This window comes from Sorex fumeus, unplaced genomic scaffold (assembly GCF_029834395.1).
Source record: "Sorex fumeus unplaced genomic scaffold, SorFum_2.1 ptg000050l, whole genome shotgun sequence".
Classification (NCBI taxonomy): domain Eukaryota; kingdom Metazoa; phylum Chordata; class Mammalia; order Eulipotyphla; family Soricidae; genus Sorex; species Sorex fumeus.
The window spans coordinates 17,848,314-17,920,402 of NW_026606107.1; the positions used below are offsets into that span (position 1 = coordinate 17,848,314).

Genomic DNA, 72,089 nt, shown 5'->3' on the forward strand with positions numbered 1-72,089 from the left:
TCTTTGTAATACTCCATTATGCTACAGCAGCTTTGTCTATTTATCTATCATTGTAAATTTGGGTTGTTTCATACCTTGGCTATTCTACTGCAACAAATGCAGGTGTGTCTTAACTACTACTGCAATGAATGTAAGCATGTCTTAACAAAAATATGCATAAAATATATACATTGAAGATACATTTTGGAATCTAGAAATAACTTAGGTAAAATGTGTTAGAAAATAAATTTTAAGAGTTTTTGAAACAAAAAAAATAAAAAAAATAAAAGTAAATCAAAGCAATAACAGTAAAAACTATCAACAACAACAAATATTTCTTGAAAACAAACATGAATGAACATACAATAAATTAGACTATAAGGACACTAAAAAGTAGGCAGTAAGAAGTTCATAGCAATATAATCTTACATCAGAAAACAAAATGAAGCCTTGAGTAAATAATAAACTCAAATTTTAAATAACTAGTAAAAAAATGAAAAATTTAACCCAACATAAGCATAAAGAAGGAAATAATAGATATTAAGGCAGTATTGAAACCAGGATCAAACAATACAAAATCAATGAAACAAAGGGTTAATTTTTTTAAAGACTACATAGTATTAAAACATTATCAAGTGTCAGAGGGGAAAATGGCGAAAAAGCAAATAACTGGATTAAAAACAAAAGAGAAGACTTTCCAACAAATAGAACAAAAATAAAATTCATCATTAGAGATTACTATTAAAAAATGTATGTCACCACTAGAAGTGTATGGTTTCTTTTTATAATCTCATTAGCTCTAACGACAGAATAAAGAGCAAATGGAAAGCCTGAACATACTAATTCTCAGTAAGATAATTAAAAAAGTAATCACAGTAATTAAAAGTCTCTCTAAAACCAAAAGCCTAAGTACAGATAGATTTTCTAGTAATTTTTGCCAAACTTTAGAAGATGATCTACTACCCATTTTTCTCAAGATCTTCTAGAAAATTGAAGAAACGAGAACTCTTCCAAATAGTTTCTACAAAGTCACCATATTTAATTTTATCTATTTTAGATGCCAGAATTGAACTTATTTATGTAAATAAGAGTAGGCATTATATTATACAGTACTAAATTATTTAATTCCTAAATTTGCATTGGTAAAAAACGTAAAACAACCAATCATCACGTTACATTTTATTGATTTATTTTCTGATAATTTTATTTCCTTTTAATAAATGTTTTGTTGCAGTAAGCAATATGAAGGAAATATGTTATGTGCCTGGTGTGTTGGAGGGAAACTGAGGACATCGGTATAGGGAAGGTCACACTGGTGGTGAGACTGGCATTGGAACATTGCATGCTGAAGCAATTGCATTATGAATAATTTTATAAATTAGTGTTTTAATAAAAATGAAGCTTTAAAAGAAATACATTTTTAAAAGATAAATGACTCTCAACCAAATTGAGATGGAAGAAATTTATCTCAAAATATCAAAGGCTATGTAGAACATGGGTCTCATTCTCCTAACCCTGAAAAAGCCTTGAATATGGCACTTTAAAAAAAAATCTCAGGGCTAGGACGAAGAAGACGTTACTGGCACCTGCTCGAGGCAATCGACGAACAACAGGGTGGTCGTGATCGTGATCGTGATGTAGAACATACCCATCACTAACATCTCACTCAATGGTAAAAAGTTTAATGCTTTTCTCAAGAAAAGAAAAAGGTTAAAGATGCCCATTATCACCACTATTCACCACAAATTAGAATTCCTAACTACAGTAATTAAACAAGAGAACTAAAAAGGATCCATATTGTAGAAAAGTAAAAGTATCACTACTCTTAGAAATTGATAATATTCATAGAAAACCCTAAAATTCTTTTAAACAAATATTTAAAAACAACAAACATACATCAAAATGTTATGCTTTAAAACCAATATATCAATATTATATTCACTTCCATGTAGAAAATGACTTATGGAGTCAAATAAAAATCAATCTCAGGACCAGATTATACAATAGGTAAGGTGCTTTCTTGTATTTGCTTGTACTTGCTTTGTACTTGGCTGACCCAGTTTCAATTCCCAGAACTATGTATGGTCCCCTGAAACCCACCAGAAAATATCCCTAAGGCCAGACCTAGTGGAAAATCATGTGCACCAATCGATGATCATGGGTGGGTATTACTCCAAAACAAAAATAGATAAAATCAATCTCATTTACAACCTATCAAAGAAAATAAAATATATAGGAATCTACTTAACAAATGAGGTAAAAACATGTTTTATTTGTTTTCAGAGGATCACACCTGATTGTTTTGGGTGCTACTCCCAGCTACGTGTTTAAAGTTATTCCTATAGGTGTGTGAGGTCTGTGTAGGATTAAGGATTGAACCATGGTTGCACCAAGCAAATCATATATCTCCCTGACACTAAGAGCTCATGTTACAAACTCTAAACCATGATGAAAAGAAATAGAAGACAGGAAAATAAAAAGATATTTCTTGCTGTTGGAATGGAAGAATACTCTTTCTGAAATTGCCGTATTAATCAAATCGTTATACAGATTCTGCGAAACCCTTGGTAAAACACCAAACCCATTCTTTTTTAAGAAAGTATAAAAATTTTATTAATATAGGAAAAGTTTTAAATGTTAAACTGTTCCTTCTTTCTTTTTAAAAATGAAACAACTATGAGAATACAAAGTTGTTCACAATTGGGTTTCAGTCATACCATTGTCCCTTCCAACACCAGTCCCTTCACCAGTGTGAATTTCCCACCACCAATGTCCCCTGTTTCCCTCCCTCCACCCCTACTTCTAGTCTGCCTCTATGGCCAGCAATTTTTTCTCTCTTTCTCTCTCTGTCCAATGCCATTCTTGAAGAATATAGAATAAATATTGCTGAGTCTTTTTTATTACACCTGCCCCTCCTGTAACATTTTTAACTAGGAAGTTTATTTTCTATTTTGCTTGTTCTGCTTCTAGGTTATATATTTTGAAATATCTATTGGTCTATTGATAGTACTCTTTCTGTGGTGCTTAGAAGTGTCTGGAACATAGTGTGGGAGTTATTTTGTTGAATAAGTAAATAAATAAATTCTGGTTCCCATTACCCAGAGACCTAAAAGTACCTTGAACTGGGGATAATCCTGAAGTTCTGTGACCCCAACTAAGGAGGTTTTTGCCTTGACACTGACCACTTCAATAAAGAAACTAAGCTGAGAAGCATACAACTTACCATGAGCTAGCATTGGAAGGATTGCAGACCCATAAAAACAATGTTTTATCTACAAATTTAGAAACAAAGCTAGATATTCATCTCATACAAGTCACCTAATCATAAAGACTAACCTAATTCGCTAATTTTAGGCCTCTCACTAGCTCTACTCCTCTATGTTTCTGTACCTAGTATTTTTTTGAACTTTGGATAGTGAAGTGTCTCGTTCCCAGACACTCAGAGAGGGGAAGAAACAAGGCAGTGTGATGTGGCTTCTTAAAAATTCTGAATACAAGGGAAATTTTTACCCTGTAGTCTGCTTTGGTTTCCTTGTTGAAATAAATTGCCTCATATTTTAATAGCTATTTCATCAAGTCTGCCAAGATCCAGAGATATTTAGGGGAAAGAAAATACTCCAGTGTGAAATGAGAACATAGGTTCACAATGACAACAGGCAGTTTTGTTTAAAAAGTAAAAGACTGCCCAGAGAAAGGTAGTTTGCTTTGGATCCAGTGTTGCTAAGAATAATGTCAAGCGAGTAAATTAAGAGAGATGGAGAACGTGTCATTATCATGTGACAAAGAAAATTTAGACTCAAATTAACAACTATCATTTATGATGACAGCCATCATTCCATATTCTAACCCTGCTTTAGTCATATGAATTAAGCAAAAAAATAAATATTTTTTCTTTTTTGTAGCCATATTTTCTTTCTAAGATGAAAGAATGGAAGGAAGATAAAAAGTGTTAGGTGGATATGAAAATTCAGTGGTTTAAAGGAGGATGTCTAGATCACCCTTGGCCTCCTAGTATAGGGAGAAGAGGGAAAGAAATAGACTGAATGGGAAGTAGAGACAAATAGATGAGAAGCGATGGGTACAAGGGTAAAAGGGACTTAGGTACATTGGTGATACTATGGAACGATAGAGCTAAATTCCCAAAAGACAAAGTCAACAATACTAAAACCACGAGACCCAAACTAAAATAACCAGATTTAAAAGGTTCCTATCAATATGGCAGGCCTGGGCTTGGGTGGTAGGAGTAGGAGAAGGAAGCTGGGAACACTGGTTTCCTAAAAGGAAGTTGATACTGATGTTTGTATCAGTGATGTAACATTCACACGATCACGATCATCCTGTTGTTCATCGATTTCCTTGAGCAGGCACCAGTAACGTCTCCTTCTTCCTAGCCCTGAGATTTTAAAAGAGCCATTTCAATGCTATTTCAGGATTAGGAGAATGAGACCCATCATTATTACTGGCATTTGGCATATTGAATACAACACGGCAAGTTTGCCAGACTCTGCCGTGCGGGCAGGATCCTTTTGGTAGCCTGCCAGGTTCTCCAAAGGAAAATAAGATAATAAGATGTCTCGCAGCCACAGATGTGGCCACGCTCTTCCAGGAGCTGGGTTTTATAGTCTCTGCATCCTGGACGTTGATGGGACCAACCTGGTGCTGGCGGCAGCTGGTGGGTGTGACACCTACCTACTGGAAGATGGAGGGTCTAGGTGGAGAAGGCCCAGTCCAAATCTGAGTAGGCTTGGAGACCTCAGCCCCAGGACCCGCATGCCTGGGTTCCTCTGCCAGTTCTTTCATGCATGAGGCCCGTCCAGACGTGTGGAGAGTGGTCCCAGCATGGCCGTGGCTGGTTCCGGAGGTCCTCAGCTGCTGGGGCTCTGCTCGGGGCGGACGGGGGGAGAGAAACTCAACCCGCCCCCCTCCAATGGGCCCCAGTAAGGACAGGCAAGCACAGGGGCAGGAGACTCTGCGCTATTCTCCAGGAGCTGGGTTTTATACTCTCTGCGTCTTGGCCGTTGATGGGACCAACCTGGCGCTGGCGGCAGGTAGCCAAGCCTCCTCGGATTGGGACTAGGCCTTCTCCACCTAGACCCTCCATCTTCCAGTAGGTAGGCATCACACCCACCAGCTGCCGCCAGTGCCAGGATGTAACATTGTATGTCAAAAACCCAATTATGAATAACTGCAATTCACAGTGCTTTAATAAAATAAAATTTTGGAAAAAATACAAAAAAAATCATACTTACATATGAAAATAGCAAACAAGATACAATTATAAACATTTAAATTAACTGCCTCCGAATTCATAGCTAAATTTATAAATGCAGAGTTGGCACAATATTATTATTGAAAACAGTGTTAGGTGGAGGAATAAATGAACACCATTGTATGAATCTGTTCCATGTTTCTTGAGAGAGGTTAATGTGTTGTGTTGTGGTTCACAAAGAAGCAATATTTCTGGAGGAAGTATTGAAAGATGTTTTAATGGATCACAAGAAAGGGAGGTAGAGAGCAGAGTCTGGGAAACTATAGGACACATAAGGTTCATGGGTGTGGGGGAAGAGATGGAGGTGAAAGACAGAGATGAGAAACAAATACCACCTGTTCCTTTTTTTTTAGGGTCTTCAATAGAGGGTCACTAATCAAAATGTTTCTATTATTTTAAATGTACCCTATGGCTGATAATGCCAGTAATATATGAATAGGCAAGTGTTTGTTATCATCTCACAGGGAATCTATACGCAATATGATAAATGAGGTACTTACTTTGCTTTCTCCAAGAGTTAGAAAGTATGGGAACAAACAAGAGTAATGTCCTTTACTGTAACCCCAGTATTATCATCAGTTCTAAGTTATTGTTCAGTCAGGAACTTAGTTCCAATCTCCTAGAAATATTTTCCATTAGTCTGTTTGCTTTAAATTTTCCAGCACCTCTTATTTGTCCTAGAGTATTTAATCAAATCTTAGAGATCAGATTTTAAATTGGCTAGAAATGCTAAATAAGCAGTAAAGTTGGAAAAAACAGACAAAAGAGGCAGTTAATCTTTCAATTTTTATCCCTAAAAATCATCCAGGGATTTTCCATTTGCAATTCTGTATTAGGTTTCAGACATCTATAAAGTGTTAAAATTATTTGCTACCAAATATAAGTTCAAAAAATTTGCTACCAAATATGAGATTAATAAATTCTCATCATACATGAAAACTCCTTTCTTAAACAATAAAGAGAAAATAAAAGAAGGATGCCGCTGAATGCTCACAAATAAAGATCAAGCTTGATAGCTGACCAAAATATAAATGCTAGGTAATTCAAATATATTTTATTACATTTAATAAACATTTAAAATTCAAATTGTAGTTACAACTGAATGATCGCCTTTACTTTAAAATACAAAATAAAAGTCAACTGTACATTTAGTTTTACATTACATTTTGTTTATTACATTTTTCATATGACAATTTTTTATTTTTGGCAAGTTATATTAGCTATGAAAATCAAAATTAGTAAAAAGAAGTTGAAATATGGACACATTAAACATAAATATGGAAATTACATAAAAACAAAATTATTTTCTATCGATTTGGTTAACATTACATTAAATGGCTTATTGTCAAAATCCCCAAATTTTATAATTTTAAGAGTGTTGGGCACAAATATCAGTTCACATAGAATTTACATTTACAATAAAAGGAATATCAAAAGAAACAAAACTGTTATTAATACTTTGCTAATTTTATCATAGCCTAACAACTGAACTTTAAGGTTACATCTAAATGAAACTAATGTTTTGTATATTCCATCTAAAATCTGCTTACATAAGACAATACAATTAATTTTAGGATTTTAGAGCATAAAAAGTAACACCATTATAAATAAACCATTTTATTATTATTCTTTTATTAATTTTTATTAGTTCCTAACAACATATTTAACACTTTTGAAAGTTATATTCATGGATCTTTAAAATATTAGTATTTTAACTCTAGATATCATCAGAAAGTAAAATAAGGTTAATGAAATATTTAAGAAATGTTTATTGCTTTCAAACTTTTGCATTCTTGTCATTGTTTCACAGTTTCATTTTTTAATAACTCCCTTGTACATGTTTGTAATTTACAAAATGCACTATTGGACCAGAGAGATAGTACAATGGTTAGGGAGATTGCTTTGCATGTGGCTGACCCCGGTCACATATCCAACACAACACATAGTACCCCAAACCCCACCAAGAGCAACCCCTAATCACAGAGCCAGGAGTAAGCCTTGAGCACCATCAAGGGTGGCCCCTCCCCAAAAATATTATTCTCCTTATTTAAATTACATTAAAATGTTTTCTTTTTTTACATTTTTATTTTTGGAGCCACACCCAGCAATGTTCTCAGGGATCACACCTGGTGGTCTTCAGGGGACATTATGTGGCTCTGGAGATCAAACCCAGGTCAGCAAGCACCTATCCCCTGTACTATATCCCTGGGTCATTTTATTTTAAATATTGATTTTAATTGTCTCTGAACTAGGGACCAGGTATTTATTTTTAAATTTTATTTTGCTTTGCTTGTGGGCCACACATGATGGTTCTCAGGGCTTACTCCTGGCTTTCTGCTTAGTGATCATTTCTAGCGGTACTTGGCAGACCATATGAGGTGACAGAGATATGACCAGGTTGCCAGGTGCAAATGTTTGCCTCCAGCACTGTCTCACTGTCCCCTAGGCACCAGTTTAGAGCTTCCTAGCTACACTTTGGTTCAAAACATCAAATATATATTCTTTTGTAAATTTTATAGGTACTGAAAATTTAAGTTCTAGATTTTAATGTGGTTGGGGTTTCAATTTTGTTTATTTTTTATTATTATTTTTTGCTTTGCAATGCCTATTTTGTTTTCCAGTTTGGTCCTGATCAGGGCACAGATTTAGCAGATTTCTAGCTATATTATATTCAACAATATCAAACAAATGACAATATTTTTACACTTAAAGATAAAAATAAAAATTTTTGTGTTAAGAGTTATACTTTAATTTTTATATGTTCTACTGTTATGTTGTTATGGTTAATTATATCAGTTTCGTTTGGTAGATCTACTTTTGTTTCAGTCTGTTCCTGATCTAGGCATAAATTAAACATCAATCTGGCTATAGTGCACTGAAAAATTTAGTATGAATGATAAGCCAGTAAAAAGTATACAACTTTACCCTCCAAAATTAATACAAATAATAGGAAAGTTTGGGGATGTTTTATTGATTTGAGGTTATCATTTTGTGATTAAGTTTTTTTCAAATTGCTCCCGATATACAAAGACAGCAGTTTGCTTACTGCATTGCTAATTAAAGTTTCATATATAAAATAGATGTTTCATAGAAAGCAATCTTTAAATTATAGTGGTAAGTCTAATAAAAAGAATGTTATTTATTTTATGAATACTTTACTGTTGGATTTGATTTTTCATTTTGCATATGACATGCACATATTTAGTAGTTTTCTGCCTTTGAGGTTCCATATAAAAATGTTAATGTAGTTGATAAAGGTGAAATTTCTTAAATCTCAAACTGCTGCTGACTTCAAATGTGTAAGTTCAGTTATTTTTTTAATTTTTTCTGATTCATATTCATCAAAACACAATTTTTCTGTTCCTGAAATATATGCAATGTTTTGCCAGCTATAAAATTTATTATTAATATTAGAAAATATATGTTGTTGTTCTAAAACAAATTCAATGACAATTCAAAAATGAAAATTAAAGACTAGCATATATCAGTAGTTACGCCAGTTTTTTAAACTAATCCCTGAAGTTTTTCTATATTTATAGACTAGGCCCAATAAACGAATATCATCAAAAAGTGAATACAATTTTTAAAGTTTTAAATAATCCCCATATCACTAAAGTCAATGCCACTGGACCGGTAACTCACATAATGTGATACAATGAAATTTCAACACAGCAGATTTGCCAATCCTTTTTGTTTTTTGTAATTGGACCTGACCTATAATTATTGGACAAAATAGCATATGCACAATTAATGTATCTTATTGCTTTCAATACATTAATTTGTCCTTAATATCACTAGCTTCAAACTTTATAGCACTGGGGAAAAAACATAGACAAATAGTATCCTAACCCAAAGACATATCTGTACCTAAAAAGTAGATTCTAGCATTAATTCGCCAACATTATGCATTGTTTGTTCACTAACTTCTTCTTGTATAGCTGGAAGGGAAGGTTTTGTGGTCAGAGGTGTCTCAATCTTAAACAGCGATTCCATCCTGATATGAGTATTGATGTAGAAGGACTTCTGAAAGGACTCAAGGGTGAAGTAGTAGATGAAAGGGTCGAAGCAGCAATTCAGAGTTGCAAGGCACAAGGTTATTGGGTACATAATTTTTGAAAATCTTTCCAACAAGCAATTAGTAATGGCTTGGGAACGCACCAGGGCATACAAGAAAAGGACAGAGTTATAGGGTACAAAACATACCACAAAGACTGCCATATGCACTGTGATCATCTTCAGTACTTTTTTCTTATTAGTCCCAATTTGTGACAGTGTAGCAGGCTTGCGAAGTGTTCTTAACACAACAGAAGAGCAAGAAATATTCAATATTAGAGGAATGATGAATCCAACAACTTCAATAAATATGGTGATCTTGGACAGATAAGTCTTCCAGACACGTTTAGAGAAACCCTCAAAACAGGTAGTGGTTGCATTGTTGACATTAGTGGTGGAGAACAAAGAGGCTGAAATACCTCCACTGAGGACCAAGATCCATACACCAGCGCACACAATAGCAGAGTTCCTTCTGGTCCTAATGGTACGAGATCGGAAGGGATACACAATTGCTAGGAAACGATCCACACTAATACAGGTGAGGAAGAGCATGCTCCCATAGATATTGGTGAGGAATGCAGTCCCAGAGATCTTGCAGAGAGTGTCACCAAAAGGCCAATGGCGGTTGAAATTGTAAAATATTTTGAAAGGTAGAGTACAGACAAAGAGCAAGTCGGAGAGGGCTAGATTGGTGATAAAAATAGCAGTCTCACTTCTCATTTTCATGCGGAAGCAGAAGACAAACAGAGAGGCACTGTTGGTTATCAGACCCAGGATGAATACAACACTGTAGACAGCACCATTCAGATTATACTTGAAGGAATCATCAACAATGCATGTATTATTGGCAGTAGCATTGCCCAATCTAGATCTGAAGCTTGAATTTAAATCTTGGAATTGAAAATCAATGAATCTTCTGTCACCCATGGATTTTTTTTTTCAGAAGACCTGCTTGCTGCAGGGTTCACCACTTTTTGACTAGGGAGTTGTAGGAAATGTTTTCCTCCTATGGAGACAAGATGGAATGAATTATCAAATCTGCCATCCATCTGTGAGTTCTGTAGTATAAAAGATATTCTGTTTACCCAGAATAGAAGACAACATGCACATTCAATTTGTTTTGACAAGTATTTTTTGAGTGCCTACCATATACAAAAGTGTACTATTAGAATATGCAGTAAGAGTGAGATCACGCTCAATACTGTAAGTACAATACTATAGCATTGCAGTGAACAGAAACAAGGTGTTTTTAATCAAAATACTTATGGTGGTGGTATCTCTGAGAGTTAAAACAATGCTAATACTTTGAAATTTATATGGTAATTTTCAAAAACTACATGGAAAAATCTTGAATTCATTATGTTAAAGGGAATAAATATAAAAGTGGAAGGTAATTATTAGATCTTTTAACTCATCCTTAGAATATGAATAACTTAAGCATACAAACTGAAAAAAAAACAAAATCCATAGATTTAAACTAAGGTTATTACCAGAATGAAAGGAATTGGGTCAGGAAGAAATTAAGGGATATTTTTGATGGTGGATTGAACTGGAACTTTGGTTGTGAGAGTGGTGACAATATATCAAGAAAGGGGTATAAAATAATGTCCAATTCCATATTATAAATCAATGATAAGTCAATTGAAAAATTAAAATTAAAAAATGTATTTTATATGTTTCTAACAAGAGCACTGTGCAAGAAAAAAACATTTAATATGATATACCAGAGTACGTATTTTAAAATTAGTGTCAGAGAGGAAGCAAATATAAATGTTGCAGTCAAAACCAGAATTCACGTTTTTATTTCCTAATCAAATGATAGGAAATAATAATAGGAATATTAGTTATTAATAATAATAGGAAATAATCTCTACACTGTATTGGATACCTTTATCTTAATTAAATTCATAATTTCAGTAGTTCTATTACATAAGAATACAGGTGAATATGGACTCCCCAGGATATGTTTCCTATAAATTATGACTAAAGTCGTTTTGGGGTGAGAACCATGTCCCATGGTTCTTAGGGTCTACTTTGAATGTGGTGCTAAGTATTGCTCCAAGTGGTGTCTAGGGGAAAATGTGATACCAAGGATTGAATCTGGGACTCTTGCATAGTATGCAAGCACACTGGTTGTTTGTAACATTTCCCTGGCCATTCATGAAGCAATATTTGGATCACTTTCTTTCTTCCAAAACACGAGTTCAGAGAGCAAGAGACCCTTCACTTAATTAAAATTTCTGGATAAAGGTTAAAGGATTTTGCATTGAATTACATTTTATTTCACAAGAGATAGGATTCAAATAACAATTTCAGCATTTCTCTCCTTTAGTAGTCCTCTTTCCAAGTTTTACCATATCTCATTTTCCCCCTTCTCCTTCTCCCACTACTGAATTCATCAACCACTTCAATGTTTCAGCTTCTAAAATGACCCTGGGTAACCAGGCCTTTACTATCTGAAATGAAATGAGAATGGTAGTTTTGACCAACATCATCCCCATACCACACTGTACAGCTGTGTTCTAGTCAGCTACATGTTTTCTGCCTACTACAGCTTGATCATGGAGCTATCATTGACTTAATCCTTGTTGGGTATATGAGCTGACAGTTTTCAAAGGTACACACAATAATCAGAGTACTCCTCTGTTAGGTCAATAACTGCCATTGGACAGGAAATGTATTTCAAATGTGTTCCGTAACACACTATAGACAAATAACTGCTTAATTATTTATATTCAGTGGGGAGGATATGGAATAAAAGTGATCTCTATTCCCTGACATATCCAGTAACAGGTTTTCAGAAAGTTATAGTTCAAAATGCAATAAAGCATTACTGTGAAGTAATTCCTTCTTACATCACTCCTTCCAAGCCACAGGCCAAAGCATCTCTGTAAGAACAGGGGTGAGAGTGGAAGGGAGAATGTACCAGAGATACAGAGGCCTGGAGTCAAGTCAGCCAGTGTTTAGTGTGAGGAGAGAAAAACTTGTTTGAGTAAAAAAGGCAAGCATTTTCTTACTGAGTACCTAGAAGTGATGAACTTAGAGAATACAGGGTTCAAAGAAAAAGTTATCATTTTAATAGCTAAAACTTTTTAAGTTAAAATTATAAACTGGCTGTTCCTGAATTTTCTTTCAGCAAATCTTTATAGAATGGCTCCTTGACCCTCATATATTTTACGAAAATCATACTCCTTATTGGTCATTTCATCTGATTAGAGAGCTCAACTTTTGCCAGGATAAACCTAGATTTACAAAAGTTGGAATCTTGACAAAGGAAGGAGCAATAAGTATAAAAGTCACTCTGAGGAAGAAAGAAGGATAGGTGTGGAGAACAGAAGAGAAAATAGGAAATTAGCATTAATTAAAAAACTGGATTGTTGAGGTTTGGAAAAGCACCTTGCAGAACAGAGGTCAATCATGTCATTTACTTCATATCCAAGTCTTGAGAGATAGTTTCATTTCATAATCCTAATCAAAACCTTTCTACCTTGTTTCATCTTATTCTTTGCATTTTTTTCTCAAAACAATACATATTGTTTGTGTTTATGGTTAGTGAAGCTGATAAGAAAAACAGAAATCTTCCTGTGAAATCTCTCTTAATGGAGCTCATATCTCATCTGAGGAGCTGTAGAACCAACTTTCTGTAGATTGTTTCACCAATTTGGTGAAGGAAAAATAAAGATAATGACAAATTTTTAAACTGTTTATACTAGTTAATATACTATTTTAACACCCCTATTCATGTTTTTCATTCTTAAAAGAAATCAAGCCAGACAGTTAAAGAGCATCTCTCTAACATATACAATATAAATATTATGGTTTACATACATAAAATCACTTACTTTTAAAAGGGAAAAGATGCTTTTTTTTTAAAAAAAAAAGGGTTTTGAGTGAAATGAGTCAGAAGGAGAGGGACAAATACAGAAGGATTGATTTTATTTGTGGTATATAAAAAATATATGTAGAACACTAATTCCGATGGCCAGGGAAAACTGGTTAGTAGGACTGGTCAATGGTTGGAACTAACCACAAGTGTGTTTGAGGGTGAGGTAAGTAAGACAGAAAAGAGACCAGTATGACAATAATAGCTGGGAACAGTCATGCTGGACAAGATCTGAGGGTTAAAAGTATGTAAGAGGATATTCTTGATAACCTTTCAGTATTAATATTGTAAACCACAAAGCCTAAAAGGAGAGAGAAAGAAGGAGAGAAGAGTCCAGGCTGGGGGGTGAGAGTGTGGGGGCGAGGGGTGATGGGAGGGAATCTGGGGAAATTGGTGCTGGGAAATGTACACTGGTGGAGGGATGGGTGTTAGACTTGTATGACTGAAATCCAATCATGAACCGCTTTGAAAAAATAAAAATTAAACAATAAATAAATTAAATTAAATTAAAGATTTTTTAAAGCTAAGTTTCATTCACCATTGTCTGCTAGCACCTGCCTTCTACAATAAATGCTGCCAAAAGAGTTTATTTTACTTGGAAAAACTTTTTCTTAATAAAAAGATTTCACTTCTGCCCAGAGTTCTTCCTGTCTGCCTGTTAGTGACCTATTTAAACAGCATTCATCTAGCTCACTGGTTATGCAGTCTTTTGCAATTTTCAAAATAGTGTTTTAAATAAGTAATCTTTATCTACTGAGTTTTCCATTCAGTTGCATGTCTCCCAGAAAATATACACTATACCAGGAACAGGCAGTTTGAAAATATCTGGCACTTCTGTTTTGCTTCTTTGAGTAGCCAAATCCTGTGGGAAAGAAAGGACCACAAACAAGAAAGCATTACAGTCTCAATCCTAAAGAGAGGGCACTGCCTCTATGGCCCTATTCATAGTGTTTCCTTGCTCAAGCACACAGCACCTTTGCTATTTAGTGATGAGGGTGTGGAACTGGGATTTAACAGGACATTGAAAGAAATTCTATTTCTGACTCAGACACTGGTTCATTCTGTAACTTAGCTATACTGTTTCTCTTCCCTGTATAAACATTACCTCTGAGTCTCACAGCAGAGGCTAGGAAGATTCAACAGGGCTTGTGAATAGCTTTCTGAGTGGACCAATATTTAGTCCTACCTAAGCTAAAGAGGCTTTTAATTTTTCTTCTTCTTTCTCACTACCCTAATGCAGCTAAACACCATGCCTCCATTTTTCTTGATACATTGAACTTCATATGAACAACACATCCTCCTAACACCAAGCATACCTTGATCATGGAGATTATCCTTTTGAGTTTCAGCCTTAACTACACAATTTTCTCATACCAAGATAATCCATGAGTATGCTTCCAAAGGAATATCCTCCACTGAGCTGGGTTTTTAAAAATCAGAGAGGAGCAGGAGAGATAGCACAGGGGTTATGGCACTGCTTTGCATGAAGATGAACCCAGTTAGTTCCCTGACAAGATAAATGGTTCTCAACACCCACGCACAGTTAGGAGTAGCCACTGAGCAAGACTAGGTGTGGCTCAAACTTCCCTCCCATAAATAAAATCATAGAGGTAGTGGCTCTTAAGCTGATTCTGAAGGAAAATCAATGATATTTAAGAAAATGGTGACTGACTTCCTTTCTTTTGAGTAAAACATCTATTTAACCACTAGATTTTCCTTAACAGCTAATACTGAATGGAGATATTTGGACTTCAGATAAAATAAAGAAGAAAAAAGGTAGTATAATACAATTATATTTTTCACAGTGGGGAGTTTTATACTATTGTCTTTTGAAGAACTTTGCAGTCAATTTTTCAAACAATTATCACCTAAAGCTGCATTTTAGAAATGGAGATCATATGACACCCTGTGGCCTCCCAAAATATTCCAAAGGAGTCTTAGATGAAAATCTATTAAACCCTGGGTTTGAGGATACACAGCGAGAAAATGGAGGTACAACTGGTAGGACAAGGGGGCCACAGAGAAGAAACAAGGTGGGGAAAAAGTCTGATAAACACTGACATATGGTATCAATTAAAATGCATTTTGTTGATAAATAGAAATCTGTTCGTCTGGAGGTTGACCAATGAGACATTGCTAGTTAACATATTTTTTACTCTAACCTATACCTAGGAAACCAATTTTAAAAGTTTATAGTAATGCTCAAATTTTTCCTTTTTACAAAACGAATGACAATGAAATATACAATGTTTGAGGTTTTAGGTCTCCTAGAGGAAGTGAAATTCCCATTTCGACCTTATAAGATTCAATACCTAAATTGCTTGGCTTAAGTGATAGACTTTTATATGACACATTGAAAACAAAGTTCTAATATCTGGCATATGCCAACTAGCCTAGAAAGACTGGTTTACTTTTGTTCAAGTTCTTGGGAACTGAAGGTTCTGAAAGCAACCTATAGTGAAATGTTCATGCTTTACTCCCTTTTAATGAGCTAGAATCAAATCAGAATGCTTCTGATCCCCAGAGGATTTCCTCTTTCAACTCTGGCCAAAGCTTAGGAACATTGACACAATAGTCTTCAGAGGAAGCCAACAGCTATTGTGTCCTGGCCTATAAATATCTAGTATTGAATCAAACTGAAAAAATACAAAATGTTATTAAAAGTACTGCTCAAATCTATTGAATAAAAGAGGATTTGTCCAAACTTTTGCTTCTTATATGAATAACTGCTAAAGCATGACTCCTTAAAGAAAATGTGTTGTCCAAGTCACAGGTACAGGTCACAATCATACTCATGATCCTATTACTTGGTTAGAAATTCATAATAGTTTTTAAAACACTACCTAGCCTTATAAATATTTTGTATTAAGGAAACATAAATGTTTCACTATGTAACTGGTAAATTGTTATAAGGTCTCATTGCAAGTAAAACTTGTTACATATCAAATATTTAGATTGATAGTGTTTTATGTTTGGTTCAAGAAATACACTCTAAAAATCATTCTTAGACTTTTCTGGGGCCAGGAGGAAAGTTGTTCGTCTTGTAGGTAGTGAGCTCAGGTTTGATCCCCAGCACCACATATGGTCCTGTGAGCATCACCAGGAGTGACATCCTGAACACAGCCAGGTATAGACCAAAAACTTTTTTTAAAATGAATTCTCCATATTTCTTAGGTTCACAATGAGACTATAATGACATTTCTAGCTCCCACAATTTTTGAGAACAGGAAATAATTGACTCAGTTCCTAATCTGAGATTATATCAACAGAGATTAACTTGATTTTTAACCCAAAAAAATCCAGTTTCACTTGATGATACTTTCAAATCTTTGGAAAATAATATGCTTTAGTGATTGACATACTGGATCTAATATTTAGCAGAGTATTAACTCTGCTAAAGAAGATTTTTTCCATGTGGTTAGATTATAACAACTACAGAAAAATTGTTCTATCTGGTGTTAATAAATCGTTTAGAGTCTTGAGACATATCTTGAGATAGTGAAAAAATGTATTCCCCAGCCTTTTGGGGAAAATTTTTGGGTGTTTCCAAAAGAGAACATTTCGAAATTTGGGGACACTCATGCATACCAATTCAAAATTTAGTTTTATTCTACATATTTGGACAGGCAGAACAGCTATCAATTTGAACGCCAATTTATCTGGTAAACTTAGACCTGTATCCCAATTATATGAATAAAAATGTCTTTTCTCAATTAAAAGGCTCTACAAAGATCTTAAACCAAAACCTTGGTGTTTAGCTACATTAAAATCAACCTTATTACAATAAACAAGGGGTAGAAAACTTATTTTCTGTCATGGGCCATTTGGATATTTATAACATCATTTAGAGATAATACCATTCAAGCAGAAGGCATGAATAGGCAAATTACAAGAAGCATTTTTAAGTTCTTCTCTTTCCTGTCACCCCAAACTTAGAATATATAATCTTACATCTACTCTGGGTATTTTATCTGATAAACTGTAATAAATTTGAGGTATTAATTATCATAAAGGTTTGAGATGAACATGAAGAAAGTTAAAGAAAACTATTACTATGAGAGTTCTGCATACATTACTTGAAAACAAATTTAGATGCCAGTTTTATCTAAGACAGGTAGTTATTGAGCTTTCTATAAGTACTGTTATTATTTACTCCATAAATGTTGTGAAGTGTAATTAATTTCACGTATGCCTTAAAGAGAACGTTTTAATAAAGTATATCTAAGATCTTAGGGTAAATACATTTATAATATGACATAAAGCAATGGAAAAGCGAACTAATATTTTAAATGGTATCTAAAATTATATAGATTCCATCATTTTTAACTAGAAATCATCATGCTAAGTGAAGTCAGGAGAGGGATTGATATAGATTGATCTTTCTCAGATGTGGAATATAAAGAAACACAGTAAGTAAGCAACAAATGAACAAGGGCAACAGAATTGGAGACTGATCCATAGAACTGAGCTTATCTGGAGGAGTTTGGAGGGGCCTTTGAGACATTGGTGGAGAAAAAAGTATTCTGGTGCTGGTTGTTGTTGAAACAATGTATGTATGGAAATATCTTGAACAGTATTATAATAGTATTATGTAATCACAATACTACCATAAATAGGGAGGGAATTATTGAAGAACTGAAGACAAACTTTACTTTCCAAAACTTTCTCTTCTGACATATTTTATTAGCTATATTGACAAGTGTAAGTTTTATGAATCCATGAATCTTATAGCCATTTATTTAAAGATCATTGGTGACTAAAGGCAGAAAAATATTTCAAAATTACAAAAAGTAATATGTTAAAAATAATTTAACAAAGAGAATTTATTTGGGGATCTGAAGCACTATAGATCCTTTTACAATGTTTTTCTTCTTTATCTCCCTCCAAATAACTTATACATTCATAAAGGTAGAGGAAGAAAGACTAGAATAATAGGTGGCTTTATCTTGGCCCTGTAGTTCCATTATACCCCAATTTCTTTTTCTCACAAATAATAGTTACATGAGCAAGACTTGAATTACTTTATACTAATACACTGATAATTTGTTATATCTATTAGGATGTCATAGGCATATCTAATATATCGAGTTTGAGACATCTTTTAAGCCCAATGCTACACTAAATACTTATATAGAAATAGAAATACTCTACATTGGAATTCTTACTAATAAGTATTTACATTTGAACCCTACTCAATCTACTGCCTGTAAAGCATAATCATCTGCACACATCAAACTTACATTTCTATCACATCTAACACTCATTTTAACAAAAGTAGCCTAAACAATATATAGTATTGTTTAATATATAGTATAATTTCAGTAGTATTAAAATCCAATTCTATAGTATTAAAATACAATTTCCTAACAAAAGTTTTCTGTAATCTAAGAGAATAAAATCTAATAATAAAATTATTAGAAAATATTTCAAATATATTTGAGATAGTATTAAGGAAAACTGTTTTTCACACTTTATCAGAGAACAGCATTCCCGGAATGAATTGTGCATTATTTCATTATTTTGTATTAATCATCCTATGAGCATTAAGAATTATTTCCTTTATAACTTTCACAATTGATACAGATTATTAAGAAAATTACTCTATATTTTGAATTTAGAAGAATTAAGAAATTCAAATATCCAGAAAAATTATTTTTAAACACCAGTATAGTCACATACAGTGTGATAACTACCTGTGTGAGGGAAGATCATAGTCCTTTTCTCAACCTCACTTTTAATTCTTCTATTTCCACCTTTGGCCTTGACTGACAACAGCCTTAAACTGGTACTATCCTAGTGGCCTCCTTGGTTGCTCCCTCTTGTCATTTGTTTCCCCTGTTTCCATTTGTCATCAAATAGAGAAGAAATTTAAGTCCATCAAAATCTGAGACTTATGAAATTCATGTTATTAGATTTAACAAAATTATTGTCATGCTTGTATTCTACCCAAAGTAAATATCATCTCATTCCAGTAGCTAAGAATCACAAATAAAGATGAAATTTATATCCTAAAGTCTTTCTAAAATCTTTCCATCGCCTGCCATTATGCTCACATCAGCAGGCATATAGCCTCTAATTTTATAGGTATCTGTGTTAGAACTTTTCTACCTGTTCCCCATTTACTTGTCTTCTAAAAAAATAAGGTTATCAAAATATTTCAGAGTATAACTTATTGAATCAGATTACTAAATCACCTAAGCATCAATTTTGATTCGATTTACTGGCCTATAAAATATAAAGATAGATTCCCAGTAGTGGGTGACTTCTTACTGAGCCCCCAAATTTTAGCACTATTATTAAAACTGTTTTGTAACCTTCTTAATAATATACAGAACAGCCTATGTATGCTAATCATATACACAGAATAAAGACAGGGAAACAATTAGGCCCTCACAGCACACCACAGCAAGGGAAAAATTCTCATTGCATTTTCTCTCAAAGACAATTGCATTGATGAAATTGTAACTATGCTTCCTTGGCCTGAATGTTGTGAGGCATACTCCCAAACCTCTCTATAATGTACATAGTACACATTCTGAAAGGCCGATATGAATGTTTCAACAAGATTTTCAATGCCATTTCTGATTGTCAGGAAATCCTTCAGAGAATAGACAATATCAAGTTTATTATCTGAACTAATCTTTCTTTAATAGGAGCACAGCTTTTCATTTGTGAAAAGCTAAATACCAAGTAAAGGGATTTTCTCTATAAGCTATACTATTTGGGGGGTCTGATCTGAAAGATCTATATATTTCAAAGCACTAGAAAATTTTGAGCTTAGTTTATTGTTTTTGCCTTCATGTCCGTCAAGAAAAAGGATATTTTGTTTAATTTGTAAGATAAGAAAGTGAATAATTCCACTAACCTCATAAGTGTTTCAACATTTGGAATTATCTGTTTTTTCCCACACTAAACTAATGATAAATTGCATATGTTCTCTAAAAGAGTAATTGGAAAAGAGGACTTATCAACTCACCAAGGTATTCTTACTAAAATATTTAATGTATCAAGAATAAATACACAAGATTTTAAAATATGTTGCATTTTGCATTTACATGAAAAACAGTGATTAATTTTACTTGTAAAAACAAGTTTCACATGCACCAGATTTCATTTTTAACTAAAATTTATTTCTTCCATTATAATCAATTTTATCACCATTCGATATAGCAAATCTCAGTCTCCATAAATCTATTAAGCATCAAAAGCATTTCTAATTTAGTTTTACTAGAAGAAAACTTAACATAATAAAAGCCACATTAGCTCACAACTGTAAACCAAAGATATATAAAGTTAGCCAAAAGTTTATAATAAATTGTTCCACTTTGATTTTGAAACAACTCTTTAGGAAAGCTGTGTTTACATGAAGAAAGGGCCTGAAAATCCCGTGTCTCTTCAGGGAAACTATATTATTGTGAAAACAAAGGAAATTCTTTTTGTTATTGTTGTTTTTCAGTCTGTTTCTGTTGTTTGTTTGTTTTTTTATTTTCTCTAGCCATTCAAGGACAATCTCTGTTCAGCCCTTCAGAGTTGAAAGTCTAATAATTTCTTTCTCAAGACATGCAGTTTCAGTGTTTCCACTGTTCCGTTCCGCCGCCCTGCCCCACCCCCAACGCCCAAATAAAATCATTCTCAAAGAGACTTACCACAAGAATGAGTGTGCTAGACTGCGAAAGTGTGCTCATGCCTGTAGACTATTAGTTAGCAAAACTTGTAAAAGGATAATTCGCACTTTTAATCCATTCTTCTTCTTTTTACGGGGAAAGGTTAGCTCAGCCCAAAGCAGCAGACTCTGGGCTGCTACGGTTTCTTACAGCAAACTGCTCATTCTGAAAATCTCAGCTTTTTCACATTTATCTCTTTCCCTTTGTTAAGTAATGGCCCTCTTGAAGGCTGTAGCCTGCATGCCTTTAACAAACAGGACACAAGAAAAGGCCCAAAGTCCGTTCTGCAGCCAGGACTGGGGGAACTCTTGGGGGTCTCAGTAGGAAATGTTTTTCATTGGATAAGAAGGCATTAATAGGAGCCCAGATCCCGCCCAATCCCCTGAGTTCCATCGTTCCCTTAGTCACCAATCGCTGAACTGAAGTTTTTCCTTAAAGACAGCATTGCCAGGGAAAAGCAGTTTTCACAGTCCAGAATTAGCTGCTTAAGTGTCACTTGACATACAAAAAGGTCTTTCCCGACCAATTAATCCATAGAGAGAGCCTTCGTGTCTGCATTTGCTGCAGGACTGCTACCTCACTACAATTTTAATGAAAAAGACATAAAATCCAAACTGGGAAGAGTATTTCGATTATAAGTTTCTGTTTGCTCCAACTTGTTTGAAATGATTACAATATTGATACTAATTAGTGGGTGGGGAAAGACATAAGTGAGGGATACTATAAAAACAATATTATTAAAATATGCAAAATTAAATGCTCCACCACCACAAAAAATAATGAAATGCATTTGTATAATCACTTATGCCAGTAAAGTGCCCTCAGATGGAAGGAAATGTGTAGGGTAGGTAAGGGTGAGTGCTACCAGAGTTCTAATACCCTCAAACCATATGCTTTGTGGCAAAGGGAAGATCTATTTCTCACTTAAACAAATTGTTGGCAGGAATTCTAATTATCATAAAATTTTCAGAATTTTGCAAAAGTTCAAACTAAATAGCACAGAAGATATCGGTAGACAATGGAAAGTTATTCCTAGCTGTATACCTTCTTTTTCCCATGAAAGTTCTTTTCCAATAGGTTGTCTGCTTTAGATATCCATACTGCTGTTTTTCTCCTTATATTTTTTCTCCTTTCCTCTCTGGCTCTGGCATAAATTTGTTGCAGAAATTCATTTATCTATCTGTAACTCCATTGCTAGTCCTTCTCTTCCACTATTTCCATTCCCATCCTTCTCTATGTGCATCCACTGGTAACATTCCCACCAACAGAATTCACTTCCACTTCTCTGGAATAAACTCTTGGATTGTTGATAAGGTGCCTTCTTTAGTGATCTTGGAAAATTGGGTGATCCTCTGCAAGCTTAATATGTCTTCTGACTGCTGTAATTAAAGTACCTCCAAAATAAAGTACCTCCAAAATAACATACTTCACATTCATATATTCTTCTTATTTCTTCGGTTCTTCTGTATCACATCTCACCAATATTAAAACATGTTATTATAAAGCTTTTCTTTACCTAATTACTTGTAACAGATTCTTTTTTTCTTTTTTTGCTTTTTGGATAACACCTGGCGATGCACAGGGGTTACTCCTGGCTCTGCACTCAGGAGTTACTACTGGCGGTGCTCAGGGGACCATATGGGATGCTGGGAATCAAACCTGGGTCAGCTGCATGCAAGGCAAACGCCCTACCCACTGTGCTATCTCTCCAGCCCCGACTTATAACAGATTCTTAAAAGCACATTTTTGTTGCTTTGCTTCTTACCCAGAACACCAGTCTCCATTCTTTCCGTTCTGCTACTTATCTTAGATATCTATTTCTGTTAGTTGCTGACATTGGCTCTGTGTCACAAGTGGTCATTCATCCTCAAGTCTGAATTGACCAGTTCTTGGATGGTTTGTCAATGTACAAGAGGAAGCTATAGCCATAAATTCCTCAAAGTCTAGGTGGGGATACGCAACACATGAAGCAGTGATATGTCAAAGGCAGTTTTTTAAATTCTATTGTGACTTATGAATATTGTTCTATAATGGATCAGAAGATGGAGAATAATTCTTTTCGACAGGTCCAGGAAAACTTCTCAGACCAGGTGGCATTTTATTTGGAACTTCATGGCTTATTTTAGTATTTAAATAAGCCAAGGAAATATGAAGAAAAAGGTTTCCAGGTGGCCACACACAAATGACCAAATGCAGAATAATTCTTTCACAATCATTTGGGTTGATGATTGTGTCTTTCAACCCTGTCTTTCAATTCACCAGCCTTTAGTTCTCACTAATATGCACAAGCAGTACCATTCAGATTGATATCACAAAAGAAGCCTCAAAGGTCATCATGCAGGTAGGGATTAGGGTGGGGGTTACATGAATTTTTAAAATAAACAACCAGGATGTGGTCCAAAACATCCCCAAAACAAGAGTCAGAACTAGTTTAAACCCATCAACGGCCCATAAGAGGAAAAGTCAGCAGTCCTTCATTGACAATGTCATGGCAACAAATTCCAAGATTGAATAGCTCAGGAAAAGCAAGCAAAATCAACTTTGGAGAAGGTGGAGGAGGCACTCCATATTTTCTCAGAGTTGCCAATATCTGCTTAATCCAAAATAAATATTAGCAGTGCTCACAAAAACTTCTCTCTTTGACCTTTTCTCTTGTCTAACCAAAGCAATATTTTTTAAACTTTTCTTCTTCAACCATGTGCGATTTTATCTTATAAACGTGTTCACATTAAGCATTATTTTAGAAGAAAGGCTTAACATATGAAAAAATGTTCCCTTTAATTCTCACCTTGCTTCTCTCTTCAAACTTCTGGCTTTGCTTACTGTAATATTTGTAAGGTAGAAACAGGGAAAATGAAAGTTTCCCCAGGAGTTCTCCTAACAGCCAGTCTGTTACCACAAGGCTTAATCAAAAAATTCTTCTAAGAAGTCTTCACTAATGATAAACATGGGATAATACAGGGTTTAACATGCTTGCATTGGTCACAGTGGACACTGGTTCAATCCCAATCCCCACATCCAGCACTGTTAGGAGGTAGGAGTGATTCCTGAGTAAAGAGCCAAGAGTAATCTCTGAGTACCTCCGAGGGTGGCCCCCAATAAAAAAATAAAGAATTTTAAAAATCCTCACTGAATTGATGATGTCTTTTCTATGGACATTAAAAACATATAAAAACACAGATAATGAGTGAATTCAGAACTACCTAGCAGAGTGTATATTTCTTTTTATCTTTTTGAAAGAAGGTAACTGAAATATAATTAACTTCCAACTGAGAATTTACACACTTGAATAAGAACAGTCAATTGCAATTGCGTAGGACATTCACACTCCAAAACCAAAGTATTTATTTTTATTTCTGCCAATAATATTAAATGACTGGGTGAATTCACTGCAAGTGCCAGGGACTCAACTATATAATTTCCTTAGAAACAGTCACCAAAGGATTTTAAATATGACTGTGGTTTAGAGTCTAGCTAACAGTTTTGGTTACTCCCATATTCTCTAAATGAATACAGTGCCTGTATATACCTGGGCAGTGGATTTGGAAGGGAACCTATTTAACTATTGACTTTGCATCAATTAGTAGAAATCTTAAAGCTTTTCAGAAAACAAATAAATGTGAGATCCTGCATTCTACAATCTCTATTTTCTTTAGGTAAGTTTTAATATAGTATTTTTTGCATTCAAGGGAGCAAGGAATCGCGTGATGAAGTTCCAAACCACTTTCATAGTAAAAGGGTAAAGAAAAATTTTATAGCACAGGTTTTTGGAGACTTTTAAGTCATTCTTCATTCTGTAGTATTATATTCTCTAGGCTATTTCTCAAGTAACTTGGATTTTATTTTCAGTAACTGAACAAAATAAGATAGTAGCAAATTGCTATCATGATAAATTGGATTTGGCAGGCAGAAAAAAGAAATAAACATTAAATTTATTTTTAATTTTATTTTTTAGTTTATGAGGTTCTGTCATTTACAATACTCTAATTAGTGGCTTCCTATGCACATAATTTCAACACCACAGCTATCACCAGTGTATCTATATTCCTCCCTCAAGTACCCCAAAGCCCCTCCATTTTCTAACTAAAAAGTTTTGCTTAACCTTTGAACTCTTGGTATATGTTATGAACATGTCAAGATAATCACTGCCACCATTATTATAAAAACAGAATACTATTTTTCTTCATTATAATTGTTACCCAATATTTTAAGTGATTTACCTATATTTATTTGCCCAATCCGCAGAACAATTCTGATATAATTGCCATAATGATTATTACTAATTTGTTCCTAATAAAAATCAGGCACTCAACCTTCTATTTGATCCTTCACCATTTCAGGTTGAGCACCGTCTCTGGCTGATTATCACTAGGCTGATTCAGAAAGGGAGGCAGAACTAGAACAGGAGGCAGAGTACCTCCCTACTGGTTTGGTCCCTGCAGCCTCCACACTTGAACTGAACCATATTAAGGGTCCACACCACAGACAGTTCCTGTAACAAAAGGTTTCTTATACAACTACCAAACAGATTTACTCAACACAATACATGCTACTCACAGTTATTTTTCTTGACAGTCCCTTAGGATGAGCAGAGAAGAAGGAGACCAACGGGTTGCTTAATCCCTCAGCATCTTTCAGAGGGTTAACTAAAAAGACTTACCCCCATCACAACAAGAACACTAGAAAACCAATGAGAAAAACCCATCGAAATCTACAAATCTTAATAAGCAAAACCAGTGTTACCAAAGACATAAATCTCACCAATAAATATTCAGCCAGTGTCTTTAGAGATATTTTGATGAAGATATTCAATTAGTTCAAAGAAAAGGTGTAGCCATGGGTACAAAGCACAAGAAAGTATGATCACTGTCACTGTTACTGTCCTCCCGTTGTTCATCGATTTGCTCAAGTGGGCCCAGTAAAGTCTCCATTGTGACAGTTGTTACTGTGGTTGGCATATTGAATACGTCATGAGTGGCTTGCCAGGCTTTGCCATGCGGGCGAGAAACTCTCAGTAGCTTGCTGGGCTCTCCGAGAGGGGCAGAGGAATTGAACTCGGGTCAGCTGTGTTGGTCGCTTGCAAGGCAAACGCCCTACCCGCTCTGCTATCACTCCAGCCCCAAGAAAGTATGACAGCTTAAATTTAAAAAACTACTACTCACAGAGATAAAGAAATAGGAGGTGATATAAAAGGTCAATAGAAGCTCTGAACCTCAGAATAACAGAAACTGAGCAAAAGATTGAGGAGTTCCAAGATGAGAAGTAACAAACTGCTAGGAAACATAAGGTGGAAAATAGTCTGAAAATAATGAGAAGCATACCAGAGAACTATGAGATCAGTTGAAAAGAAACAATACAAGAATCGTTGGAGTTCCTGAAGAACAGGAAGGCAAATGTGATGAAGAAATAATATCTAAAGAAAAATCAATAACAACTTCCCATAGTTAAGGATTACAGGCACTGAGATCCAAGAGGTCTGAAGACCCCTAGTGAAAATAGATTGAATTAGGAAAACTCCAAGACATACTGTATTCAAAATGACAAAATGCAAAGACAGACACAGAATATTTAAAGCATCAAGATCCACAAAGGAACTTACATACATGTAAATCCCATAAGATGTACAGCAGGTCTATCAAATGAGACAGAAGAATATGGAAGGATATAGTTTCACAGGCAAGCAATCGATTAGAAAGTTCATACCCCTGGAACCAGTTTTGCAAGAACAGCTAAAATAGCTCTTTTAAAGGACAGGAAAAGCTTCCTATCATGTGGCACTGAGTATGGTACTCACTAATGGTATATATAATCATATATATCATTTAGCCCTCTACTAAATTAAATAAAGTTAAAATATATAGCCATTAATCATCACAAATTGACTTTATTGTTTTATTTTCTGATAATTGTATTTGCCATTCCCTTACATTTTATTGGAACAAGTAATAAGAAATCAATTTGTTATATGCCTACAACGGTATCAGGCTTTTTGGTGGGAGGGAACCTGGGGATATTGGTGGAGGGAAGCAGACATTGGTGGTGGGATTGGTGTTGAAACCTTCCTGTATACCTGAAACAACTCTATAATGCACAATTTTGTAAATCATGGTGTCTCAATAAACATTAAAATGAAAATAGAAAAATATAAGAAAACCGGGCGCAGTAAGAATTTATAACTTGCCCAAAGTCACATAGCTATAATTTCTGATCTAATAACAACAGCCCATAGTACTCTTTCCTCTGCCTTCAAGGATCACTCCTATGTAGTGCTTTAATTCAAACCAAGGTTGGCAGTGTACAAAGTCCAATAATCCCTGTATTTTCTCACCACTCTAGTCATATTTTCTATTAATACTGTACTTATAATACTTTACTATCTAAATTATTTTGTTAATAAGCAAAACAAGGCTTTGTCTCTTGTAATTAAAACTGCTCACTAGATTCTGGCATATCTCACTTACATGGTGCACATTTCTGAGCTATTGAAGTCTTGAAAAATCTTTGGATTTGTCTGTTCACATGAGATCTAAAGTCACAATCTAATTATCAATTGGGTAAAGTGACTTATAATAAAATTCTATAATATTTAAAAGTCAACGAAAAAAATTAAATATAAAGACTTTCCAAGAAAGCACTATAGAGTCAGTGTTTTAAAAACATGGTTAACTGTATAATCCTTTTCTGTTTTTTCAAGAACCAGAGGAATGGAAACTAAGTCCATGGTAAAATTTTAAAGTACATTTTAAAAGTTAAATTAAAAAGACAGTAAAACTATCTATTTTGGAGTAGGGAGTTTGGAATTATGTCTGTATAAATCTGAAACTATGATAAGTTAAGTAGAATATTGGAAACCTAAGTGCCACCAATAAAAATCTTCAATACATAGTTAAGAATTATTAAATAAATAAAAAATATATGCCATAAATTATCAATTCAACACAAAAGGAGATGCTGGTTTTATTCCTGGGATCACAGATGGTCCCCCATCATCACCAGTAGTGACCTCCAAGCACAGGGCCAGAAATAGCCCTGAGCACTGCTGGATATGGTCCAAACACCAAACCCCCAATAAAACAAAGGGAGATAGTAATAAACAAATAATACTCATAATATTTGTGTAGGAAATAAAATCATAACACCAAATTAAAATCATATCAATAATAATATTAAATAATATTATTGAGCTATTAAAAAAGGCTCAAGTTACAACAACAAATTATAAAAATAGTTCCAACTACATGTTGTTTATAAGAAGCATACTTTAAGTTCAAAGACAAATAGTTTGAAAGTAATGTATGGGAAAAGATAAACCTTATCAAAAGTAATACTTAAAGTGACTATATACTAATCTCTCAGTGAGAGCAGGAGAGGGGTATCAGGTAACCCAGTTAATTTAATGCGTCCTTTTAAATATTGCTTAAAAGATATTTAGTCAATATAGAATGGCTGGGGTGGGAAATAATAAGAGATAAAAGCAAGCCCCCAACTAGGCAAATCTCTATTATTTTAACCCCATACTCATATCATATTAGACTGCAAACGGCAAGGTTCTCACCCATGGCCATGGAGCCATGGTTAGAGAACTAAGGGAAGCTAAGGGGACAAACTCCTCTAGGTCTTGAGAAGTAGGCTGTGTAGCTGCAGCAATAAAATAAAGACACCAGTGACCAGCAATGGAGTACCAATGATAGACCAGTGACAGAGAGTGATAGATTGAAAGATTATCATTAAGGACTTTGAGGGACTAAATACATGGATCCAGCAAAGAATCAGCTTGAGGTCAAGACAAAGAACATCAGGTCAGTAGATCCTAATTTACTTTCTTGAAGTTGTTAAATAGCTCCAATGTTTTAAGCATCTGGAATTTTGGATGCATATCTTTCAACACTACTCAAAAACCCACTAAGGAATAAATTTACTTTCACTGAATACTAACACTAGGCAAAGAAGACACTGTCACTGTACTCCCATTGTTCATCGATTTGCTCGAGCGGGCCCAGTAACATCTCCATTTGAGACTTGTTGTTACTGTGTTTTGGCATATTGAATACATATTGAATACATCACGGATAGCTTGCCAGGCTTTTCCCTTGAGGACGAGATACTCTCGGTAGCTTGCCGGGCTCTCCAAGAGGGGAGGAGGAATCAAACCCAGCTCGGCTGGGCTGGCTGCGTGCAAGGAAAACTCCCTACTGCTGTGCTATCGCTCTAGCCCACAAAGAAGACAAGAAAAAATATTTGTTACTGAGGATAAATATGGCCAACTATCAGGAATATCTTTATGCTTATAAACTTCTATCTAGAAATACACAGATATGTGAAGTAATATTTTGATAACTAAAGGGAGAAATACATAATCCAAGAATAAAAGTTGGAACCACAATATCTCACTTTCAAAAATAGAATGACAACATAGAGGATTAAGAAAGACACAGTAATTAAATAATTCTATACACCAACCACACTTACATGACAGAAAACAGTTTTATAGTATACTCAAATCAACAATAGTAGAGTATATTGTGGCAATATACTATTATCACTCAACAATAGTACAGTGATAGTATATATTATCTGTAGTGAACATGGAACACTGTCCAGTGTAGATCATGAGCAGGTTATAAAATATGTCTTAAAATTCGGTAGAATTTTAAAAATGTAAAGTATTTTGATAAATAAAGTGGAATTAAGTGAAAATCATAAGCAGAAAGACATTTGCTCATTTTAAGTAAATATTGTTTAAAATATATTCTTAAATCACTTAATCACTTAACTTCCCGTTAGTCGTCGATTTGCTCGAGCGGGCGCCAGTAACGTCTCCATTTGTCCCTGTCGCGTGCTAGAGTAGCCCAATGGCATCTGTTCGCTCTGGGAACATGAAGGGCCTCAAACCGATCGTTCATGATCTTCAGGAAGAAGTCTGACCATCTGGTAGGTGGGCGGCCACGCGGTCTCTTGACATCCCGTGGAATCCAATCAGTAACAGCTCTAGTCCAACGGTCGTCTTTAAATCTCATTACGTGACCAGCCCATCTGATTTTCGACACCTTGGCAAATGAGACAGCGTCCTGATCCTTGATCGTCGACGGATGTCAGAACTCCGGATTCTTTCTCTCATTTGAGTGAAACGTGATATTCCAAGCATAGCTCTTTCTATTCTTCTTTGGGAGACCTGAATGGCGTTCTCATCTTGTTTGCGTAGGGCCCAGGTCTCTGAGGCATATGTTAATGCAGGAAGAACAGTGGAATCAAAAAGATGTGCCCGGAGCCGGAGGTTCTTCGTCCTCTTAGCTATTTCTTCGACGTTCTTGAAGGCGTTCCAAGCCGCTCTCTTCCTCCTGCGCAGCTCGGGTGCCAGGTCATTTGTCATGTTGACCTCTCGACCTAGTAGACATAGCTGTTGCATTCGGAGATGGTCGTTCCATTGAGAGCGAATGGGGCGTCAGGAACAAGGCTGTTTCTCATAAACATTGTCTTCGTAAGATTCAGCTGTAGTCCTACCTTTCCACACTCACTGTCAAAGTCGGCCAGCATTTGTGCCGCTTGGCTGATGTTTGGTGTTATTAAAACAATATCATCAGCAAAGCGGAGGTGGTGTAATTGCCGACCATCTATCTTCACTCCCATACTTCCCATTCCAGTCGTCTCATGATGTTCTCGAGGGTGGCACTGAAGAGTTTCGGTGAAATGGTATCACCCTGCCGCACCCCTCTCTTGACATCAACGATCACTTCTTTGTAGAATGGTGAGATCCTGGTAGTGAATCCGCAATACAGCTCACGGAGGATCCTGATGTATTGGGCTTGAATGCCCTGATTGGCTAGGGCTTCAATGACCGCTTCCGTCTCAACAGAATCAAAGGTCTTCTTTAAATCAATGAACGTTAAGCAGAGCGGCATCTTGAACTCCCGAGAAACCTCAATGAGCTTGGTTATCGTGTGGATATGGTCGATGGTGCTGAATCATTTGCGGGACCCTGCTTGCTGGCATGGTTGTCCTTCATCTAATGTTCTGCCAAACCTATTCAGGATGACTCGAGTGAACAACTTGTAGATGACAGACAATAGGCAGATCGGGCGATAGTTGCCAATGTCATGGATGTCTCCCTTCTTGAACAGTAGTACGGTCCTGCTGGTTTTCCATTGGGACGGAACCTTGCATTCAGACAGGTAGCGAGTGAAGAGCCGAGCCAGTGTATTGATGAGTACTGACGGCAGGTTCTTCAGGTGTTCAGGTCTGACTTTGTCTGGGCCGGGTGCTGTTTGTTTCTTTACCAACGAAATGGCGTGTCGGATTTCGGAGGGGAGAAAGTTGGGAATAACATACCCATCCTGTGGAATTTGGTATGTTGGCAAGTGGACATGGCTATCGAAGAGATTTGAGTAGAAGTCATGGATAATCTTCTCCATTGCCGTTCTGGAGGATGTGATGGATCCATCAGGACGTCAGAGGGCAGTCATCTTGGTCTTATAGTTGGCGAAGGACAGGCGGGCCTTACGAATACTTTTCCCGGCTTCTGCCGCATCTACCAGTACTTCTGCTCTTCTCTCTTTGAGGTCTTCCTTGATCGCATCTCTGCACTGCTTTGCAAGCTCGGACGTTAGCTTGCGGTTGCCTGAGGCATGCGCCAAACCACGCTGGCGAATTAGCTCAAGAGTTTTCGAAGATAGGCGACTTTTTGTGGCTATCTCTCTCTTGGCGTTTCTCGCACATTCATGGAGGTGCTGAACCAGTCGATCGTATTCCTCGTCAATGTTGTCAACAATGGCATCTTCCCATGTTGCCACAATAGTACCAAAGAGTTCCCAGTTGGTGGTCATTCTGGGAGTTCTCTTTTTGAACTTTGCAGCCCTTTCTCCCCGCTCTGTGAAGTAGAATTTTGCACGAAGGAGACGGTGGTCCGATCCCGTTCAAAATTTTGGGACAACAGCGACATCAGTCAGGCAAAACCGTCGATTGAATATGATGTGGTCTATTTCGTTGTGGAATCGTCCACCGGGAGACTCCCATGTCCATCGTTTAGATTCTGCCGTCTGGAACTGTGAGTTACCATGGATGGTCTTGGTCGACATGATGAACTCTGATAGTCTCTCACCCTGTTCGTTCCATTCTAGGCCATGGGTCCCGATGTGAAGTTCTTCAGCTGATCTTCTCGGTCCTATCTTGGCATTAAAATCACCCACAATGATCTTGTAGAAGGTGTGATCTTCTTTATAGAACTTCTCTAGCTCCATGTAGAACTTCTCGATTTCTCTTTCATCATAATGAGATGTTGGTGCGTAGACAACGAAGATAGAAACTGCAGGCAGTGAGCCACATCTATTCAAATGTAAACGTCCGATTCGGGTTGTTAGGCATTCGAATGAATCAATGCTCTTGGCCAAGTTTGTGTTGACAAGGACACCGACGCCTCCAACACCTCTTTTATCGCATGTTCCGAGGAACAATTCTTCTCCAGTGTCGAAAACGGCATGGTGAGATTTGTGCCTTCTTGTCTCGAAGAAGACAAGAAGACAAGACTTCCACTACCCAGCCGTCGCCACACTCCAGGACGCTTTCCGGACCCGCGCGGCTGCAAGCGGCCGCGCGACACATCATAAGACACTAAATACCCATCTTCTGGAATTGTCGTACCATATTTGATAGGGTTCAAATATGGTAACACCTACAAGGGTGATTAGAGGTCACCCCAAAAGCCTCTATCCCTCTCGGAAAGACTGGCAAGCTACCGAGAGTATTCCGCCCGCACGGAAGAGCCTGGCAAGCTATCCGCTGTGTATTCGATATGCCAAAACCAGTAACTACAACTGGTCTCATTCACCTGACCCTGAAGGCTTCACCGACATGGCAGCACTGAGAAGGATGAGAAAGGAGAGGCCGACAAAATCTCAAGGCCGACCTAGGCTGCCACAACGAAGGAAGACAAAAATGATCGTCTGTACTTTCAATGCACGTACGCTAGCATCAGATGCATCCATCGAGGACCTGATGGTACAAGCGCGAATGATCAAGTATTCTTAAATACTAATGTGTTAAAGAGAATTTCTAGAGAAAACAAGACACTGATAAATAAACATGGTAACACAACAACTCAAAATTTATGTAAAGCAATATTAGGAGTTCTCAAAGAGAAATTTGTCACTGAAAATATTTACATGTTGAAAATGATAAAAAAAATCTCAAAGCAATGTCCTATGCATTTCCTATAAGAAACAAAATTAGATACAGTAATCTAGACCCAAAACAGCTGTAAGGTGTGAAAGATAATTAGAGAAGATATTAACAAAGTAGAGGTTATAACAAAGTAGATGTTAAAAATTGAAAAAATTAATTTAACCATTATGTTAGATTTTGAGTATATCAAACTTTCCCTAAGTAGGCAATGCTAATGTAAATGGGTGTAAGAATGTTCCAGCGAGGTTGTAGTAACTTTAGGTAGAACAAGTAATAAGAAATCAATTTGTTATATATTATATATATAATATATACATATTATATATATTATATTTTGTTTGTCCACATAAAGAATGTAGATTTACCGGGAAGTACTAAAGTTTTATTTTTATGAAAAGGGAATTGCACACCAAATACAATTGAGATCAACAAAATTAATACAAAGCTTTAGCTAGATTTTTCAAGGTAAAAAAGAACAAACATTGGTGGTGGAGAATGGGTAGTGCTGGTGGGATGGGTACTCGATCATTGTATGACTGAAAAATAATCATGTAAGTTTGTAAGTCTGTAACTGCATCTCACGGTGATTCGTTAAAAGATATTTCAAGGGGTTGGAGCAATAGCACAGCGGGGAGGGCATTTGCCTTGCACACGGCTGACCCAGGTTCAATTCCCAGTATACCATTTGGTCCCCTGAGCACCGCCAGGGGTAACAACTCCTGAGTGCACAAGCCAGGAGTAAACCCTGTGCATCGCCAGGTGCGACCCAAAAAGCAAAAAAAAAAAAAAGATATTTTAAAAAATGTATAAGACAACATTGATGTAGCTATTGACAGATGTTTCATCTTGCAAATAGATGATGATCAATAAATACAGAACAGTAATGGAAATGTTAAAAAAAAGATATAACACTCAAGTTCCAAAGTTTGGAAAGAAACAATGAACATTGCCACTGTACTTAAAGGGATAAAGTATGTTATGAGGAAATACTGGTGAACACTGTAGCACTGTAGCACTGTCCTCCCGTTGTTCATCGATTTGTTTGAGCAGGCACCAGTAACGTCTTGATTGTGAGACTTGTTGTTACTGTTTTGGGCGTATCTAATACGCCACGGGGAGCTTACAAGGCTCTGCCGTGCGGACGGGATTATCTCGGTAGCTTTCCAGGCTCTCCGAGAGGGATGGAGGAATCGAACCCGGGCCGATAAACACTGTATGCTAACAAATTTTGATCAAAGTGAAATAGACAATATATTTATTAGAAATGTATAAACTACCAAAACTGAATCCAACTAGTGGAAAACATAAATAGAATACAACATGGGCTGGAGAGATAACACAGCGGGTAGGGTGTTTGCCTCGCACACGGCTGACATGGCCGACCAGAGTTTGATTCCTCCACCCCTCTCGGAGAGCCCGGCAAGCTACCGAGAGTATCTCGCCAATACGGCAAAGCCTGGCAAGCTACCTGTGACATAGTCGATATGCCAAACACAGTAACAAGTCTCACAATGTTACTGGGCCCACTTGAGCAAATCGATGAACAATGGGAGGACAGTGACAGTGATAACATGTGAAGACACTGGGTATCCAAAATTTCTCCAAAAATGAAATTCCAGGATCAGGTTACTTTACTTGTGAATTTTATCTATTGTTTGGGGATGAATTAATACCAGTATTCACAAATACCTTTTTAAAATAGAATAGAAAAGAACACTTTCAAACTCAAGGGTAGTACCACATAATTCTAAAACAGATGAAGCCATCATAGGAAAAGAAAACCGTTGTCCTTTGAGAACACACATATAAAAATCCTTCAAAACCAGGACTGAAGAAATAATAAAGATTAACCTTATAATAAAGATAATAAAGTCTCAGACCTTGAGACTTTACTCATTTTACTCCCCAAAACCTGTAGCTCCCAGCATCGCTGACTACAGACCTAAGGGTCCCCAAACACTGTAGAGTGATTCAGTAAACCTCAACACTATAGGGCCAGAACTGCACCACATTCTCAGGCCTTTGCATTGAACTTTTGATCTGGTTAGCCTTGAAACAAAAGGAGGGTTCCACAGACTTTCTGAGTACCTCATGGGAGATCCTTATCACCAAAATATTAGTAAACAAAATTCAGCATAAAAACGGTATTTATATTCTACAAACAGGCTATGGCTTAGTAATAAGTAAGGTTGTTCAACATATAAAACTCAAAACAATTTGTCACATTAATAGAATTAATGGAAAACTGCACAATCATCTCAATACATGTTGCAGAAGCATTTGAAGGCATTAAAAAGTTCTTCAAAATGAAAAATAACAAGTGATATCCAATGTTATCAAGGGAAACCACCATACTACTAAAATATACTATTAAAATATAGTGTATACTAAAAGATTCAATGTTTTATCACTAGGATTATGAAAAATCATGGATTCCTGATTTCTCTGTTTAATTCAACAAAATTTGAATATTCTGCCCAGAGCAGTTCAGCAAGAAAAAATGTTAAAGGCATTTGATTCTGAAAGACAAAATAAAATTGTATTTATTCACAGATGACAAAATATTGTATATAAAATCTTCCAAGAAATAGCCAGTGGAATGCTGGTAGTCTCAGACAGGTGAGCAGCACAGCACAGAGCCAAGCAGAGCCTGATGGGACATGAGAAGAACCAGGGACTATGTGTTCCAGGGTCAAGCAAAATCCAGAGACCATCTTCAAAGCATATGTGGGGCAGAGGGTTAACTTTCAAATCCTGATGTGCAGAGGTAATTCCCTGAGGACTACAAAGATCAGAAAGTTCTATACACTCTGACCAAGTTTTGTTTCCCCTTCTATGTGGACAGCCTCAAAGTTAGCCATGTCATATTTGAGCTCACTGAAATTGACAAAAAACATAGTTTCAGGTTCTGCCACTTATTTTCAGAAACAAACGGGTGCTTCTGTATCTTAAAATAAAAGTGCCATTAAAAACATATTACCACAGAACTGGGCTGGAGCGATAGAACAGTGGTAGGGCGTTTGCCTTGCACACAGTCATTCCGGCCGAGCTGGGTTCGATTCCAGTTCCCCTCTCAGAGAACCGGGCAAGGTACCAAGAGTATCTCGCCCCCGCACAAAGCCTGGAAAGCTACCCATGACATATTCAATATGCCAAACACAGTAACAACAAGTCTTACAATGGAGATGTTACTGGGCCCGCTTGAGCAATTCGATGAACATGGGAGGACAGTGCTACAGTGCTACCACAGAACTAATCTCAAAGAGATGCCACATTGCTGAAGATCCAGGTGTACTGGTGTCAGAGCTGAGAACTCTGGGGCCTTTTCAGAATGTGGTCAGGCCTTCTTGAAAGGCCCAGCAGCCACACCCACAACTGACAACCTCTGGCATAATGATGGTCCATCTCCATAGCTCCACAACTAATCTTCAGTAGATGTCAAGTCAATGAATAATTGCTCCACTGCTGGGGTACGCAGCCATATACACCTTTAAATTTCGTAGTACTGACAACCTAGTAGGGGCACAGCAAATTTGATGGGAAAGTTTTGTAGAAGCTCACTAAACTTAATAAATAAAAACAATTAAGTAGTCTCAACTAGAAACAACCAACTCAGTAAATCCTCAGAGAATGTCTTCAGTAGCACCATTGTAAGATATAACAATTTTGTTCATTGCAGCACTGTTCACAATAGCCAGAATCTGGAAAAAAAAAAACGAGTGCCCGAGAACAGATGACTGGTTAAAGAAACTTTGGTACATCTACATAATGGAATAATATGCAGACGTTAGAAAAGATGAAGTCATGAAATTTGCATATAGGTGGATCAACATGGAAAGTATCATGTTAAATGAAATGAGTCACAAAGAGAGAGACAGATGTAGAAAGTTTGCACTCATTTGTGAAATATAAAGTGACAGAATGGAAGAATAACACCCAAGAACAGTAGAGATAATTACCAGGAAGATTACTCCATAGCTTAGCAACCGGCCTTGCATGCTGAGGGAAAAGGCAGCTCAGATAGAGAAGGAATCACCAAGTAAAGGGTCCTGGAAGGGCCTGCATTGGATGGGAGATGCAGAATGAAAGTAGACTATAGACCGAACATGTCACTGTCACTGTCACTGTCCTCCCGTTGTTCATTGATTTGCTCGAGCCAAACACAGTACAAGTCTCACAATGGAGACATTACTGGGCCCACTCAAGACAGAACATGATGGCCACTTAATACCTCTCTACAAACCATGACACTTAAAAGGAGAGTGAAAACAAAGGGGAATGCCCTGCCGCAGAGGCGGGTTGGGGGGGAAGGGACAAGGTGGGGTGGTGGGAGGGATGCTGGGACCATTGGTGGTGGAAAATGGGCAGTGGTGAAGGGATTGGTACTTGACCATTGTATAACTGAAATGCAAGCATGAAAGTGTGTAAGTCTGTAACTGTACCCCACTGTAATTCACTACTAAATTTTTTTAAAAAAGATATAACAATTTTCACAAATTTTTCTACTGAACTAATTTTTTTTATAATTTCACTAGCCATTTTGTTGTAACAAGCAATATAAAATCAATTATTTTATTCCTGCTAAAAGTACAGGCTCGGGGTGTGGGTGAGAAATTCCAGTGTTTTGCAACCAACATAATGAATAGTGCAGCCAAGTGTGCTGACACCGTAGCTAATATGTACAATGTCAGAGAGCCAGCATGTACTTGCAGCCTCAGAGAACCAGCATGCATGTAACATTCTGTCCACCTAAGTAGCAACCGTTACCACAAAGGGACTTATTAGTGCAAAAGAAATTTTATATTTTAGTGTGTGTTGTAACAAACAATAAACAATTGTGAACCTGCTAAGGAGCAGGCTTGGGGGAATGGGGTTATAGAACTGCATACGTTGGGGGAAGGAGATTTACACTGGTGGTAGGATTGAAATTAGAATATTGAATGCCTGAAACAACTGTATTATGAACAGCTTTTTAAAAAAATTATTAGTGAAACACCATGAGGTACAGTTGTAGACTTACCAATTGTTGTGCTTGGGTTTCAATTATACAACGATAGAGTACCCATCCCTCCACCGGTGCCCATTTCCCACCACCACTGATCACACTATCCCTCCCCCCATCCCCCCATCCCACCCTTCCTCTGTGGCAGGGCATTCCCTTTTGTTCTCTCTCTCCTTTTGGGTGCTGTGGTTTGCAAAAGAGCATTGAGTGGCAATCATGTTCGGTCTATAGTCTACTTTCAGCATGCATCTCCCATCCTGGAAGGATCCTCCCAACACCCTTTATTTGGTGGTCCCTTCTCTATCTGAGCTGCCTTTTCCTCTAGCATGTGCGGCTGGCCTCCAAGCCATGGAGTGAACCTCCTAGTACTTACCTTGGCTATTCTTGGGTGTTAGTCTCCTATTTTGTTACTTTATGTTCCCCAGATGAATGCAAACTTTCTATATCTGTCCCTCTCTTTCTGACTCATTTCGCTTAGCATGATACTTTCCATGTTGTATCACTTGTATGTAAATTTCATGACTTCATCTTTTCTAACAGCTGCATAGTACTCCATTGTGTAGATGTACCAATGTCTCTTTAACCAGTCATCTGTTCTTGGGCACTCAGGTTTTTTCCAGATTCTGGCTATTGTAAACAGTGTTGCAATGAACAAACAAGTGCATGTCACTTCGACTATACTTTTTTGCCTCTCTGGGATATATTCCCAGGAGTGCTATTGCTGGGCCAAATGGGAGAGGTTGATATCAAGGATATACAAAGTACTGGTTGAACTCCACAAGAAGAAAACATCCAACACCATCAAAACTGGGGGACGAAATGAACAGAAACTTTCTCAGAGAAGAAACCCCAATGGCTAAATGGCACATGAGAAAATGCTCTACATCATTAATCGTCAGGGAGATGCAGATGAGATATCATCTCACACCACGGAGACTGGCCCACATCCAAAAGAACAAAAGCAGCCAGTGTTGGCGCAGATGTTGTGAGGTGGTATTGCCGAATGGTTCAGCCCTTTTAGAAAACAGTATGGATGATTCTCAATAAATTAGAAAATGAACAGCTTTTTAAAATCATGGTGTTTAAATAAAGTCTCTAAAAATAAAGAAAATATATTACCACAAAAAGTTTTCCAAGAGTCCTGAGAATAAAATTCAGTATATCAAGGACATCAACGTTGCAAAATAAAATGTGTGTTTCAAAATCAGTTGAGTTTCTTGCATTAGATAGGAGCAATATAAAATGGGTTAAATAAAGCAAATACACTCATGACAACACCAGAATAAATGAAATACCTGGGGAAATGAACAGAAATACAAAAATTTACGCTGCACACTACAAAGTGTCAATGAAATAAATTTTAAAATATCTAATGAATACTTGGTCTGTTTATACACTGGGCAGAATAAGTTTTTCTTCTAGGGCTGGCTATTTTTCAAATTTATCTATTGATTGAAAGCATCTATCAAAATCTCAGTTGGATTCTTTTTTTTGTTTTGTTTTACACCCTGCGATTCTCAGGGGTTACTCTTGGCTCTGCACTTACGAACTACTCCTGGCGGTGTTAGGGGATCATATGGGGACCATATGGGATGCTGGGGATCGAAACTAGGTCAGCCGCATTCAAGGCAAAAGTCCTACTCACTGTACTATTGCTCCACCTCCTCTAGTTGGATTCTTTACAGAAAACACAGGTTACATTTCATAAGAAATGAAAAAATGTAAAAATATTCTAAAGAGAAAGATTTTTTTGACTCATGCTTAACAAATTTCAAAAATAAAGACTACAATTTTCCAAAATTTTGTAGTAGTGGCAAAATATATACATATATCAATAGGATAGAGGTGTAAGATTCCAAAAAGAAACTCATACTTCTATCTCAAATTATGTTTGACAAGGTACATAGACAAATAAGTATAAAAATAATAGGCTTTTCTCAAATACTATAAAGACAACTGGATAGAAATATTCAAAGAGATGGCTTTGACCTCTACCTGGCATCATATACAACATATAATTATTTAAAGTAGATTATCTGTATAAAATTGAACATCCAAATTATAAGTTTTAGGAAAAGCAATGGCAATTATTAAAAGATTTGGGTTAAGTAATGTTCTGTAAGTAACACTATCAGAGGCTAAAAGCTATAAAAGTATTAAAATACTGCACTTCATTAAATATTTCCAATTTTGTGGACCAAATAACAACAATAAGAGAGTAGAGGAACCATAGAGATAGCTCAATGGACAAAATAATTGCTTAGTATGCAATAGTACTATGTTTGATACCCAACATCACATGGTTCCTGAGCACAGAGTTGGTAGTAGCCTGAGTACTGCTTAGTGTGGCAACTCCCCTCTCCCAAAATAAAGAAAAACAAATATAAATAAAGTCAACAGGCAGTCTACAGAGTAGAATATTTCCTAATCTGGTATGAAAATAGTATGCAATATATATTCATACATGTAATTTTTATATCTTGATAGGAAAAAAGACAAACTAATATAAAATAGCCAAATGATTAAAAACAGGTATTCATTAAAATAAAATCAATTAATGACCAATAAGCATGCAAATAGATGGTTAATGTTACTAATTACTAGTGAGATGCAAGTAACTACCACAAAGAGTTATAAGCTTGTATGTATATTTTCAGAAAATCATTAAAAATAAAATAAAACAAGTGTTGGAGAACATGGAGATAAATAAAAATCTCTACACTGTTGAGAGTGTAAAATGTTGAGACCACAATTAAGCAGTATAAAACTTCATCAAAAAATTAAAAGGAGCGTTGATATGACCCACCAAATTCACTTTTGGCTATCCATTTGAAAAGTTTGAAAAATAGATTACTATATGTGCTTCTGTATTCTTTGCAACATTATTCATAGTAACTAATATATGATAATAACCCAGATGTCCATTAGCATATGAAGAGACAAAGATACATGTATATATTATATACATACATGTATATGTAACCAAATGTACACATATTTACATATATTTATAGTTTAGCCTTACCAAAGAGAAATCCTGCAACAGACGACATCAGGTAAGTACATCAGGTAATTTTCTTGTCTTGCATGCAGTAAATCTAGGTTTGATCCTCTGCATCCTGTATAGTTCTCTCAGTCCCACCTGGAGTAATCCCTATGCACAGATTCAGAAATAAACCACAGGGGCCGGAGAGATAACACCGTGGGTAGGGCATTTGCCTTGAATGTGTCCGACCCGGAATTGATCCCCGGCATCCCATATGGTCCCCCAAGGACTGCCAGGAGTAATTCCTGAGTGCCGAGTCAGGAGTAACCTCTGAGCATTGCTGGGTGTGATCCCAAAATGGCTCAAAACCAATTTTTAAATGGATAGTTTTAAAAAGTAGAACTCCTACAATAAATTCAACATGAGTGAATATGAAACACACTATACTAAGAGAAATAAGTATGGAACAAAAGGGTAAATACTGTATAATTGCATGATTGCACTTAAAAGAGATATCTGAGATAGTAATATCACTGATACAAAGATTAGGGTGGTGACTTCTAGCACCTGGGGACAGTATAATATGAAGATGCTTCTCAAAGTATAAAAAGTTTTATTTAACACGAATACATTCTAAATATGTGATGTACAATATGCCCATAGTTAACAATTGAATACTAAGTTAATTCAAGAGGGTATGTCTCATGTTCAGTATTTTTGCTACAAAATTAATGACATATATAAAATTTGAAAAGTAGTGCATATTTTTATTTTCATAATTGTGGGGATAGTTTGATGGCTGTATGAATAAGCCCAAACTTACAAAAGTATATACTTAATGTTGCACATTTATACACTGGTTACAATAGAATGACATTGAAAACATTCAAATATTTGTAAAATATTCATGGAATTTTAATAGTGATGTTTAAAAACAGAATTTGATGGTTATACAACTCTCTGAATATACAAAATACTGAGTTATATACTTTAAAAATTATGCTTTTTTATGGTTTACCTTCTTTATTCCACTATAGAGAACTGTTCTGTAATACGAGAAAATACCCCTTGGAAAAGTTTGTGGTGCAGTCTCTTAAGGCAGGTCCTCATTCCTAAGTGCCAACATGTGGTCTGGGTTCATGGTAAGAATCAGGCAGTTGAGGCAAGACAAGCTTTATTTTTTACATTTTTAAGTTATTTTTAATTTTTAAACTTTTTTTGTATTTGTATTAAAGAACCATAATTTACCAAGTTCCTGATAGTTGTGTTTTAGGCATAAATAACTCAACACCAATCCATTCAATAGTGTTAATTTCCCTCCACCAGTGTTCCCAGATTCCCTTCCCATCCAAACCCCCACTCGAACCCCACCTGTCAACTTGACAGGCACATTACAAAGTTTCAGTGATTACATAGATTTGGGGTTCTTTTTTTGTGTTGGAGCCATACTTGGCAGTGCTCAGGGCTTACTCCTGGCTCTGCATGTGGAGATCACTCCTGTCAATCGTCTGGGAACCCTACATGGTTCTGGGAGTTGAACTCAAGTTTGTAGCCAGCTAGGCAAGCACCTCACCACTATATTATTTATCTGGCCCCTAAACTTTGATTATAAACGTTGGCTTTATAATAGATCTCACTAAAGGCATTTTAGAATATGAAGTTTTTGAAACAAAGGTCAAACACACATATATAGTTATCACACTTGTGGGTATCTATATATTAAATATAAACTATTTTATGCATATAATTGCTTTTTTGATACACTTTCTTTACAGCAAACTCAACTAAAGTTCTTTCACCTATAACTCAAAATAAACTATTTAAAAACTCCATTTGCAAACCATATCATACCTGTCAATAAATGCATTATTAGATTTTTTGAGATACCCTTAAATCATAACAGTGTGACAGAACACTACAAAAACAATAAAATCCTGTTTTCTTTCTACAAGTATCTGAAAAATATGGATGCAAAAATATATAAGCCAATGCAAGAGAAAGTACTGATATATATATGTATATATATTGAATATATTCAAGAGGGAATATTTTACAAATGGAATGATTCAAACCCTGAGACATAAGTAAGCCTTTGGTGGGTGGGCAAAAGGGGCCACCAGAATGAGAAAGTAATGTGTATTTCAAATAAAAACAGACACAAAGATCTGGATTTGTTATTGTTATTTTCAACATTAGTTTTTTAAAATGTGTATGTTTTTGGATATACAATTTCATGCCTCTTCAAAGTGCACGTTACCTCCACACAAACACCATCACCAAAGTAACAGTATCACTCCACCACAATCTGATAGTGACTTTCCTGCCTTTTTTGATACTTTCTCCAACCTATTACTCTGTTAAATAGAACTCTGCCATGTGAATTCACAAGTTTGTTTTGAGGCACAATCTATTTTTTGTTGTTTGTTTGTTTTTTTTTTTGTTTTTTTTTCCTTTATTTTATTTTATTTTTTTTACAGTTGTAAATTTACAATTTTTTGTGCTTTGGTTTCAATTATACAATGATCAGATACCCATCCCTCCACCAGTGCCCATTTTCCACCACCATGGATAATATCCCTCCCACCCCCATCCCCTCATCCCCCCTGTCTCTGTGCCAGGGCAATCCCCTGTGTTCTCTCTCTCCTTTTGGGTGTTGTGGTCTGCAAAAGAGGCATTGAGTGGCAAACATGTTCAGTCCATAGTCTACTTTCGATATGCATCTCCCCTCCTGGGAGGATCCTCCAAACATCCTTTATTTGGTGCTCCCTTCTCTATCTGAACTGCCCTTTCCTCTGGGATACCCGGCTGGCCTCTAAGTTATGGAGTAATCCTCCTGGTGCTGATCTCAGCTATTCTTGGGTATTAATCTCATACTTTGTTACTTTATATCCCCCAGATGAATGCAATCTTTCTATGTCTATCCCTCTCTTTCTGACTCATTTCGCTTAGCATGATACTTTCCATATTGTACCACTTGTATGTAAATTTCATGACTTCATCTTTTCTAACAGCTACAGAGTACTCCATTGTGTAGATGAACCAAAGTTTCTTTAACCAGTCATCTGTTCTTGGGCATTCAGGTTTCTTCCAGTTTCTGGCTATTGTAAAGAGTGCTGCAATGAACAAACAAGTGCAGATGTCACTTCGACTATACATTTTTGCCTCTCTGGGATATATTCCCAGGAGTGGTATTGCTGGGTCAAATGGGAGCTCAATTTCTAATTTTTTGAGAATCGTCCATACTGTTTTCCAGAAGGGCTGAACCAGTGGACATTCCCACCAACAGTGAAGGAGTGTCCCTTTCTCGCCACATCCACGCCAGCATCGGTTGCTTTTGTTCTTTTAAATGTGGGCAAGTCTCTGAGGTGTGAGATGGTATCTCATTGTGGTTTTGATCTGCATCTCCCTGATGAAAATCTTTTATCCATGTTTTCCCAAGAAATTTTATTCTTTATTCCTCCTTTTTAAAGAACCATGATTACTGTTAATGATAAGGCTTCATGCATACAACATTGCAACACCCTCCACCAAAGAGTGTGCTCTCAACTATAACACCCAAAAGGAGAGAGATAGTAAAAGAGAATGTGCCTGCCACAGATTTGGAGGGGAAGGGCTGGGGGAAGAGGTGACAGAAGAGTTACTGAGAACATTGGTGGTGGAGAACAGGCACTGGTGGAGGGATGGGTACTCGACCATTGTATGACTGAAATGTAATCACGAAAGTGTATAAGTTTGTAATTGTATCTCACGGTGTTTCATTAATTTTAATTAATTAATTAATTAATAAAAAACAAAGTGCATTCTCTCCTCCATATTATATCAGGATTCCCTCCCAACTACCCTTCCCCGTACTCTTGGTAAGCCCAGTTCTATAAACCAGTTTTCAGGTTTTGTTGTCTTTGATCATTCATTTATATTCCACACTATGTTTCTTTATAGAGAAACAATGAGAAATAATATCTTTACATGTATTAGAAAGATCTACCTATGTCTGTACCTCTCCTTCTAGCTGATTTTGCTCAGCATACCCTCCAGTTCCATTTACCTGGGGGTAAATTCATGATTTTTTTCTTATAGTCAAGTAGTTTTCCATTGTGTATATATACCACATTTTCTTTATCCAGTCATTTGTTCTTGGACACTCAGGTTGTTTCCAGATTTCCAGCTGTTGTCTATTATGAATAGTGCTGAATGAAAATAGGAGTCCGAATGACTTTTGGAATAGAGTTTGGGGACCTTTGGGACACTTGTGGAGAAATATAATTACTGAGTCTTATGGAAAATTAATGCTCAGGTTTTGAGAAGTGTCCATATTGTTTTCCAGAGACTGATTCAGTTGACATTCCCACCAGAAATGATTGAGAGTTCCTTTTTCTCCACAATCACTCCAACACTGGTTATTTTGTTTTGGGGCCACACCCAGTGGTGCGCAGAGATATTTCTGGCTCTGCACTCAGATCACTTTTGGTGGACTCGGAGACTATATGGGGTGCCTGGAATTGAATGGAGGTCAGTGGCATGCAAGGGAAACCTTCTGAATCCAATACCATCTCTGTGGCCCCTTATATATATGTATGTATATATATGTATATTTATATACATTTATAAAGGATACTTTATATCCTTTATATTAATACACACACATGCACAAAATAGATCTTCCTTGCAAATAGACACTGACAAGCAAATATCGCATATCCCATGAAGGATAATCATAAATAGACTACACATCACCAAAAAATTATCAGCTCACCTGGTTTGCCTGTAGAACTGAACTTCTCAATTTCTCCTTCATCATAATTGGATGTTGGTGTGTAGACAACAAAGATAGAAACTGCCGGCAGTGAGCCACATCTGTCCAAGTGTAATCGTCTGATTTGGGTTGTTAGGCATTCGAATGAATCAATGTTTATGGCCAAGTTTGTGTTTACCAGGACACTGACACCACCGACACCTCTTTTGTTGCATGTTCCGAGGAACAGTTCTTCCCCAGTGTCAAAACGGCATCAAAAACGGCATTATGTGATTGACAGTTTCTCGCCTCAGTCAGAACAATGATGTCATGCTTGATCTTTCGTGCTTGCACCATCAAGTCCTCAATGGATTCGTCCAATGCCAGTGTACTTGCATTGAAAGGACAGACAGTCATTTTTGTCCTTCTTTGTTTTGGCAGCCTAGGTCGGCCCTGAGATTTTAAGAGCCTCTCCTTCCTCATCTTTCTTAACACTGCCATATTGGTGGCTCTTTCAGGGTCAGGACAATGGGACCCATTGTATTTACTGGTTTTGGCATATTGAATACACCACGGATAGCTTGCCAGGCTCTGCCGTGTGGACAGAACACTCTCGGTAGCTTTCCAGGCTCTCCGAGAGGGAAAGAGGCTTTTAGGGTGGCCTCTCATCGCCCTTACACGTGTTCCCATGCGTCAAACAATATTTTAACGCATTCAAATATGGTGCGGTCATCCTGTATTAAGTGCTTTATGATGTGCTGCACGGCTGCAATGCAGCCGCACAGTCCAGAAAGCCTCCTGGAGGGCGTCCATGGCTGGGTAGTGGAGGTAGTGGAGGTAATGGAGGTCTGCTGGACTGCTGGGATCAGGCAGAGCATTTCTGCTCCTGGGTGCATTGAGCCTGGAGTCCGAGGTCACAGAGTTCCGCTTCCCTAGCTCTCTGGGACTTCACCTCTGCGTGAGTCTCGGCCTAAGTGTCTGGAAAGCATCCTTGAGGGCGTCCACAGCTGGGTAGTGGTGGTAGTGGAGGTAATGGATGTCTGCCCGGCTGCTGGGAGCAGGCAGAGGATCTCTGCTCCCGGATCCATTGAGAAGTTCTACACGGAGTTGGAGAAGTTCTATAAAGAAGACCACACCTTCTACAAGATCATTGTCGGTGATTTTAATGCCAAGATAGACTGAGAAGATCAGTCGTAGAACTCCACATTGGGACCCATGGCCTAGAATGGAATGAACAGGGTGAGAGACTGTCTGAGTTCATCATGTTGACCAAGACCATCCATGGTAACTCACAATTCCAGAAGGCCGAATCTAAACGTTGGACATGGGAGTCTCCGGTGGACGGTTCCACAATGAAATCGACCACATCATATTCAATTGACAGTTTTGCCTGACTGATGTCACTGTTGTCCCAAAATTCCAAACGGGATCAGACCACCATCTCCCTCATGCAAAATTCTACTTCACAGCGCTGGGAGAAAGGGCTGAAAAGTTTAAGAAAAGAACTCCCAGAACGACCACCAACTGGGAGTTCTTTAGCACTAATGCAGAAACATGGGAACATGCCGTTGTTGACAACATTGAAGAGGAATGCGATTGACTGGTTCAGCACCTCCATGATTGTGCGAGGAACACCAAGAGAGAGATAGCCACAAAAAGATGACTGTCTTCAAAAACTCTTGAGCTCATTCGCCAACATGGCTTGGCGCAAGCCTCAGGCAACCGCAAGCAAACGCCCAAGCTTGCAAAGAAGTGCAGAGAAGCAAAAAGGAAGACCTCAAAGAGAAAAGAGCAGCAGTGCTGGCAGATGCAGCAGAAGCTGGGAAAAACGTTCGCAACACCCGCCTGTCCTTTGCCAACTACAAGACCAATATGACTGCCCTCTGATATCGTGATGGACCTATCACATCTTCCAGAAGGGCAGTGGAGAAGATTATCCATGACTTATACTCGGATCTCTTTGATAGCCACGCCCACCTGCCCACATACCAAATTCTGAAGGATGGATATGTCGTTCCCAAAGTTCTCTCTTCTGAAATCCGACATGCCATTTCATCGGTAAAGAATCAAATAGCTCCTGGCACAGACAAGGTCTGACCTGAACACCTGAAGAACCTGCCATCAGTACTCATCAATACACTGGATTGGCTTTTCACATGCTACCTGTCTGAATGCAAGGTTCCATACCAATGGAAAACCAGTAGGACTGTACTACTGTACAAGAATGGAGACATCCACGACATTGGCAACTATTGCTCGATCTGCCTGTTGTCTGTCATCTATAAGCTGTTCACTTGAGTCATCCTGAATAGGATTAGTAGAACACTAGATGGAGAACAACCTTGTGAGCAAGCCGATTTCCCAAAAGGATTTTTCACAATCGACCATATCCACACGATAATCAAGCTCATTGAGGTTTCTCGGGATTTCAAGATGCTGCTCTGTCTAACGTTCATTGATTTAAAGAAGGCCTTTGACTCTGTTCAGACTGAAGCAGTCATCGAAGCCCTAGCCAAACAGGGCATTCAAAGTCAGTACATCAGGATCCTCCGTGAGCTGCATTGCGGATTCACTACCAGGATCTCACCATTCTACAGGGAGGTGATCATTGATGTCAAGAGAGGGGTGCGGCAGGGTGATACCATTTCACCGAAACTCTTCAGTGCCACCCTCGAGAATGTCATGCGACAACTGGAATGGGAAGGAATGGGAGTGAAGATAGACGGTCAGCAACTACACCACCTCCACTTCTCTTATGACATCATTCTTTTAACACCAAACATCAGTCAAGCGGCACAAATGCTAGCCAACTTTGACCATGAGTGTGGAAGGGTGGGACTACAGCTGAATATAACAAAGACAATGTTTATGAGAAATGGTCTTGTTCCTGATGTTCCATTCACTCTCAATGAGATGAACATCTCCGTATGCAGCAGTTATGTGTACCTTGGTCGAGAAGTCAACATGACGAATGACCTGGCACCTGAGTTGTGCAGGAGAAATAGAGCGGCTTGGAACACCTTCAAGAACATCAAAGAAATAGCTAAGATGACAAAGAACCTCTGGCTCCTGGCACATCTCTTTGATTCCACTGTTCTTCCTGCATTAACATATGCCTCAGAGACCTGGGTCCCACGCAAACAGGATGAGAACGCTATTTGGGTCTCCCAAAGAAGAATCAAAAGAGTTATGCTCAGAGTATCATGCTTCACTCAAATGAGAGAAAGAATCCGAAGTTCCGACCTTCATAGACAGTTAAGAATCAGGGACGCTGTCTCATTTGCTAAGATGTCTAAAATCAAATGGGCTGGACACGTAATGAGATTTGGAGATGACCGCTGTGCTAGAGCCATTACTGACTCGATTCCATGGGATGTCAAAAGATCATGTGGCCGCCCACCTATGAGATGGTCAGACTTCTTTGTCAACACCCTGAACAATCGATTTGAGGCTTTTCATGTTCCTTGCCATTGGGCTACATTAGCACGCAACAGGGATGAATGCAGATGTTGCTGGGGCCCGCTCGAGCGAATCGATGAATAACGGGATGTCAAGTGATCACGTGACTGGTTTGCCTGAAAGGTAAACCTGTATATCTGTATATCGATGATGGTGATATTGCAATGGAATCAGATAAAGCTGGGCCAGTCAGCTATGATATTCCAGAGGAGTGTGGCACATTAACAGTCACTGTTGCTAATAGCACAGTATACCTAGGATGGAAAGGACAAAAATTAAAATTGACAGTATATTTACAGGGAAAAGTGAAGTTTACATTGCGGGCAGAAACAACAAAAGAGATCAAAACTGAGACCTAGTGCATTGAGCTAGTAGAAGTTCAATTGGTTGAGTCCTTGCCCTTTGTTCTTCAGAAACAAGTACAACATACAACTTCAGTACGGAAGTTTGAAATGGAGTGAATAAATTTCATTAAGTAGGAGTTCAGATTCATCATGAAGGTAAAGGAGCATTGCTGAAAAATTCGCTGAGCTGTTTGACTTTCACGCATCACCTTCAATAACAGTGTGATAAATTTTTAATCTAACTCTATCATTCATCTCATCCCCATAATTTAATAGTAATGAAGGAGATTACAGCACTAAAGACAGATTGCCATCTACATAAAAACAAAACAAGCTACCCTAGATATATCACTTAATCACTTAATCACTTAACTTCCCGTTAGTCGTCGATTTGCTCGAGCGGGCGCCAGTAACGTCTCCATTTGTCCCTGTCGCGTGCTAGTGTAGCCCAATGGCATCTGTTCGCTCTGGGAACATGAAGGGCCTCAAACCGATCGTTCATGATCTTCAGGAAGAAGTCTGACCATCTGGTAGGTGGGCGGCCACGCGGTCTCTTGACATCCCGTGGAATCCAATCAGTAACAGCTCTAGTCCAACGGTCGTCTTTAAATCTCATTACGTGACCAGCCCATCTGATTTTCGACACCTTGGCAAATGAGACAGCGTCCTGATCCTTGATCGTCGACGGATGTCAGAACTCCGGATTCTTTCTCTCATTTGAGTGAAACGTGATATTCCAAGCATAGCTCTTTCTATTCTTCTTTGGGAGACCTGAATGGCGTTCTCATCTTGTTTGCGTAGGGCCCAGGTCTCTGAGGCATATGTTAATGCAGGAAGAACAGTGGAATCAAAAAGATGTGCCCGGAGCCGGAGGTTCTTCGTCCTCTTAGCTATTTCTTCGACGTTCTTGAAGGCGTTCCAAGCCGCTCTCTTCCTCCTGCGCAGCTCGGGTGCCAGGTCATTTGTCATGTTGACCTCTCGACCTAGTAGACATAGCTGTTGCATTCGGAGATGGTCGTTCCATTGAGAGCGAATGGGGCGTCAGGAACAAGGCTGTTTCTCATAAACATTGTCTTCGTAAGATTCAGCTGTAGTCCTACCTTTCCACACTCACTGTCAAAGTCGGCCAGCATTTGTGCCGCTTGGCTGATGTTTGGTGTTATTAAAACAATATCATCAGCAAAGCGGAGGTGGTGTAATTGCCGACCATCTATCTTCACTCCCATACTTCCCATTCCAGTCGTCTCATGATGTTCTCGAGGGTGGCACTGAAGAGTTTCGGTGAAATGGTATCACCCTGCCGCACCCCTCTCTTGACATCAACGATCACTTCTTTGTAGAATGGTGAGATCCTGGTAGTGAATCCGCAATACAGCTCACGGAGGATCCTGATGTATTGGGCTTGAATGCCCTGATTGGCTAGGGCTTCAATGACCGCTTCCGTCTCAACAGAATCAAAGGTCTTCTTTAAATCAATGAACGTTAAGCAGAGCGGCATCTTGAACTCCCGAGAAACCTCAATGAGCTTGGTTATCGTGTGGATATGGTCGATGGTGCTGAATCCTTTGCGGGACCCTGCTTGCTGGCATGGTTGTCCTTCATCTAATGTTCTGCCAAACCTATTCAGGATGACTCGAGTGAACAACTTGTAGATGACAGACAATAGGCAGATCGGGCGATAGTTGCCAATGTCATGGATGTCTCCCTTCTTGAACAGTAATACGGTCCTGCTGGTTTTCCATTGGGACGGAACCTTGCATTCAGACAGGTAGCGAGTGAAATGCCGAGCCAGTGTATTGATGAGTACTGACGGCAGGTTCTTCAGGTGTTCAGGTCTGACCTTGTCTGGGCCGGGTGCTGTTTGTTTCTTTACCAACGAAATGGCGTGTCGGATTTCGGAGGGGAGAACGTTGGGAACAACATACCCATCCTGTGGAATTTGGTATGTTGGCAAGTGGACATGGCTATCGAAGAGATTTGAGTAGAAGTCATGGATAATCTTCTCCATTGCCGTTCTGGAGGATGTGATGGATCCATCAGGACGTCGGAGGGCAGTCATCTTGCTCTTATAGTTGGCGAAGGACAGGCGGGCGTTACGAATACTTTTCCCGGCTTCTGCCGCATCTACCAGTACTTCTGCTCTTCTCTCTTTGAGGTCTTCCTTGATCGCATCTCTGCACTGCTTTGCAAGCTCGGACGTTAGCTTGCGGTTGCCTGAGGCATGCGCCAAACCATGCTGGCAAATTAGCTCAAGAGTTTTCGAAGATAGGCGACTTTTTGTGGCTATCTCTCTCTTGGCGTTCCTCGCACCCTAGATATATAAGCAGAGAAATTATACAGGCCACCACAGTAAAAGTTGGATGAGACGCCTCAATCTTGGAGAGAAGATTTAGATGCATGGAAGCACAGAGAAGATAAAACAGGATATCAAATAAGAGTCACACACTAGTCAAAGAAGTTATGAATTACAAATTTTTTAAAAATTAAAAATTAGAATTGCTGGCTTAGATAAGCACATTGAATGAAATTTAATCTAACATGGAAATCATTACAAGAACACTAATTTTCTATTGAATTAGAAATATCAGAAATTTTATTAAAGGAAAAATCACAACAAAGCTGAAATAGAATACAACAAAAGAAAAACAACTATGGAAAAGGAAGAAAATCTATAAGGAATATCAGACTATAATAGAAGTTAAATACTACAGTTACGGAATACAGGAAGTTAAAAAGAAAAAAAAAGATCAAGGGCCATATCTGCATAAAACTTAGCTGAGAAATTTCTAAACCTAAGGAAAGAAATATAGATGTCCAGGAAGATGAAAGAAAATCTAACATTTTAAAAAATTGTTATTAAAGCACCATGATTTACAAAGTTTATCAGGCATACAATGTTCCAGACTGTTCTAAAACCAAAACAAATAATATTGAGTGAGGGCCAAGATGGCTAAATAAAGTGGAAGTTCTGAAAGCAAGTACCCAGAGAAAAATACTTAAGCAGGGAGAAGTGGGGTGTAGACCAAGATTTGTGTTTCCATGGAGAACTCTGCTAAACCTAGAGATTCAGCCAGTAGCAGAGATTTATCCAAGGAGAAAATAGTGAGCAGAGAAGGGAAGCCAAGGTTGCTATGAAGAGCATGTTGCAGAGAGCCAGACAGACAAGTAAATAGCTGACGAAACTCTGAGGAGGGGATTCGAAAGGGTAAAGATAACACAGAAGACTGCCCTCCAAGTAGTTAACAGAGGTGAAATTGGTTGCCTCCAGAGCAGGACTGAGAAATCTCGTAGTGGATAGTCCCATGACTGCCTTTCTAGATGTAAACATCCCCACCCTGAGCGCGCACGCGCACACACACACACACACACACACACACACACACACACACGAGAATTATCTAAGAAGAGACACCTTGGAATTTTGATATGCATGTTCCTGTAGAGTCAAAACTGCTGTCCACCTTATCCAGTCTACAAATTCTGAGATCACAGCCCAACCTGCATTTCAGTTCCTAGCATATCACTGACATGAGTACACAGCCAAACTTTGTATCCAAACTGTCCAGCTTGCATGGTCTGCACTGGGAGTACAACCAAGCCTGATATACAAACTCCACCCACATTACCAGTCCCCCGGGGGAGTGCAGCTGAACTTGATAGCCCTAAAGTCTCAACGCACCAGGTGGGTCTCCATAACTCAAACTAAAACAAGCTATCCCATCAGATTTTTTGTCCTAGAGCAAGACTTGGGAAAAGACTTGAACTGAGCCCCACCAAGTAACCCCCCCAAAAGTATACTAAAACCAGCAAGAGATCTGAGACTATATCCAAGGAACATAGAACACCAATCTAGCAAGATCTGATTTGCAGAGCTTCGGTCTGTCATTCAGATAAATCCATATTGTAAGCTCTTGTACCAAAAGTCTTTTATAACTTGAGTTCCAGTAAGTGAAGTTTGAGGGAACTCGAATTCATTAACCATACATAGACATGTACAAGCCTGAACAAGCCTCATAACTGCCTCTCAGGCCCTTCAAAGCTGATGAAAAGATTTCAATGGCTACAAAAAATCTAGTACATGAAGCAATATAACAGCTCTTCAAACTCAACACAGGATAGCAGGAAATATGCCCCCATTAAATCTTTCAGGTATATTTAAACATACTACATATGGGCTATATGGGTCATGCTTGAATTAGGTCATTTAAAAGCAGCAAAGATCCATCCTGAGCCTATTTTCACAAGCCTATCTAGACAATAATGTATCATTTAATGATTGTTGCTCAAAAGAGCTGAACTCTGGCTCTACTGTTTCATCCTGTAACTGACAAATATAAAGTCCTCAGTAGGTGCAAAGAGCAGCTTATTGAAGTTCAGAGCATGGGTAATGTTAATCAAAATCCCTACTTGCTGCCCAGAGTGTCTAGACTGTAATGCAAAGTGAGCTCCAATAGTAGTACTCAGTAGTCCAGTGAGCAGTGCAAGTCCTCCGAGTGGCAAAATTTGCAGGAAATAGCAACCTCAAATCTAGTAAGACCATTTATGACCTCACAAATAGTGGTCATCTGGGCTCTCTTGGTTCTTCTATATTTGAAAAACATAGAAAATGGCACCGATTGATCCAATAAGAAGCTTTGGTTAGGGGCTGGAGCAATAGCACAGCGAGTGGGGCGTTTGCCTTGCACGCAGCCGATCCAGGTTCAATTCCAAGCATGCCATATGGTCCCTCGAGTACTGCCAGGAGTGATTCCTGAGTGCAAAACCAGGAGTATCCCCTGAGCATCGCCGGGTGTTACACAAAAAGCAAAAAAAAAAAAAAAAGAAGCTTTGGTTAGCTGCTCAAAGAGTTTGTATTCAAAGTTGCACTCCTTTACACTATGTAGTACAAGTACAAGAAATAATAAAGAAAAATGAAAAGAATACTGGCACTTCAATGGATTTGGGTAAACTCCCAGGAATGTTAGCATATGCATAAAATTTTGTAAAATAACTGAAGACTATAAAACAACAATTCTTGTAATAACTAGTGGTATAAAAAGTCAATGGAAGCAGCAAACTCAAAGAAAGATTGATGGAAAAAACGAAAAACTCATTCAGCAAAAGTAGAAGGAACTAAAGAAGATAATTGCTGAGCTTAATTACTCAATCACAAAATGTGAAAGTAGAATAAGGTGCATGCCATCATTAATGGAGAGAATTCTTTTTTATTAACTTTTAAAATAAATTTTATAGTGAAATACCATGAGGTACAGTTGAAGACTTACCAATTTTTGTGCTTGGGTTTCAGGTGTACAATGATAGAGTACCCATCCTTCAACGAGTGCCATTTTCCACCACCAATGATCCCACTATCCCTCCCCCCCCCCCCATCTCACCTTGCCTCTGTGGCAGGGCATTACCTTTACTTCTCTCTCTCCTTTTGGGTTCTGTGGTTTGCAAAAGAGCATTGAGTGGCAAACATGTTCGGTTTATAGACTAATTTCAGCATGCATCACCCATCCTGGAAGGATCCTCCCAACACCCTTTATTTGGTGCTCCTTTCTCTATCTGAGCTGCCTTTTCTCCGAGCATGTGCGGCTGGCCTCCAAGCCATGGAATAAACCTCCTGGTATTTATCTCGGCTATTATCGGGTGTTAGTCTTCTATTTTGTTACTTTATGTTCCCCAGGTGAATGCAATCTTTCTATGTCTGTCCCTCTATTTCTGATTTCTGACTCATTTCGCTTAGCATGATACTTTCCATGTAGTACCACTTGTATGTGAATTTCATGATTTCATCCTTTCTAAAAGCTGCATAGTACTCCATTGTGTAGATGTACCAAAGTTTCTTTAACCAGTCATCTGTTCTCGGGAACTCAGGATTTTTCCAGATTCTGCCTATTGTAAACAGTGCTGCATTGAGCAAACAAGGGCAGATGTCACTTCGACTATACTTTTTTGCCTCTCTGGGATATATTCCCAGGAGTGGTATTGCTGGGTCAAATGGGAGCTCAATTTCTAATTTTTTGAGAATTGTTCATACTGTGTTCCAAAAGTGCAGATCAGTCGGCATTCCCACTAGCAGTGAAGGAGGGTCCCTTTCTCACATCTGCGCCAACACTGGGTGCTTTTGTTCTTTTGGATGTGGGCCAGTCTCTGTGCTGTGAGATGATATCTCATTGTTGTTTTAATCTGCATCTCCATTTTGATTAATGATGTAGAACATTTTCTCATGTGCCATTTAATATTTCGGATTTCTTCTTTGAGAAAGTTTCTATTCATTTAGTTGCCCCATTTTTGATGGGGTTGGATGTTTTCTTCTTGTAGAGTTTAATCAGTACTTTTTATATCCTTGATATCAACCCCTTGTTGGATATGTATTGGGTGAATATCCTTTCCCATTCTGTAGACTGTCTTTGTATTTTGGTCACTGTTTCTTTTGAATTGCAGAAGCTTCTTAGTTTAAGATAGTCCCATTTGAATGCCCTGCCACAGAGGCAGGATGGGATGGGGGAGGGGGGCGGGAGGGATCCTGGGATCCGTGGTGGTGGAAAATGGGCACTGATGAAGGGATGGGTATTTGGTAATTGTGTAATTGAAACCCAGTCACAAAAATTTGTAAGTCTAAAACTGTACCTCATGGTGTTTCACTAATAAAAATTTAAAAAAGAATGTACAGACAAAAAAGATAGTCCCATTTGTCTATCTCTGTTTGCACTTGCTTCTCCAGTGGCGTGACATCTTTGAAGATACTGTTCTCTTCAATGTCATGGAGGGTTTTTCTAATCATGTCTTCAATGTACCTTATATATTCTGGTCCAATGTTCAGATCTTTAATCCATTCTGATCTTACTTTTGTACATGGTGTTAGGCAGAGATCTGAGACCATTTTTATTGCATGTAGCTGTCAAGTTTAGCCAGAACAATTTGTTAAAGAGGTTTTCCTTGCTCGACTTCAAATATCTTGCTCCCTTGTCAAAGATTAGATGATCATATGTTTGGAAAGAGATGCCAGTATATTTAACCCTTTGATTCCGTTGGTCTGCAGCTCTGCCTTTGTTCCAGTACCATGCTGTTTTAATTATTACTGCTTTCTAGTAGAGTCTGAAGTTAGGGAGGTTGATTTCTCCCATTTTCTTTTCCCCAAGAACTACTTTAACTGTCCGTGGGGGTTTATTGTTCCATATGAAATTCAGAATTGTTTTCTCCATTTCTTTGAAGAATGTCATTGGTATCGTTATAGGGATTACATTGAATTTGTACAATGCTTTGCAAAGTATTGCTATTTTGACAGTTATTTCTCCCAATTCATGAGCAGAGGATATCTTTCCATGTCCTCGTGTCCTCATTTATTTCATGAAGTAGCGTTTTGTAGTTTTCTTTGTACAGGTCCTTTACTATCTTAGTTAAGCTGATTCATAGGTACTTTATTTTCTGGGGCACAATTGTGAACGGTATTGTGTTTTTCATTTCACTTTTTTCTTTCTCACTATTTGTGTATATGTAAGTCATGGACTTTTCGGTATTGATTTTATAGCCTGGAATTTTACTATACAAGTCTATTTTTTCTAGGTGTTTCTTGGTAGGGGTTTTAGAATTCTCTAAATATAGTATCATATCATATGCTAATAGTGAGAGCTTGATTTCTTCCTTTCCTACCTGAATGCCCTTAATATCTTTTTCTTGCCTAACTGCTATTGCAAGTACTTCCAGTACAATATTGAACAGAGTGAAGATAGTGGGCATCCTTGTCTCATCCCTGATCTTAGAGGGAAGGCTCTCAGTTTTTCCCCATTGAGGATGATGCTTGCTGTAGGCTTGTGGTAGACGGCTTTAACTATATTGAGGAAAGTCCCCTCTCTCCCCATTTTGGCGAGGGTTTTCATCATCAACGGGTGATGGATATTGTCAAGTGCTTTCTCTACATCTATTAATATGATCATATGTTTTATCTTTACTTTTGTTGATATGATGGAGGACTAGAGCGATGGTACAGTGGGTAAGTCGTTTTCCTTGCACGTGGCTCACATGACCAACACAGATTTGATTCCTCCGCCCCTCTCGCAGAGCCCTGCAAGCTAACGAGAGTATCTTGCCAAGAAGTCAAAGCCTGGCAAGCTCCCCGTGACGTATTCAATATGCCAAAAAAAAAACCAGTAACAACAAGTCTCACAATTTCTTGTGAGACGTTACTGGTGCCCACCTGAGTGAATTGATGAACAAAGGAAGGGCAGTCCAGTGCTACAGATATGATGGATGATGTTGATTGATTTCTTAATGTTAAACCATCCTTGTATCCCCTGGAAGAATCCAACTTGGTCATGGTGTATGATCTTTTTGATGAGTTGTTGTATTTTATTTGCTAGTATTTTGTTGAGAATCTTAGCATCCATGTTTATCAGGAACAAGGGCCTGTATTTTTCTTATTTGTGGTGTCTATGCTTCCTTTTTGGTATTAGAGAGTTATGAGCTTCATAGAAACTGAGAGAGTTTCTGTTTCTTCAATTTCCTGGAAAAGCTTGGTAAGTACTGGCAATAGGTTCTCTTTAAATGTTTGAAAAAATTCACTAGTGAATCGTGGGTTTAGGAAGATTTTTATTACAACTTCAATTTCCTTGAGGTTATAGGTCTATTCATGTACTCTAGATATTGATTCAGCCTTGGGAGCTTATAAGAATCCAGTAATTTATCCATTTCTTTTAGGTTCTCTTCTTTTGTGGCATACAGACTTTCAAAGTAGTCTCTGATGATCTTTTGAATGTCTTTGGTTTCTGTTGTGATATCCTGTTTCTCATTTCTGATTTGCTTTATCAGGGTTCTCTCTCTCTTTCTTTGTGAGTCTTGCTAGTGGTTCATCTATCTTGTTTAATTTCTCAAAGAACCAGCTCTTGTTTTCATTGATCTTTCGGATTGTTTTTGGGTTTCCATGTCTTTGATTTCTGCTCTATGTTTTATGATCTCTTTCCTTCTGCCTCATTTTGGCTCCTTCTGTTGATCCTTTTCTAAGATCTTGAGCTGTGATGTCAAGTTTTTTATGTGCATTCTTTCTTCCGTCGTGAGATATGCTTGCAGAGCTATAAATTTTCCCCTTAATACGGCTTTCGCTGCATCCCATAAGTTCTGGTAGCTCGTGTTTTCATTCTCATTTGTTTCCAGGTATCTTTTGATTTCATCCTTGACTTCGCTCCTGACCCACTCGTTGTTCAGCATTGAGTTAATTTCCAGGTGTTTGATTTGGTTCTCCATGTCTGTGTGTGATTCACTTCTATTCTCACTGCATCGTGGTCTGAAAAGATTGTTGATACTATTTACATCTTCCTGATTCTATTGAGATATGTCTTGTGTCCTAGCACATTGTCTATTTTGGAAAATGTTCTGTGTGCACTGGAGAAGAATGGGTATTCTTTCTTTTTGGGATGTAGAACCCTGTATAGGTTTATTAGCCCTGTTCTATTTCTTCCTTCAAAGGCAATGTTTCCTTGCTGATTTTTGTTCTTGTTGATTTTTCCAGGGGGACAAGTCAATGTTGAAGTCTACAGCTACTATTGTGTTGCTAGCAATGTTCTCCTTAAATCTGTTAGCAGTTGTTTTTAGTATACAGCTATTCCCTCATTAGATGAGTATACATTTAAGAGTGTGATTTCTTCCTGTTGTACGTATCCCTTGAGGAACAGAAAATAGCCTTCCCTGTCCCTTCTAATCTTTTACAACCTTAAATTGATGTTTTCGGACAGTGGTATGGCCACCCCAGCCTTTTTTAGGGAGCTGTTTGCTTGCAGGATTGTTTTCCATCCTTTAACTTTGAGTCTGTGTTTGTTCTGACTGTTGAAATGACTTTCTTGTAGGCAACAGAATGTTGGGTTCTGTCTCTGAACCCATTTTGCCACTCTGTGTCTCTGGTGAATTTAGACCGTTTTTGTTGAGAGAGATTATTGTTAGGGGGTTTGTGTCATCTTTCTATAAGGGTCTATTGTGCTTGTAGGGTTTTTCTTGTCCTTAGTAGTCCCTTTAGCTCTTCTTTTAGGTTTGGTTGTGAGTCTATGAAGTTCCCAAGCTGGTGTTTATCCAGAAAATATTGTACTGTTCCTTTGAGTTTGAGTGAGACTTCAGCCAAATAGAGTATTCTTGGTGAAGTCTTCATTTCAGTGAGTTTTTTCACTATATCCCACCATTGCCTTTGAGTTTGGAGGGTTTCCTCTGATAGGTCTGCTGTGAATCTAAGAGGTGCTCCTTTGTATATGATTTCCTTCTTTGACCTTGCTGCTTGCAATATTGTGTCTCTACCTACAGCATCATTGATCCTATGATGTGTTGGAGTGTTTTTCTTAGGGACTCTTTTATTTATTTATTTATTTATTTTTTACTTTTTAAAAAATTTTTATTAGTGAGACACCATGAGGTACAGTTGTAGACTTAAAATTTTTGTGCTTGGGTTTCAATTATACAATGATCAAATACCCATCCCTCCATCAGTGCCCATTTCTCACCGCCACGGATCCCAGTATCCCTCTCACTCCCCATCCTCCCACCCCCCCTGCCTATGTGGTAGGGCATTCCCTTTTTTTCTATCCTATTGGGTGTTGTGGTTTGCAAAAGAGACAATGGGTGGCAATCATGTTTGGTCTATAGTCTACTTTCAGCATGCTTCTCCCATCCTGGGAGGATCCCATTAGCTGGCACCCTTCGGGCTCCTTGAATCTGAATGGCTCCATTGTTGAGCTTTGTGAATTTTTCAGCAATGATTTGTTTAACTGTGGCTTTTTCATTGGGATTGTTTCCCTGACCTTTTGGTACTCCAATGATTCTAATGTTGTTCATCTTGGAATCATCTCCTCGGACTCTGATTAGCTCTAGTGCTATTTTGAGGTCTCTTGCTGTTGTTTGTTGTTGCCTGTTGGCTTGGTGCAGCTGATCTTCCAGCTCACTGATTCTGTCTTCAGCTGTGGCCATTCTACTGTTGGGGTCATAGACTGAGTTTTTTAGTTTGTCTACGGTATTTTTGATTCATGACATTTCTGTGCGCAGATTTTCATTGTCTGCTCTCATTTCTTCCTGGATTTTCTCGATTGTCTGATCCATTGTTTCTTTCATGTTCTCCTTCACTTTACTGGATATCTGTCTCATTGTTTCATTGAGTTCATTGATCATGTTCATTTACTTCATATCTGAATTCTTTCTCAGAGAAATCCCTTAGGTGAGTAGCATCTACTGAGGCTTCTGGATTCTTTTCATTGTCCTCCCCACGTGGTGGGGATTTGCGTTGTTTCTTCATGGTGGTGTAGAGGTATGCGGACTGAGATGCTACTTGGGATTATTGGGTATGAGTAGATTACCAGCAACCACGTGAATGTTGGCGGGGCCAAAATCAGACCACGCCCACCTATACAGAAGCCACAACCACGCCTGAAGAGGACACACCCCTCCAGAGTACCTGGTGTGTGTGTGGGGGGATAAAATCTGTAGGAAGAAGAAGACTGGCACAGCACTGGAGACTAACAGGAAGAGTCTAAGGGATGGAGAGCTTCCCAAGGTCCTAGAGGATGCCTGGGGCACGTACGCAGAGAAAGCCAAGTCCCGGGTTCTATTACTGATGGACTAACTGACCTGGGAGGGGAAGAAGATCAGCACAGCATTGGGAACTAATAGGAAGAGGCTCAGGGTTGGAGAGCATCCCACATTACTAGAGGACATCTGGGGCGTGTATGTGGAGAAAGCCAAGTCCTGGGTTCGAATATTGACGGAATAACTGACCTAGGGGAAGAAGAAGAGCAGCACAGTGTTGGGGATGAGCAGGAAGAGGCTCAGAGATGGAGAGCGTCCCAGGGTTCTAGAGGATGCCTGGGGCACATATGCGGAGAAAACAAAGTCCCAGGTTCAAATACTGATGGACGAACTGACCTGGGGAAAGAAGAAGCAAGAGTGATTTATTTAAAAATAAAGATAGAAGTCAAGAGATTTTTGAGATATTATCAAGAGGAACAATATCTACATTAGAGGAATTACATAAAAAGAGATAAAGAAGAATTGCTGGTGCTAGGCAAGAACTTTCCCTGTCTGGGAAGAGAGACCTGTGCTGAAAGATTCCAGGATGCTGAAAGAATTCTAAACAGCATCAATCCAAAGAGAATATCACAATACATTCTAATCAACGTGGCAAGAATCAATTTCCTAAAATCAGTGAGAGAAGATAATCATGTACAAGAATGCCCTATTAGAATCACATAAGATTTCTTTTTTTAAATTATTGGATCACTGTGCATTACAAACCTATTCATAATTGTATTTCAGGTATACAATGTGCAAGCGATGATCCTTTCACCAGTGTCTACTTCTTTCCATCATTTCCCTCAGGATCCCAAGTCTTCTCTGTAGCGGGCACTTTTTTCTCTTTATTTTTTTCTTTTAGTTTCTGCTTTTGGCAATACTGTTGCTGAGAGGCTATCATGTACATACTTTAACTCTTTTCAGGACTCAATTCTTGTGAGTGACCACTTCCCTCTATCATTATCATAGTGGTCCTTTCTCTGTTTCTTCCCCACTCCATACATTTTGGCAAGCCTCCAACTAAGAACCCAATTTCTTGCCTTCTGTTTCTATTATCTTTGATCATTAGACATTCTCCTACTATGTTTCTTTATATCTTCCAAATGAAATGAGTGAGATGATTTTGTGTCTGCCCCCCTTCCTGAAACTCATTTTGCTCAGCATAACACTCTGCAGATTTCTCCATGTATCAGCAAATTTAATGATTTCATCTTCCTTTATGGCTGAATAGTATTCCGTTGTGTGTTTGTACCGTACCTTCTTTTTTTCATAATTTTATTTATTTTTTCTTCTTGTATTTATTGAATCACTGTGGGAAAAGTTACACAATTTTCAGGATTAAGTCTTGATCATACAATGAACAAACACCTTTCCCTTCACCAGTACTCATTTTTTACCACCAAGAACCCCAATATACCCACCTTGCACCACTCCCAATGCCTGTGAAGCAGATGATTTCTACTTAACTTTTCTCTACATTGATTACATTCATTATTTCGACAAAAGATGCAGCATTATTGTTTAGAATCCCCTCCCCCAACAATCAGAATTTCTGAAAAGGCATTGTGAAATACTTTGTTTTCTATAGCTGGTTATGAGAATCAAATAATGATTTTGGATTTCTGCAGAGATTCAGATAATTACGAGATTGGTTTATGTGTGTCTGGTGTGATGGCTGTGCCAGAGAGCCACTCATGGGGGAGGCAACTCGTGACCTTGGTAGGGAGTAAAGGATGAGCTGGTACCGCCCCCCTTCCCATGAGACTGCAGTTGCCCCGTCACCACAGGCTCATACCTGGCTTTCCTATAAGCTCTGAGGTGGTGACCACCTTGCTGCTGGGAAGGAAAATGGTTAAAGGGAGCAACACCCTTTCACTCCCAGGGAGGGATGGCACCATAGTTTAACGCATGGTCCATTAACTTTTCTGTCGCATGCTGCCAGGCTCTGGATTAAGTCCTTTTGCCTCTGGAGCCATGGCCGTGCTGGAGAGCCACTTTTGGGGGACAACTCGTGCCCTTGGTAGGGCATGAAGGACAAGCCAGTACCATCTCTCTTCTCATGAGACTGCAGTTGCCCCGTCACCGCTGGCTCATTCCATACTTACCAATAAGCTCTGAGGTGGCGGCCACCCTGCTGCTCAGGGGGGAAAAGGCAGAAGGGAGCAACACTCTTTTCCTCCTGGGGAGGCATGGCACTGTAGTTTAACACATGGTCCATTCACTTTTCTGGTGCAAGCTGCTGGGCTCTGGATTAAGTCCTTTTGCCTCTGGAGCCATGGCCATGCCAGAAAGCTGGTTGTGGGGGGCAACTCGTGAACTCAGTAGGGCGTGAAGGACGAGCCAGTACTGCCCCCCTTCCCATGAGACTGCACTTGCCCCGTCACCAATAGCTCATACCTGGCTTTCCTATAAGCCCTGAGGCGACGGCCACATTGTATGTGGTCCAGATGCATTTCTGCCTAAAGCCACAGGGTTTTGAGATTTTTTTCTGAGTCTCTGGGATCGTGGCCGTAAATCAGCTTGATCAGGAGCCAGAGAGGCCATTTGTAGGCGGTGACTCTGTGTCTCGTTGGGATGGGGAGGAAGGGGCCAGTTCCACCACCATCTGGTGAGGCCCCCACATGTCTCGTCACTGCAGACCCAAACCTGACTGTCCAGTGGCCTCTGAAGGATGATGGTCACCAGGCCCCCAAGGGGAACAGGCCAAGGCACGAAACCTATTCCCACCTGGAATGGCCCAGCCCCAGTAACCTACTGCAGGAACAGGACACATTTCTACCAAAAGCCTTTGGGTTCCAAGATTCGTTTCTGAGTCTCTGGAATCATGGCTGTTAAGCATTTCGATCAGGAACCAAAGAGGCCATGCCTCCAATTATATAGCTGAGCCAGAGGTGTTTGTGGGTGTGTCTACCACATACCTAACTTCTGGCCGTTTACTTTCTTAGTAAACTTTGCCCCAAGTTTTTGGGGTCTGGCCAAATGCACAGCAGCAATTTTGGGGTATCTGAAAGTCTGATGGTGCCATCAGGCTGCTGATGCACTCTCCTCACAGGTAAAGATTGACCTGCTAGTGGCACCATACCCCCACTGTACCTTCTTTTTCCAATCATTTGTTCTTGGACACCTGAGTTGTTTTCATTTTTGGCTATTGTGAATAGTGTTGCAATGAACAGGGTAGTCCAGATGTCCTTTCTACATTGTGTTTGGGATCCTTAGGATATTATCCTAGAAACAAAATTTCTGAGTCCATATGGAAGCTCAATTCTTAGTTTTATGATGAATGTTCATATTGTTTTCAGAAAATGCCTGATCAGCTGACATTCCCACCAGCAGTGAATGAGGGTTCATTTGGCCCAGCATCCATCCATGCCAACACTGGTTGCTGTTTTTGTTGTTATTGTTATTGTTGTTTGTGATGAGAGCCAGTTTCTTTAGTGTGAGATGATATCTAATTGCTATTTTGATTTGCACTTTCCTGATTCTTAGTAATACAGAACAGTTTCTCATGAGCCTATTGGCCATTTGCATTTCTTTCTTAAGAAATTTTCCTTTCATCACTTCTTCCCATTTTCTATGGGGTTGGATTGTTTTTCTTGTAAAGTACTACCAGTGCTTTATATATTTTGGACATTAACCCTTTATCAGATGAGCAGTGGACAAATAATTTCTCCCCATCTGTGAGCTGTCTTTGTTGTCTGGTCTTCATTTATTTTGAGGTTCAGAAGCTTCTTAATTTAATGCAGCCCTGTTTGTTTATCTTTGCTTCCACTTGCTTGGTCAGTGGAATTTTATTCTTAAAGAGGACTAAGAGCTCCAATGTCCTGAAGGTTTTGCCTACTGTTTTTTCAATGTACTTTATGGATTCAGGTCTGGTATCAAGGTATTTAATCCATCTTATATGACTTTTTGTTTATGGTAAAAAGAGGTTCAAGTTCTTTTGTGTGTGTAGCACACGGGTTTTTCCAAATAAAAAGCTTGTATAAGAGTCTTTCCTTATTTCACTTCATATATTTGCTCCCTAATCAAAAGTTAACTGTCCATATAACTTGAGGATCTGTCTCTGAATTTTCATTTCACTTCTGTGAGGGTCTGTATTCCAGTAATACACTATTTTAATTGCCTCTCCTTTGCAGTACATTTTGGAATTTGGGAAAGTGGTGCCTGCCATCTTTTTCACAGGAATTGTTTGGGCCATTGTGGGGTATTGTTCCATATGGATACTACAATGAAACTCTAATATCAAAAAATCACTGGAAATTGCTTTAAAAGACTGAATGAAAAGAAACTATAACCAAGAATTTTTGGGGGGCTTTTTGGGGTCACACCTGGGAATACACAGGGGTTACTCCTGGCTCTGCACTCAGGAATTTCTCCTGGCATTTCTCAGGGGACCATATGGGATGCTGGGAATCGAACCTGGGTTGGGTGCGTGGAAAGCAAATGCCCTACCTGCTGTGCTATCGCTCCAGCCCCTAACCAAGATTTTTTTTTATCCTGGGAGGTTATTAGTCATATTTGAGGAATGATAAAAAATAGTTGCAAACAAACATCTGATTGCATTGACTCCCTCCAAACCACCTCTACAATTAATACTAAATGATCTTCTGTGAAAAACATGGAAACTCCAGTTTGAATAAAAATTTTAACATGGGAGAAAGAGGGGAAGTAATGAAATGCAAATGGGATGTTAGAATTAAGTATAGAAAACTTGGGGAAATAATTTCAGAACATTTATTGTAGTAACCTCAAAGCAAAACTATACAAAAGTACCAAGAGAAGTCAAGTGGAATCTGATTATATAAAAAGCGAGTATCAAAAGTAAGTGAAGAGACTCAACCAGGTACCCGCCCGGCAGCAGGAACCCTTCCCTGGGCTGGGCATCTAACTAGATCCCATGAGAACGGCCGGTTTTAATCCTTGGTCTACGGGGGACGGGAATTGAGACAAACCGTGTGAGCGCAAAGGTGAGCTTTTCTGCCACTCCCTGCTCATTCATCCAGGTACCCGCCCCGCAGCAAGGCCCCTTCCCAGAGCCGCGGCTACTTTAGCGGCCTCCAGTTTTTCTCCCACTACATATCCCCTAAGAACCATAAGCTACCCTCTTAGATGGAACTTTCACTAGGATAGCTTAACCACCAGAATCACATTAACCAATAACTCATTAAATCAATCTCAATTTATTCCTCATCTTAAGCAGAATAGTAACAGTGAGCGTGAAGTTCTAAACCACACAGGTCACAATGGTAAAGCAATGCAGAAGCCCACCAACCTTACTTATTGAAGAGGGTAGCCCAGAAGACCCCAACAGTAATGAAGTGCTAGTCAACCTGTCTGACAAAGAATTTATACGGGAGCTACTGAGGATGCTTAGGGAGCTAAAAGAAACAATGGAAAACAATGCCAATAAAAGACAAGATGATTTGAAGTTAGAAATGAGAAAAATGCAAATAAAATTATAAATGGAAATTTCAGACCTGAAAAACCTAGTAGGCAAATTCAAAAACTCAGTGGAAGGCCTCAGCAGCAGAGTAACAGCTGCTGATGACAGAATAAAAAAATCCAAGATGAAGTCCAGAGACTCTCCAGAAAAGAGCAGAAAATGGAAAAGAGACTCACAATTTGCGAACAGATGGTAAGAAAAGATGGTGATGAAGCCAAGAGTAGTAACATAAGAATTATTGGAGTCCAAGAAGGACAGGAAGAAAACCCTGTTAAAGAAGAAACCATCAAAGACATTATTCCTATGACTTTCCCAAAGTTGAAGAAAACATGCGACCACATTCAGGAGGCCCGAAGGGTACCAGCTAGAAGAAATCCGAATAAAAATACCCCAAGACACGTCCTGATCAAAATGACCAAAATCACAGATAGAGACAAAATTTGAAAGCAGCAAGATCAAAGAAAGAAATTTCCTATAAAGGAGCACCCTTAAGATTCACAGATGATTTGTCTCATAAAACCCTCATGGCCCGAAAACAGTGGTATGATAAAGTGAAAAAATTCAATGAAATAAATGCCTCTCCAAAAATACTTTACCCAGTGAGACTCTCATTCATAACAGAAGGAACAACACACAGTTTCAGAGACAAACAAGAGCTCAGTAACTTCATAGACTCAAATTCATGGTTACAAGAGCAACTAAATGGGCTACTTTAAGATAAGAAAGGCCTCTCAAATACACCAAATTTCAACAGAAAAATGGGACAAAAACCCATAACAATAATCTCTCTCAACGTCAATGGACTAAATGCACCAATTAAAAGACATAGTGGCAGGATGGATTAGAAAATTGAACCCAACATTCTGCTGCATCCAAGAAACACATCTAAATAGTCAAAGAAAACACAGGCTCATAATCAAAGGCTGGAAAACAATCCTACAGGCAAAAGAACTCCCATAAAAAGTTGGGGTAACCATATTAATATCTGACCCCATTGATTTCAGAGTGAAGAAAGTCACAAAAGAAAGTGAAGGTAATTTCTAATTGATCAAGGGATCTGTACAACAGGATGAACTTACAATACTACATGTATATGCACCTAATGAGGGACCAGCAAAGTACTTAAAACAACTCATCGAATTGTAGAAAGACATCGATAGCAACACAAAACTAGTGGGAGACTTCAACAATGCGTTATAACCTCTTGATAGATCAACCAGACCCAAGCTTAGCAAGGACATACTTTATCTGAGGGATAAAATGGAAGAAATAGAGCTAGTAGATATATACAGGACACTTCATCCTCAAAAAGCTGAATACACATTCTTCTCAAGCAGGCATGGAACATTCTCCAAGATAAACCATATGCTGAGCCACAAAACATACCTCCATAAAATTAAGAAGATAGAGATTGTACCAACAATCTTCTCAGATGTTAATGCGCTAAAATTAGAAGAAAATCACACACACAAAAAGAAAACTAAATCAAACACCTGGAAATTAAACAGTTCATTATTGGTCAACGAGTGGCTTAGAAAGGAAATCAAAGAGGAAATCAAAAGATTCCTGGAAACGAACAAAAATGAGGACACGAGTTACCAAAACTTATGGGGCACAGCACAATCTGTGTTAAGAGGAAAGTTTATAGTTCTACAAGCATTGCTCTGGAAAGAGGAGTGAGCACACATAAGTAACCTAACCCCACAGATTAAGAGCTTGGAGAAGGACCAACAAAACGAGCCCAATCCGAACAGGAGGAAGGAAATAATAAAACTCACAGCGGAGACTAATGAAATGGAAACCCCCCAAAAATCCGAAATATCAATGAAACCAAGAGCTGGTTCTTCAAGAAAATAAACAAGATCGATAAGACTCTAACAAAACTCACAAAGAAAGGGAGAGAGAAAACTGTAATAAACCGAATCAGAAATGAAAAGGGGGTCATTACAAGATAAACTGCAGAAATTCAAAGGATCCTAAGGGAATACTTTGAGAAGCTATGAGCAATGGAACACGAAAACCTCAGGAACTGTATAAATTCTAGATTCCTATAGCATCCCAAGGCTGAACCAAGACATGGATTACCTGAACAGACCTATAATAATCAAGGAAATTGAAACAATAAAAAAATTCCCCAAGCACAAAAGTCCTGGCCCAGATGGATTCACTAGTGAATTTTTCCAAATCTTTAAAGAGGACTTACTGCCAATCCTCTTTAAGCCTTTCCAAGAAATTGAAATATCAAAAACACTTCTGAACAGTTTGTATGAAGCAAATATCACCCTGATCCTAAAAGCAGACAGAGATATCACAAAGAAAGAGAATTAGAGGCAGATATCCCCGATGAACATAGATACAAAGATTCTCAACAAACTAATAGCAAATAGAATACAACAACTCATCAAAAAGATCATACACATGACCAAGTGGGATTCTTCCTGGGGATGCAAGGATGGTTTAACATTCGGAAATCAATCAACAGAATCCATCATATCAACAAAAGAAAAGATAAAAACATATGATCATATCAATAGTAAAAAGTAAAAAGTAAAGGCCCTCCCGTTGATCATCGATTTGCTCGAGCGGGCCCAGTAACGTCTCCATTGGAGACTTTGTTGTTACTGTGTCTGGCATATCAAATACTCTCGGTAGCTTGCCGGGCTCTCCGAGAGGGGCGGAGGAATCGAACTCGGGTCGGCCATGTTGGCTGCATGCAAGGCAAACGCCCTACCCTACGCTCCAGCGATAGCACAGCGGGTAGGGCGTTTGCCTTACAAGTGGCCAACATGGCCGACCAGAGTTCGATTCCTCCGCCCCTCTTGGAGAGCCCAGCAAGCTACCGAGAGTATTCGATATGCCAGACACAGTAACAACAAAGTCTCCAATGGAGACGTTACTGGGCCCGCTCGAGCAAATCTGATCATATCAATAAATGCAGAGAAAACATTTGACAAGATCCAGCATCCCTTTATGATGAAAACCCTTGCCAAAATGGGTATAGAGGGGACTTTCCTCAATATATTTAAAGCCATATACCACAAGCCTACAGCAAGCTTCATCCTCAATGGAGAAAAACTGAGAGCCTTCCCTCTAAAATCAGGGACGAGACAAGGATGCCCACTCTCTCCACTGTTGTTCAATATAAAACTAGAAGCACGTGAAATAGCAGTTAGGCAAGAAAAAGATATTAAGGGCATTCAGGTAGGAAAGGAAGAAATCAAGCTCTTACTATACGCAGATGATATATACTATACTTAGAGAACCCTAAAACCTCTACCTAGAAACTCCTAGAAACAATAGACTTGTATAGTAAAGTTGTAGGCTATAAAATTAATTCCCAAAAGTCCATGGCTTTTGTATACGCAAATAGTGAGAAAAGAAAGTGACATGCAAAAAAACAATCCGTTCACAGAAAATCAAGTACCTATGAATCAGCTTAACTAAGGAAGTAAAGGACCTGTACAAAGAAAATGACAAAACGCTCCTTTATGAAATAAATGAGGACAAGAGGAAATGGAAAGATAACCCCTGCTCACGGATCAGGAGAATTAACATTGTCAAAATAGCAATACTTTCCAAAGCATTGCACAAATTCAATGGGATCCCTAAAATGATACCCAAGACATTCTTCAAAGAAATGGAGCAAACACTCCTGAAATTCATACGAAAGAATAAGCCCCCATGAATAGCTAAAGCAATTCTGGGGAAAAAGAAAATGGGAGGAATCAACCTCCCTCACTTCAAACTATTCTACAAAGCAGTAATAATTAAAACAGCATGGTACTGGAACAAAGGCAGAGCTGGAGACAATGGAACAGCGTTGAATATACTGATATCTCCTTCCAAACATATGATCATCTAATCTTTGACAAGGGAGCAAAAAATGTGGAGTGGAGCAAGGAAATCTTCTTTAATAAATTGTGCTGACAAAACTGGACAGCTACATGCAAAAATGGGCTAGATCTCTGCCTAACACCATGTACAAAAGTAATATCAAAGTGGATTAAAGACCTCAACATCAGACCTGAATCCATAAGGTACATTGAAGAAAAAGTTGGCAAAACCTTCCATGACATTGAAGCTAATGATAACTTCAAAGGTGTCACGCCACTGGAAAAGCAAGTGAAAAAAGAAGTAAACAATTGGGACTATCTTAAACTAAGAAGCTTCTGTACCGCAAAAGAAACAGTGACCAAAATACAAAGACAGTCTACAGAATGGGAAAGGATATTCACCCAATACACATCCGACAAGGGGTTGATATCAAGGATATATGAAATACTGGTTGAACTCCACAAGAAGAAATCACCCAACCCCATCAAAAGATGGGGCGACAAAATGAACAGAAACTTTCTCAAAGAAGAAATCGAATGGTTAAAAGACACATGAGAAAATGCTCTACATTATTAATCATCAGGGAAATGTATATCAAAACAACAATAAGATATCATCTCACACCACAGAGACTAGCCCACATCCAAAAGAACAAAAGCAACTGGTGTTGGCGCGGATGTGGCGAGAAAGGGACCCTCCTTCACTGCTGGTGGGAATGCCGACTGGTCTGCTCTTTTGGAAAACAGTATGGACGATTCTCAAAAAATTAAAAATTGAGCTCCCATTTGACCCAGCAATACCACTCCTGGGAATATATCCCAGAGAGGCAAAAAAGAATAGTTGAAGTGACATCTGCACTTGTTTGTTCATTGCAACACTGTTTACAATAGGCAGAATCTGGAAAAAGTCTGAGTGCCCGAGAACAGAGGACTAGTTAAAGAAACTTTGGTACATCTACACAATGGATTACTATGTAGCTGTTGGAAAGGATGAAGCCATGAAATTCACATATAAGTGGTACTACATGGAAAGTATCATGCTAAGCAAAAAATCGGGTAGATCTCTGTCTAACAGCATGTACAAAAGTAAGATCTAAATGGATTGAAGTCCTCAACATCAGACCTGAATCCATAAGGTACATTGAAGACAAAGTTGGCAAAACCCTCCATGACATTGAAGCACATGCCTGGGTAAAAGGCATCTCAGATAGAGAAGGGAGGACCAAATAAAGGGTGTTGGGAGGGTCCTCCCAGGATGGGAGATGCATGCTGAAAGTAGACTATAGACCGAACATCATTGCCACTCAATGCCTCTTTTGCAAACCACAACACCCAAAAGGAGAGAGAGAACAAAAGGGAATGCCCTGCCACATAGGCAGGGTGGGATATGGGGTCTGGGGGTTGGGAGGGATACTGGAATCAGTGGTGGTGGAAAATGGGCACTGCTGGAGGGATGGGCACTCGATCATTGTATAATGAAACCCAAGCACCAAAATTCGTAAGTCTCCAACTGTTCCTCATGGTGTCTCACTAATAAAAATTTAAAGAACAAAGTAAGTTAAGAAAGGAATATTCAATGTCATGGAGGGTTTTGCCAACTTTATCTTCAATGTACCCTCCATGACATTGAAGCTAATGGTATCTTCAAAGATGCCACGCCACTGGCCGAGCAAGTGAAAACAGAGATAGATAAATGGGACTATCTTAAACTAAGAAGCTTCTGCACCTCCAAAGAAACAGTGACCAAA

At 38.3% G+C, this 72,089-nt stretch overlaps 1 protein-coding gene across 1 annotated transcript; it reads right to left on the reverse strand.

Annotated features, from left to right (window-relative positions):
• Positions 1-9,113: 9,113 nt before the first annotated feature.
• Positions 9,114-21,123, reverse strand: LPAR4 (lysophosphatidic acid receptor 4). The gene is made up of 2 exons (XM_056124202.1): positions 20,831-21,123; positions 9,114-10,307 (listed from the first exon to the last, which is right to left on the reverse strand). Exon 2 carries the CDS (start codon positions 10,226-10,228, stop codon positions 9,116-9,118), a length of 1,113 nt encoding a protein of 370 aa, XP_055980177.1. The 5' UTR covers positions 10,229-10,307; positions 20,831-21,123; the 3' UTR covers positions 9,114-9,115.
• Between the last annotated feature and the right edge of the window lie 50,966 nt (positions 21,124-72,089).

Bases quoted from the DNA above. Each gene is read 5' to 3' on its own strand.
- LPAR4 (XM_056124202.1), bottom strand. From the start codon at position 10,228: ATGGGTGACAGAAGATTCATTGATTTTCAATTCCAAGATTTAAATTCA.